Here is a 72,089-nt window from a genome sequence, read left to right as displayed (position 1 = left end):
GATGAAACCAGGAAATTAATGGTAGGAAACATGGAGATGGCAAAAATGCTGAACAAATATTTTGTTTCAGTCTTTATGGTAGAGGACACTAAGAATATCCCAACACTGGACAAACAGGGGGCTCTAGGGGGGGAGGAGCTTAATACGATTAAAATCACTAAGGAATTGGTACTCAGTAAATTAATGGGACTCAAGGCGGATAAATCCCCTGGACCTGATGGCTTACATCCCAGGGTCTTGAGGGAAGTGGCAGTAGGGATTGTGGATGCTTTGGTAATAATTTTCCAAAATTCTCTGGACTCGGCAAAGGTCCCGGCAGATTGGAAAACTGCTAATGTAACACCCTTATTTAAAAAGGGTAGTAGGCAGAAGGCTGGAAATTATAGACCAGTTAGCCTAACATCTGTGGTGGGTAAAATTTTGGAGTCTATTATTAAGGAGACAGTAGCGGAACATTTGGATAAGCATAATTTAATAGGACAAAGTCAGCATGGCTTTATGAAGGGGAAATCATGTCTGACAAATTTGCTTGAGTCTTTGAGGACATAACGTACAGGGTGGATAAAGGGGAACCAGTGGACGTAGTGTATTTGGACTTCCAGAAGGCATTCGACAAGGTGCCACATAAAAGATTAATGTTCAAGATAAAGAATCACTGGATTGGGGGTAATATTCTGGCATGGGTGGAGGATTGGTTATCTAACAGGAAGCAGAGAGTTGGGATAAATGGTTCATTCTCGGACTGGCAACTAGTAGCCAGTGGTGTTCCGCAGGGGTCGGTGCTGGGTCCCCAACTCTTTACAATCTATATTAACGATTTGGAGGAGGGGACCGAGTGTAACATATCAAAGTTTGCAGATGATACAAAGATGGGAGGGAAAGTAAAGAGTGAGGAGGACATAAAAAACCTACAAGGGGATATAGACAGGCTGGGTGAGTGGGCGGAGATTTGGCAGATGCAACACAATATTGGAAAATGTGAGGTTATGCACTTTGGCAGGAAAAATCAGAGAGCAAGTTATTATCTTAATGGCGAGAAACTGGAAAGTACTGCAGTACAAAGGGATCTGGGGGTCCTAGTGCAAGAAAATCAAAAAGTTAGTATGCAGGTGCAGCAGGTGATCAAGAAGGCCAATGGAATGTTGGCTTTTATTGCTAGGGGGATAGAATATAAAAACAGGGAGGTATTGCTGCAGTTATATAAGGTCTTGGTGAGACCGCACCTGGAATACTGCATACAGTTTTGGTGTCCATACTTAAGAAAAGACATACTTGCTCTCGAGGCAGTACGAAGAAGGTTCACTCGGCTAATCCCGGGGATGAGGGGGTGGACATATGAGGAGAGGTTGAGTAGATTGGGACTCTACTCATTGGAGTTCAGAAGAATGAGAGGCGATCTTATTGAAACATATAAGATTGTGAAGGGGCTTGATCGGGTGGATGCGGTAAGGATGTTCCCAAGGATGGGTGAAACTAGAACTAGGGGGCATAATCTTAGAATAAGGGGCTGCTCTTTCAAAACTGAGATGAGGAGAAACTTCTTCACTCAGAGGGTAGTAGGTCTGTGGAATTTGCTGCCCCAGGAAGCTGTGGAAGCTACATCATTAAATAAATTCAAAGCAGAAATAGACAGTTTCCTAGAAGTAAAGGGAATTAGGGGTTACGGGGAGCGGGCAGGAAATTGGACATGAATTTAGATTTGAGGTTAGGATCAGATCAACCATGATCTTATTGAATGGCAGAGCAGGCTCGAGGGGCTGATTGGCCTACTCCTGCTCCTATTTCTTATGTTCTTATGTTCTTATAAGCAACATCTCGCAGTTTGCAGTGCACTGCTGTATAGGGGAGGTCATGGAGGCTCTGTACGGACTAAGTAACAGATTCATCTCATTCCCTCTTGCCAGAGTCGAGCAGCAGGAGCGAGCACGTGGGTTTGCTCACATTGCAGGCTTCCCCATGGTGCAGGGTGCCATTCACTGCACGCACATTGCCATGCATGTTCCATGTCTGAACTCTACCACATTCATGAACAGAAAGGGACTCCACTCCCTCAATGTGCAGCTGGTGTGCGACCACATGCAGCGCATCATGCAGGTGAATACCCACTACCCTGGCAGTAGTCACGATTCCCTCATGAAATGGTTCATGACTCCGGTCAGGAATGCACGCACACGTGCACAGCAGGCCTACAACGAGAGCCATGCTGCCACACGGAACATCACAGAGCAGACCATAGGCGTCCTCAAGCAACACTTCCGCTGCCTAGACCCACAGTACTCAGCTGAGTGGGTATCGAGATCTGTCATTGAATGCTGCGTACTGAACAACCTCACCATTATGAGGGAACAGCCCCTGCCACCACCTATACAGCAAGACCTTGAGCAAGAGGAAGAGGAGGAGGAGGAAGAGACAGAGGAGGAAGTGGAGGAGGAGAAGTGCAGCAGGAAGTGGAGGAAGAGGCAGGGAGTCCACAAGGTAGACAGGCCCTGTCTGCCAGGGTTCTGTGTGATCAGATTATTCTTGAGCAATACAGTAACCTCAACGACACCTCCCCATTCACCAACAGTCCCACACTCCTTACCATTTCTTTATCTCATGACCATCAAATCGTCCTCCTTATGATTACACATGGCTTCCTCCCTCAGCTCATCGCAGAAATAAAACCCACCACCAAATACAAATTCAAATCCACATTTATAAATTAACACATGAAATGATGCAAACAAAATGAGACTATTCACCCTTGTGCATTCCCTTGGTGCCTGTCGTTCGTGTGCCTTTACCTATCCTAGTGCTCCTACGAGGTGCATCCCCAGTGGCTGGAGAATGGGTGATGGAAGGCTGCTGACCTTCAATTGAGGAGAGGGCAGATGGCCTTGGAGGACGACCTCGAGCAGCTCTGAACCGAAAGGGCCTGACTTCAGACTGCAGCAGACTGGGCTGCCTGGCTGACAGGCAAAGCAAGGGCATTGGCGGAGTAGCAGGGGTGGAAGCAGGAATGCTGTCATCCTGAGAGAGGACAGCAAGTTTGTCTTCCATGGCACCACGGCCACTCTCCCGGGACGGTGCCTCAGTAATCCTGGTGATCTGTTGGAGAATAGATTGCTGTCTGCTGTGATGCCCTGGAAGCCCCTTTCAACAGTGGCACCTTAGATCCATGATAGCAGTACTCTGAGCTTCCAAGGCAGCAGTCTGAGCTCCAAAAACAGCAGTCAGACCTTTGATGGCAGATGTTTGTGCTGCAATGGAAGCTGTGACATCAGTCATCAGATGGGGCATCATGGTGGGTTCCACAGGTGAGCTGATGGAGATGACCACCTGTTCAATGGGGAAAGGATGGGCTCCAAGCTCTGTGCAAAGTCCTGTGCTAAGTTGGAGCTGGACTCCTCCATGCTCCTTGACATTGTGCGCAGGCTTCCTGGCACGATTTCCAGTGCATCAAGCATTTGGTGGTGTACGCTCATCAGCCTTCTTCTGTAGCCTTGCCCTCTGGTGAGCGGGCACCTGCAGTATCCATTCCCGCCGCACTTGTGCCCGCTGTCTCAACACATGCAGATCCCTCCTCTATCCTAGCCTCTAAACTACATGCAGTGCCAGTCTCTGAGCTGGTGGCTGCGAGTGTAAGATCGAGTGACGGTGTCTCGTCATCATTACTGTTATCTTCCTCTCCCACTTCTGACTGGGCTGGTTCCAGTTCTTGGGTATCTGTAATGACAAAGGGACACAGGTTGAGTTATGGTGAGGAGAGAGGAGGAAGTAAGAAGTGCGTGTTTACACCATCTGCAGCACGTGAGTCAGAAAAGATTGTGAGATCAGGGAGAAGTGGGAAGTGAAATGGAGGATTAGGTATGCAGAGACCCTCATCATCGATACCTCCAGCAACACCAGTGGCCACGGGCTCAGCGATGGCCCTTCCCGTGATGGCCAACACTGTGTCCTCCATGGGAGCTAGGACGTGTAGGCGTGCTTGTCCTCCTCCAGTTCTTTCTTTCTTTCTCCTGTTATGCACCATCTTCTGTGAGATGTTTGACTGATGTGGCAGTCATGGTTGAATAGCTGCCAGTGTGTGTGACCTGTGAGCTGTGGATGTGCAACTTGCAACCGTGGAAATGTGTGAGGATAAGATATAGCATCTGATTTGAAGGGTTGAGTACTGATTGAAAGAGATTGTTGGTATGTGGGTGATGGGGGGTGTAGTGCATTGAGCTGTGGATGCGGCTAGTGGTGCAGGATATGCTGCTTGAAACTTGAACTCACTCACCTTGACAACTCGTGTCAAATCATTGAACTCCTTCCTGAACTGCATCCACGTTCATGACGCTATGCTCCTGGCATTTACCTCCTCCATTACTTCCTCCCAATGCCTCTTGAGCCTATGTCTGGAGGGCCTCTTGCCCCCTCGTGGATATAGGATGTCCCTCCTTCTGTCCACTTCTTGCACCAAGGCCTCTAATGCATCGTCTGAGAACCTTGGTGCATGCACTCTCACAGGCACAGCCATTCTTCCAAGTATCGCAGCCCAGGAATCACTTCTCCCACCACTCCCTGCAGCCACAGTGCACCTCCCCTTTAAGAGGTGCAGGCTGCCTTTAAGTAGTGCTAGACACTCCCGATATAGGGGCCCCTGCTGATGCGTGCAACCAATAAGCAGCGCAGGTAGCACTGGCTGCACGCAGCAATCATTGAAATTATCAGGCGTTCTGCCTGCATCGCAACCAATAAGCGCGGGTTAATCGCGCACCGCGATCCCAGCGTCTGTTTTCGGGGGTTATCCAATATAACCCCTGCAGTCCCTAAAACCATTGTGCCACCCCCATCTCCACAAAGCAATCTTCTCATTAGTAGCAGGAGGGCAAAGAATTCTGTGGGCTACTTTAATGAAACAGAAAAATGCAGTGGCGCTCACTGATTCTCCCTCCCAAATTCCCAATATACACTCCTGGTGCACAAGCTCCGTGCTGCGTGAATCTGTAACATCTATCCTGGAGATCCATGACATTAGAACCATGACATTCCAGTTTGGCAGATTGGGGAGGGCCAGGGGACGTGTGTTTAAAAAGTAGGAATGGGCTCGATATTCAGCGGTTCTTCTTCTCCCAGAGAGTAGTGAGCCTCTGGATTACATTGTCGGCTGGTGTGGTGGGTGCAGGCTCTCTGTATGCCTCCAAGAGGGAACTGGACCAGTTCCTGAATGGGGCAGAGGTTGCATCATGTTGAAGGTAAGTAGATTATTAAATAACGAACACATGATCAATGTAATCTCCGGGACTGGTTTCGATCGCCTGAGGGGGGCGGAGAGAAATTTTCCAGAGTATTTATCCCCCTTATCGGCCCTGTTTTTTTCCCTCTCTCGGAAGATTACATGGCTGTGGGGGGAGGTGGGGGGCGGGGTAGGAGGTATCTAGTCATGATGTTCCAACCATCATGAGGTGTGGGGCAGGCCTGATGGACCAGTTGGTCTTTTCCTGCCCGTCATTTTCGTATGTGGGAAAGCATTTACTGTTATCTGTGTAATCAACCTCGTAAATTCAGAAACAAGAGTTGAGTGCGTGTTTGTGTAGATTGCATTGAGAATTTTATTCAAATTATTGGTTAGTTCTCTGTACTTGTAATGGCTAATTTAAACATCCAAACCACGAGATTTTCAAATTTCCCATGAGAGAGAATGAAATATACAACCATAACAGCTCATCTGTCTGAAGTGGCCGCTGAGCAGGGCATTGCTTAGCTAATTGAACAGTGCTATTTTAAAGCTGCACTCACCACAAGCCCTCGTCCACCAACTGCAGCACCGAACCTGTTGCCGTAACAACTGTAGCAAACTCCATGTTGAAAACAAAATACCCTGCCAAAAGAGTTTAGATCCTTAGACTAACTCCAGCTGAGTAGGTGAGCTAACTGTTACCTGGTTACTTTAACTTCTCCCAACAGAAAATAGTCAAGTTTTTTCACTGATTGTTAACAAGGCCTTTACAAACCACAGCAGCTTTTTTCAAAATATATTCTGTTACCACTTTCGCTCCTCCTTTTTTGGGGGAGAAAAGGAAAAGTCTGACGGTTTCAGTGTATCATAGTATCATCGTGGGTACCGCACAGGAGGAGGCCGTTCAGCCCATCGTGCCTGTGTCGGCTCTTTGAAAGTGCTGTCCATTTAGTCCCATTCCCCTGCTCTTTCCCCATAGCCCTGTAAATTTTTTTCCTTCAAGTATTTATTCAATTCCCTTCTGAAAGTTACTATTGAATCTGCTTCCACTAGCAGGACATTTGGAGACTCATAATACAATCAAGAAGAGTCAACATGGTTTTATGAAGGGGAAATCATGTCTGACAAATTTATTAGAGTTCTTTGAGGAAGTAACGGGCAGGGTGGATAAAGGGGAACCAATGGATGCAGTATATTTGGATTTCCAAAAAGCATTTGATAAGGTGCCACATAAAAGATTACTGCACAAGATAAGAGCTCGTTGTGTTGGGGGTAATATACTGGCATGGATAGAGGATTGGCTAACTAACAGAAAACAAAGAGTCGGGATAAAAGGGTCATTTTCAAAATGGCAATCTGTAACTAGTGGGGTGCCGCAGGGATCAGTGCTGGGGCCTCAACTATTTACAATATATATCAATGACTTGGATGAAGGAACAGAGTGTCTTGTGGCCAAATTTGCTGATGATACAAAGATGGGTGGAAAAGCAAGTTGCGATGAGGACACAAAGTGTCTGCAAAGGGATATTGACAGGTTAAGCGAATAGGCAAAAATTTGGCAGATGGAATATAATGTGGGAAAATGTGAAGTCATCCACTTTGGGAGGAAAAATAAAAAAGCAAAATATTATTTGAATGGAGAAATACTACAAAATGCTGTGGTACAGAGGGATCTGGGTGTCCTCGTACATGAAACACAAAAAGTCAACATACAGGTGCAGCAGGTAATTCGGAAGGCAAACGGAATAATGGCCTTTATTTCTAGGGGGATGGAGCATAAAAGCAGGGAAGTCATGCTACAACTGTACAGGGTGCTGGTGAGACCACACCTGGAGTAGTGCGTACAGTTCTGGTGCCCTTATTTACTTGCATTGGAGGCAGTTCAGAGAAGGTTCACTAGGTTGATTCCGGGTATGGAAGGGTTGTCTTATGAGGTAAGATTGAACAGGTTGGGTCTATACTCATTGGAGTTTAGAAGACTGAGAGGAGATCTTATTGAAACATACAAGATTCTGAGGGGACTCAATAGGGTAGATGCTGAGAGGATGTTACCCCTCATGGGGGAATCTAAAACTAGGGGGCATAGTCTCAGAATAAGGGGTCGCCCGTTTAAGACGGAAATGAGGAGGAGTTTCTTCTCCCAGAGGATTGTGAATCTTTGGAATTCTTTACCCCAAAGAGCCGCGGAGGCTGAGTCATTGAATACATTCAAGGCTGAGTTAGACAAATTTTTGATCAGCAAGGGAGTCAAAGGATATGAGGAAAAGGCGGGAAAGTGGAGTTGAAGTAAAAATCAGATTAACCATGATCTCATTAAATGGCGGAGCAGGCTCGAGGGGCCGAATGGCCTACTCCTGCTCCTATCTCTTATGGCCTTATGGTCTACCCTTTCAGGCAGTGCATTCCTGATCATTACAACTCGCTGCGTAAAAAAATGTTTCCTCATGTCGCCTCTGGTTCTTTTGCTGATCACCTTAAATCTGTGTCCTCTGGTTACCGACCCTTCTGCCACTGGAATCAGTTTCTCCTTATTTATTCTATCAAAACCATTCATGATTTTGAACACCTCTATCAAATCTCCCCTTAACTTTCTCCGTTCTAAGGAGAACAACCCCAGCTTCTCCAGTCTCTTCACATAACTGAAGTCCCTCATCCCTGGCACCATTCTAGTAAATCTCTTCTGAATCCTCTCTAAGGCCTTGACATCCTTCCTAAAGTGTGGTGCCCAGAATTGAACACAATACTCCAGCTGAGGCCAAACCAGTGATTTATGAAGGTTTAGCATAACTTCCTTATCTCCCAATTTTCATTCAGCTTTAAAAAAGAAAGAACTTGCATTTATATAGCATCTCTCACAACCTCAGGACATTCCAAAATGCTTTACAGCCAATGAAGTACTTCTGAAGAGTGGTCACTGCTGTAATGTAGGAAACGCGGCAGCCAATTTGTGCACAGCAAGATCCCACAAACAGCAATGTGCTGATGTCCAGATAATCTGTTTTTAGTGATGTTGGTTGAGGGATAAATGTTGGCCAGGACACCCAGGAGAACTCCCCTGCTCTTCTTCAATATAGTGTCATGGGATCTTTTACGTCTACTTGAGACAGTAGATGTGGCCTTGATTTAACCCTCAGTACTGCAGTGAAGTATCAGCCCAGATTTTGTGCTCAAGTCTCCAGAGTTTAAGTTTACCATTATTTCCATTAAACAAGAGCTGAAAACTTTCCCCCCACTCCTCCACCCACACCCCCTCCCCACACCCCCTTACCCCCCCAGCCCCACCCCCATAAACACGAGCTGGGGAGCATTTTCCACTGTCCACTATTTTTAGCGAAACAGTAGACATGAGTTTAAAGCATGGAACCCCTCTTTAAACTAGAGTCTGCTTTCTCACTAAAACTAATGAACAGCAGAAAATGACCCCCTCTTGTCGGGGTAAGATGCACCATCTATAATCAGACCTGTGCTAACATTAGGTGAGTCAGTTTCCATTCAGCTCCCAACCACAACATGGAGACTGTGGGATGGAACAAATTGATCAATGTCTTCTGGAACATGTTTAGGTTATTAGGCTTTATAAACTCTTATCAAACACAATGTCTTACTCTAATTGCATAAAGAAATAGGAAAATCAGAAAAGCTACCAGATAAAAAACTAATGCTTAATATTATGCAAGTGTAAGGATTTTTATTACTTAAGGCTCTTTAAGATTAAAGCTGCAGTTCCCCATTTTCGCACCTCACTACATGCATCATTCCCCCATCCAGAAGGGCTGATAAAATCATTTGCTCACAAGTTTCTGCTAATGTTCAGCTGTAATTGTCCACAGGAAACCTGCACAAGCTGCTCGAGGCAAAGTTTCCTTTTACCGTCCCTCATTTCATTTGAGAAGCACTTCTGCTCAACACCTAGCCCCCCCACCCTCCACCCAGCCCCCCCAAATACATAGAATTTTACAGCACAGAAAAAGGCCATTCGACCCTCTGCCAGTGTTTATGCTCCACTCGAGCCTCCTCCCACCTTACCTCGTCTAACCCTATCAATATATCCTTCTATTTCTTTCTCCCTCATGTACTTATCTAGCTTCCCCTTAAATAGGTCTATGCAATTCGCCTAAACCACACTGTAGTGCTGTAGGAGCCGAGTGGTCCTGGCGGAACCCAAACTGAGCATCATTAAGCAGGTTATTGGTGAATAAGTGCCGCTTGATAGCACTGTCGATGACACCTTCCATCACTTTGTTGATGATTGAGAGTAGACTGATGGGACGTTAATTGGCCGGATTGGATTTGTCCTGCTTTTTGTGGACAGGACATACCTGGGCAATTTTCCACATTGTCGGGTAGATGCCAGTGTTGTAGCTGTACTGGAACATCTTGGCTAGAGGCATGGCTAGTTCTGGAGCACAAGTCTTCAGGACTACAGCTGGGATGTTATTGGGGCCCATAGCCTTTGCTGTATCCAGTGCACTCAGCCATTTCTTGATATCATATGGAATGAATCAAATTGGCTGAAGACTGGCTGTAATGGGAGCTGGGTGGAGGCTGGGGGAGGTAGGCTTCTGTGACGGTGGGGATATTGGGAGGAAACTGAGATGGATTATCCACTCGGCACTTCTGGCTGACGATGGTTGCAAATGCTTCAGCCTTGTCTTTTGCACTCATGTTCTGGACTCTGCCATCATTGAGGATGGGGATGTTCACAGAGTCTCCTCCTCCCGTTAGTTGTTTAATTGTCCACCACCATTCATGACTGGATGTGGCAGGACTGCAGAGCTTTGATCTGATCCGTTGGTTGTGGAATCGCTTAGCTCTGTCTATAGCATGTTGCTTCCGCTGTTTAGCATGCATGTAGTCCTGAGTTGTAGCTTCACCAGGTTGGCACCTCATTTTTCGGTACGCCTGGTGCTGCTCCTGGCATGCTCTTCTACACTCCTCATTGAACCAGGGTTGATCCCCTGGCTTGTTGGTAATGGTAGAGTGAGGAATATGCCGGGCCATGAGGTTACAGATTGTGCTGGAATACAATTCTGCTGCTACTGATGGCCCACAGCGCCTCATGGATGCCCAGTTTTGAGTTGCTACATCTGTTTTGAATCCATCCCATTTAGCACGGTGGTAGTGCCACACAACACGTTGGATGGTGTCCTCAGTGTGAAGACGGGACTTCATCTCCACAAGGACTGTGCGATGGTCACTCCTACCAATACTGTCATGGACAGATGCATCTGCGACAGGTAGATTGGTGAGGACGAGGTCAATTAGGTTTCTCCCTCGTGTTGGTTCGCTCACCGCCTGTCGCAGGCCCAGACTGGCAGTTATGTCCTTCAGGACTCGGCCAGCTTCGTCAGTAGTGATGCTACCGAGCCACTCTTGGTGGTGGACATTGAAGTCCCCCGCCCAGAGTACATTCTATGCCCTCGCTACCCTCAGTGCTTCCTCCAAGTGGTGTTCAACATGGAGGAGGACTGATTCATCAGCTGAGGGAGGACGGTAGGTGGTAATCAGCAGGAGGTTTCCTTGCCCATGTTTGACCTGATGCCATGAGATTTCATAGGGTCTGGAGTCAATGTTGAGGACTCCCAGGGCCACTCCCTCCTGACTATGTACCACTGTGGCCGCCACTTCTGGTGGGTCTGTCCTGTCGGTGGGACAGGACATACCCAGGGATGGTGATGGAAGAGTCTGGGATGTTGGCTGAAAGGTATGATTCTGTGAGTATGGCTATGTCAGGCTGTTGCTTGACTAGTCTGTGGGACAGCTCTCCCAATTTTGGCACAAGTCCCCAGATGTTCGTGAGGAGGACCTTGCAGGGTCGACTGGGCTTGGTTTGCCTTTGTCGTGTCCGGTGCCTAGTGGTCCGATGCTGGGTGGTCTGTCTGGTTTTATTCTTATTGTGACTTTCTGTAGTGAGATTGTACAACTAAGAGGCTTGCTAGTCCATTTCAGAGGGCGATTAAGAATCAACCACATTGCTGTGGACCTGGAGTCACATATAGGCCAGACCGGGTAAGGACGGCAGGTTTCCTTCCCTAAAGGACATTAGTGAACCAGATGGGTTTTTACGACAATCTGGTAGTTTCATGGCCACCATTACTAATACTAGTTTTTTTTATATATTCCAGATTAAAAAACCAGATGAATACTCTGCCCACCACTTATTCCACTGCACTTGTGAAAGTTTAAAAAAAGAAATATTTATGTTCTAAATTAAACATGGAAAAAAAAAGTAAGTCCAGAGCCTGATGCAAGATTTCGTCATCAGTTTTATTTCATCTGAATGACACGGAGAAGAAACCAGACTGCCTCTGAACCGGCAGTGACTGGACACTAAAGGGGGATAGTTGAACTAAGCCGCCCGTCGGGAAACTGACGGGCTCAGGTGCAAGGCTGGTTTTACAGCCCGCCCGATTTTACTCTCCATTGAAGTCCCATTGGATGGGGTGGAAAATCAGCATTCCACCCCATCCTGCCCAGCGAGTTAGGTTTAAATTGTCCCCTTTAAGTGTTTCCATGTGAAAATCCACGAGGGGGTTCGGACAGACGTAGAGGCCCGATTTTCATACAGAGTGCCCATCGGGCAGGTGGTGGGCAGAGTGACCGATCGCACCATCCACCAGGTGGCACCAATGTGTTCGGCGGGGTGCTGACAGACTGTTCTCCAATTGGAGGGGTCGGGCGTGGCGGGGGCCGGGGTGGAAAATCCTTCGTCAAAAGGAAACGTTTAAAGGAGGCGGGGAGGGGGGGGGAGGTGACAATTCCGGGGGTGGGGCAACTAAGCGGCCGGCAGTGGGTGGAATGGTTCTCGCAGGGCCAAGAGGAACGTTCCAGTACCAATGGGTGGAGCACACCTCACCCGTTGGTACCTGAAAATACAACTGGCGTAGGACTCCGATTTAAATATATCAATGAGGCTGCTACACGTTTCGGGCGGGAGCACTGGCCTCCCGTTTTGAGGTGCACTCAAAAATCGAGTCAGGCAGGCGGGCCCCTGGTGTCCAGTGGGCGGTAGACTTTTCGTTTGCCGAGCGCCTCTTTTATCAGCGAAACCCGAGTGGGAAGCAGACAAAAAAAAATCATCCCCCTCAAGTCAATTGTTTTGTGGTTTCTCCCCCCCCCCCCACTCTGTAAAGCACAAACCACAACTAGAAAATAAAATAAATTCAATCTGTACATTGGGTAGTTACAAGTCTTGGAGACAATGTTTCCTTCTTATTAAGGAAGCAGGGAAGAAAATGGATGAATTAATTTTTTTGTGCTCCTTGCTCAGTGCAGGAGCATTAAGCTACACCAGATCAACACACTGGGGACTGTCTCCAAGAATAACAGTCAAAGACAGGCCAGAACACTATCAAAGCAGTGGTGGTTTCACAGATAACAAGAGCGATTAGCAGTTTCCTGTTTTAGTTCCTCTCGGACGTGTTAGCCAGACGTTGAACTCTGATCTAGCAACATTTCAATAGAATTTAGCAGTGATGAAGTAGATTAAACAAAAACGCATTCACTTTTCAAAGGCTTGCAGAGGCTGAAGAGTTTGAAGCACTTCGGGTAAAACCCAAGTTATACTGTGGGCTGCGATTCATACTCTATGGTCATTCTCCACATGTGAGCCCAGCAGAGAGTTTCAGCAGGCCGTCCCATCGTGAAGGGAATCATAGTCGAAAATTATTCTGTCGTCACCCGACTCCTTACACATGTGATTTTCCAAACCAGAGGGTTACTGGATAAGGATATGGAGTGGGAATGCAGGCTGATTTTTCCCAGGGGTGCTGAGGCCAGTTATGTAGCACCTCAACTGCACCCCTGGCTAAGATCAGCTCATCCCCAGAGTCCCTACACCGATGCTAGGCAGCAGGTACATGGGAATACCATCACCTGGGGATATGTCAGGGGATATACGAGAATGGATTAGGAAAAAAAGGAGGGCTTTTGGCAGATACAAAAGGCTAAAGACGGAGGAAGCCCTAGAGGAGTACAAAAAGTGCAGGGGGATACTTAAAAAAGAAATTAGGAGATCAAGGAGGGGCCATGAAATAACACTGGCGAGCAAAATAAAGGAAAATCCTAAGATGTTTTATAAGTATATTAAGGGTAAGAGGATGACTAGGGGAAAAAATAGGGCCCATTAGGGACAAAAATGGCAATCTGTGTGTGGAGCCGGCAGATGTAGGAGGGGTTCTAAATGAATTTTTTGCATCTGTTTTCACTATGGAGAAGGACGATGTAGACATAGAAATACGGCAGGGGGACTGTGATATACTCGAACATATTAACATCGAGCGGGAGGAGGTATTGGCGGTTTTAGCAGGCCTAAAAATGGATAAATCCCCAGGCCCGGACGAAATGTATCCCAGGCTACTGTGTGAGGCAAAGGAGGAGATTGCGGGGGCTCTGACACATATATTCAGAACCTCTCTGGCCACAGGGGATGTGCCAGAGGACTGGAGAACCGCTAATGTAATACCATTATTCAAGAAGGGGAGTAGGGAAAAACCGGGGAACTACAGGCCAGTGAGCCTAACATCAGTGGTAGGAAAATTATTGGAAAAAATTCTGAAGGACAAAATTAGTCTCCACTTGGAGAAGCAAGGATTAATCAGGGATAGTCAACATGGCTTTGTCAAGGGAAGATCATGTCTGACTAATTTGATTGAATTTTTTGAGGGGGTGACTAGGCGTGTGGATGAGGGTAACGCAGTGGATGTGGTGTACATGGATTTCAGTAAGGCCTTCGATAAAGTCCCCCACAGAAGACTGGTCAAGAAGGTACGAGCCCATGGAATCCAGGGTGCATTGGCACTTTGGATACAAAACTGGCTTAGTGGCAGAAGGCAGAGGGTGATGGTCGAAGGTTGTTTTTGTGACTGGAAGCCTGTGGCCAGTGGGGTACCACAGGGATCGGTGCTGGGTCCCTTGCTGTTTGTGGTCTACATTAATGATTTGGATATGAATGTAAAAGGTATGATCAGTAAGTTCGCTGATGATACAAAGATTGGTAGGGTGGTAAATAGCGAGGAGGATAGCCTCAGTCTGCAGGACGATATAGATGGGTTGGTCAGATGGGCGGAACAGTGGCAAATGGAATTTAACCCGGAAAAGTGCGAGGTGAAGCACTTTGGAGGGACTAACAAGGCAAGGGAATACACAATGAATGGGAGGACCCTAGGCAAGACAGAGGGTCAGAGGGATCTTGGTGTGCAAGTTCACAGATCCCTGAAGGCGGCGGAACAGGTAGATAAGGTGGTAAAGAAGGCATATGGGATACTTGCCTTTATTAGCCGAGGCATAGAATATAAGAGCAAGGAGGTTATGATGGAGCTGTATAAAACACTGGTTAGGCCACAGCTGGAGTACTGTGTGCAGTTCTGGTCGCCACACTACAGGAAGGATGTGATCGCTTTGGAGAGGGTGCAGAGGAGATTCACCAGGATGTTACCAGGGCTGGAGCGCTTCAGCTATGAAGAGAGACTGGGAAGATTGGGTTTGTTTTCCTTGGAGCAGAGGAGGCTGAGGGGGGACATGATTGAGGTGTACAAAATTATGAGGGGCACAGATAGGATGGATACTAAGGAGCTTTTTCCCTTCGTTGAGGGTTCTATAACAAGGGGACATAGATTCAAGGTAAAAGGCGGGAGGTTTAGAGGGGATTTGAGAAAGAACTTTTTCACCCAGAGGGTGGTTGGAGTCTGGAACTCACTGTCTGAAAGGGTTGTGGAGGCAGGAACCCTCACAACATTCAAGAAGCATTTGGATGAGCACTTGAAATGCCATAGCATACAAGGCTACGGACCAAATGCTGGAATATGGGATTAGATTAGACAGGGCTGATGGCCGGCACGGACACGATGGGCCGAAGGGCCTCTATCCGTGCTGTATAACTCTATGACTCTATGACCTCTATTCCCATTTAAGTCATACACCATCCTGAAATTGTAAAACTAATCCTAAACATCACATTAGTGCCCAAAACCTAGATATAACTTGTCGAATTAGAACTGCAATAACCAGGATAGAAGTCGAGCTCGTGGGATGTGTCCCGGGATAGTTGGTCACTCAGATTCACAGTCAGGTCCCAAAGTCTCACGGACGGCAGCCGAGATTTTCCTGGCTGGAAATAATGTGTGATGCCAAACAGCAAATAAACTGGGGGGAGAGGAATTAGAATATTTTGCTGGAAAAAAAACTCTTGGTAAGAACAAAAAACCTCACCAGACTGTTTATGTTAAATTGGTCATATTTTCCAAACCATCTAGGGACAATTAGGTCTTCAGAAAGTAGAAAATACCATCCCTATCTTCCAAACAGATACATGTCCACCTACACACACATACAATGCAATCGTCAACATATCCTTCAATATACAGGTTAGCACTAATCTTTTCCTAACTCTAAAGCTAATAAAACCATATCTACTTAAAAAAAACCACGTGGATAGATATTTTAATGAGAATGACACTTTCCTACCAAGATACGAAAATGTGATCTTCACTTGTTTTAAAAAAAGACAAGAAGCCTACACACATGGTTCAATTTGCCGACTGGTACAGTTAGGATACATGCACAGTTAATGTAAGGCAGCAATTCCCTACTTAATTATTTATTGTTTCTCCTTAGTGATCACCTCTACACTCTCGGGCTCTGGTAGCGGACCAATCACCACCTCCCCTCTCCGCATTTTGCTCCAGAATGTCCGTTCACTTGTGAACAAGGCCCTTGCCATCCAGGACCCTATTGGGGACGATTGCATTGACATCCTGGTGTTAATTGTATCATGTGATTTATATCAATTAGCACGAATTGTATTCGGGTGGTGTGTGCTAATTGGGGACTCTCTTGTATCCTTTTAATAGGAGAGCTGATCTAGTGTGTGCTGTGTGTGTAAGGGGGAGCCCTGTGAATAAAGGCTTGGAAGCAACTGAAGACCAAGCTGTAGTAGTCTATCCTTCACCACCTGGCTATCCAATTTATAACACCTGAGTTGACTGATTTCTCCTGATTCATTAGCTTCTTCGCATTTGTTTTCTTTGTATCTTTTGTTGTTGGGCTTGAGATGAGCCCTAAAGAGGTCTCAAAGTTTTTGGATTCTCGGAGGAGACACCAGCTCCTGGCTGTTAGGGGAGAATATAATATTTACCCTGCTGTGTGGCTAACGTGCGTGGTTTTTCTTTTCCTCACCTCATTATGGTGGGGTTTTTTTTTAAGACCTGTCCTGTCCCATGACATTCTCTCTGAGGTTGGAAACTGAGTGACGAATGGACAGCCCAACTTTCATCTACTGCACGACACCAATCAGATTCAGTGAACTTTCAGCTTTAAAAAATCAGATTCAAATCAGGTTTAAAATGATCGAACTTTAGATGGTTTCAACCCTTCCATGAGAACATCAGCATGATATAAATGTAAAGATGGAGCTGTAATGACATTACAAGTTTAGCAAGCAATGTCTTAACTTGTTTGCTGCTTCCAAAAATAAATAGAAATACTTTGATTAAAGGCACAATGATGCATAGATTCATCATAACTTAAGCTGCATGTGTACCCACCGTTCCATCATTTGTACAGTGGAGGATCAAAGCAAACATTAGAGAGATTTCCCCACATCATTGTAAATATGTATTCGTACTTTCCGTTACTAAACTTAATTGTTAACTTGCTTTAAAATTGTTGGTATTGTTGTCACAGTAAAATGTGACACTCTTATTCCCACGTAGTTTATGCTGGCACCATTGTCCCCACTGTTCCTACTGGTACTACTCTCCCTCTCACCTTCAAATCCTCTCACTCCACTCAGTTCACATTTACACTGTTCTCTCACCCCCACCCCCTCTCAGTTCACATTTGCACTGTTCTCTCACCCCCACCCCCTCTCAGTTCACATTTACACTGTTCTCTCACCCCCACCCCTCTCAGTTCACATTTACACTGTTCTCTCACCCCCACCCCCTCTCAGTTCACATTTGCACTGTTCTCTCACCCCCACCCCCTCTCAGTTCACATCTGCACTGTTCTCTCACCCCCACCCCCTCTCAGTTCACATTTGCACTGTTCTCTCACCCCCACCCCCTCTCAGTTCACATCTGCACTGTTCTCTCACCCCCACCCCCTCTCAGTTCACATTTGCACTGTTCTCTCACCCCCACCCCCTCTCAATTCACATTTCCACTGTTTTCTCACCCCCACCCCCTCTCAATTCACATTTCCACTGTTTTCTCACCCCCACCCCCTCTCAGTTCACGTTTGCACTGTTCTCTCACCCCCACCACTCTCAATTCACATTTGCACTGTTCTCTCACCCCCACCCCTCTCAGTTCACATTTGCACTGTTCTCTCACCCCCACCCCCTCTCAGTTCACATTTGCACTGTTCTCTCACCCCCACCCCTCTCAGTTCACATTTCCACTGTTTTCTCACCCCCACCCCCTCTCAGTTCACATTTGCACTGTTCTCTCACCCCCACCCCCTCTCAATTCACATTTGCACTGTTCTCTCACCCCCACCCCCTCTCAGTTCACATTTACACTGTTCTCTCACCCCCACCCCCTCTCAATTCACATTTCCACTGTTCTCTCACCCCCACCCCCTCTCAGTTCACATTTGCACTGTTCTCTCACCCCCACCCCTCTCAATTCACATCTGCACTGTTCTCTCACCCCCACCCCCTCTCAGTTCACGTTTGCACTGTTTTCTCAATCCACACACCTCTCAATTCACATTTGCACTGTTCTCTCACCCCCACCCCCTCTCAATTCACATTTGCACTGTTCTCTCACCCCCACCCCATCTCAATGCACGTTTGCACTGTTCTCTCACCCCCACCCCTCTCAGTTCACATTTGCACTGTTCTCTCACCCCCACCCCTCTCAATTCACATTTGCACTGTTCTCTCACCCCCACCCCTCTCAATTCACATTTGCACTGTTCTCTCACCCCCACCCCTCTCAATTCACATTTGCACTGTTCTCTCACCCCCACCCCTCTCAATTCACATTTGCACTGTTCTCTCACCCCCACCCCCTCTCAATGCACGTTTGCACTGTTCTCTCACCCCCACCCCCTCTCAATTCATATTTACACTGTTCTCTCACCCCCACCCCTCTCAGTTCATATTTGCACTGTTCTCTCACCCCCGCCCCCTCTCAGTTCACATTTACACTGTTTCTCACCCCCACCCCCTCTCAATTCATATTTGCACTGTTCTCTCACCCCCACCCCTCTCAGTTCACATTTACACTGTTCTCTCACCCCCACCCCCTCTCAGTTCACATTTACACTGTTCTCTCACCCCCACCCCCTCTCAATTCACATTTGCACTGTTCTCTCACCCCCACCCCCTCTCAATTCACATTTGCACTGTTCTCTCACCCCCACCCCTCTCAATTCACATTTGCACTGTTCTCTCACCCCCACCCCTCTCAGTTCACATTTACACTGCTCTCTCACCCCCACCCCCTCTCAGTTCACATTTACACTGTTCTCTCACCCCCACCCCCTCTCAATTCACATTTGCACTGTTCTCTCACCCCCACCCCCTCTCAATTCACATTTGCACTGTTCTCTCACCCCCACCCCTCTCAATTCACATTTGCACTGTTCTCTCACCCCCACCCCCTCTCAATTCACATTTGCACTGTTCTCTCACCCCCACCCCTCTCAATTCACATTTGCACTGTTCTCTCACCCCCACCCCTCTCAGTTCACATTTGCACTGTTCTCTCACCCCCACCCCTCTCAATTCACATTTGCACTGTACTCTCACCCCCACCCCCTCTCAATTCACGTTTGCACTGTTCTCTCACCCCCACCCCTCTCAGTTCACATTTGCACTGTTCTCTCACCCCCACCCCTCTCAATTCACATTTGCACTGTACTCTCACCCCCACCCCCTCTCAATTCACGTTTGCACTGTTCTCTCACCCCCACCCCTCTCAGTTCACATTTGCACTGTTCTCTCACCCCCACCCCCTCTCAGTTCACATTTGCACTGTTCTCTCACCCCCACCCCTCTCAGTTCACATTTGCACTGTTCTCTCACCCCCACCCATTTATCGTCATTCTCTGCTCCAATCCCTCCCGATGTCACTTGTCCCAACTGAAACTGGATATCAACACAGATTGGAAAATATTCGAGGACATGGTGTTACCCAAGGTTATTTCATAATTCCATATCTTACATTCTCTAAATTCAGGGTTTTTTTGTTACTAATGACATCTGAAGACACTAGTTATTATTCAAAATTTGTACCTGTGATAAAAAAAGTTATTTTTCCACTGTCAGACCTGGGACTGTCTTGGGGAAACAAGAACGCAACATAAATTGTGTCAAAGTGCATTCTTACACCACTTGTGCTTAACATAACTGCAATAAAAAGAAAACAAAGGCCGCGATATTTATGGGGAGACGGGGAGGGTGCGGGTTGAGTCCAGAAATGCCCGAAGAACCCGTCAAGGTCGGGACGCGGAGGTCCTGCCGAACTTAACGGCAGGACCTCATTAACATTTTTGAGCTCCGTTTCCCACCCAGCAGCCGGACAAATGGATAGTTTGGCCGGCAGGCAGGGGAGTAAACCAGCAGCAAGAGGCACTAGGCGGAAAAGGCCATCATCGGAAGGGGGGAAGAGGCCCGCGATCGGGAGGGGGGAAAGGCCCGCGATCGGGAGCGGGGAAAGGCCCGCGAGCGGGAGCGGGGAAAGGCCCGCGATCGGGAGTGGGGAAAGGCCCACGATCGGGAGCGGGGAAAGGCCCGCGATCGGGAGGGAGGAGAGGCCTGCCATTGGGAGTGGAGAGAGGCCAGCGATTGGGAGTGGGGAGAGGCCCGCAATCGGGAGTGGGCAAAGGCCCGCAATCGGGAGTGAGGAGAGGCCCGCAATCGGGAGGGAGGAGAGGCCCGCAGTCGGGAGTGGGCAAAGGCCCGCAATCGGGAGTGGGGAGAGGCCCGCAATCGGGAGTGGGGAGAGGCCCGCAGTCGGGAGTGGGGAGAGGCCCGCAATCGGGAGTGGGGAGAGGTCTGCAATCGGGAGTGGGGAGAGGCCCGCAGTCGGGAGTGGGGAGAGGCCCGCAATCGGGAGCGGGGAGAGGCCAGCGATCGGGAGTGGGGAGAGGCCAGCGATCGGGAGCGGGGAGAGGCCTGCCATTGGGAGCGGAGAGAGGCCAGCGATCGGGAGGGAGGAGAGGCCTGCCATTGGGAGCGGAGAGTGGCCAGCGATTGGGAGTGGGGAGAGGCCCGCAGTCGGGAGTGGGGAGAGGTCCACAATCGGGAGTGGGCAAAGGCCCGCAATCGGGAGTGGGGAGAGGCCCGCAATCGGGAGTGGGCAAAGGCCCGCAATCGGGAGTGGGGAGAGGCCCGCAATCGGGAGCGGGGAGAGGCCCGCAATCGGGAGCGGGGAGAGGTCCGCAATCGGGAGCGGGGAGAGGCCCGCAATCGGGAGCGGGGAGAGGCCCGCAATCGGGAGCGGGGAGAGGCCCGCAGTCGGGAGTGGGGAGAGGCCCGCAGTCGGGAGTGGGGAGAGGCCCGCAATCGGGAGTGGGGAGAGGCCCGCAATCGGAAGGGCTGGGGGGAGACTGCTAATGGGGGAGGCCGAAGGCTTCCTCGAGGGGCCTGGGTCACAAGGAGTGCTGAGAAAGGCACTTACCTTGTGAAGCCAGCAGCTCCCACCTCCTCTTCACTGTTGGGTTTCCTGACCCCTGGGAGACCTATGCAGCAACAATAAATTTTAAATTGGGCTCCCAATTGCTCTGTGGGAGCCTAATTTAAATATGTTAATTAAACGTCTGGCCTCTCCACAGCGGGACACTCGCACGCCCCAATATCTGCCGCCGTAAAAAGGGCGGCGGGCGCTTGGGAGGGTTTCTCCCTCATTTTAAATTAAACCCAGAGACATTAAAGATGCTGTGTCAACCTGATCTGCTCACAGGCGTGGTCAAATTGCATCATACGATGATCCACCCACATGCTTATTTCAGAATGAATCAGTTTGTTCAGTGTTCAGAGTCCGACTTTTCACTTGTAGCAAAACTAGGTTGGTGACTTATATCGGAGAGAACAACATGTGATCACAGGAAGCCCTTTCAGATGTTGCTGCATTGATGAGACTTTTGCAGATTTACACACAGTGACGGTGAAAGAGAATGCTCGTCCCTTAGCAACTGAACCAGAGTGCAACATTGGAAAAGGAAGGCATTGCTTGCTTTGAAGATAGGATTTCTTTTATGTGTTCCTTTGAAGTTTAGCATGCAGCCAGACTGTGCAAGGTATGAAAGTAAAGGTGCAAGTAAAAGATTAGCGTACAGTTCAGAGTTCCACAGTTTCACAAGACCCTTTGGAATTATTGGGACTAACCTGTTTTTTGAAGCCATGTCAGTTCTGCCTCAGTTTATTGAGTGTAAATGAACCTTTTTAGCACAGATTTTCATAAAAATTAAATACCATATCACACATTGTTTTTTTATTCGTTCATGGGATGTGGACTTCGCTGGTGAGGCCGGCATTTATTGCCCATCCCTAATTGCCCTTGAGAAGGTGGTGGTGAGCCGCCTCCTTGAACCGCTGCAGTCCATGTGGTGAAGGTTCTCCCACAGTGCTGTTAGGAAGGGAGTTCCAGGATTTTGACCCAGCGACGATGAAGGAACGGCGATATATTTCCCGGTCAGGATGGTGTGTGACCATCGCAGAAGTCAGTCTTCAGCCAATTCAATTCACTCCATGTGATATCAAGAAACGGCTGAGTGCACTGGATACAGCAAAGGCTATGGGCCCCGACAACATCCCGGCTGTACTACTGGAGACTTGTGCTCCAGAACTAGCCACGCCTCTAGCCAAACTGTTCCAGTACAGCTACAACACTGGCATCAACCGATAATATGGAAAATTGCCCGGGTATGTCCTGTCCACAAAAAGCAGGACAAATCCAATCCGGCCAATCACCGCCCCATCAGTCTACTCTCAATCATCAGCACAGTGATGGAAGGTGTCGTCGACAGTGCTATCAAGCGGCACTTACTCACCAATAACCTGCTCACCGATGCTCAGTTTGGGTTCCGCCAGGACCACTCGGCTCCAGACCTCATTACAGCCTTGGTCCAAACATGGATAAAACAGCTGAATTCCAGTGGTGAGGTGAGACTGACTGCCCTTGACATCAAGGCAGCATTTGACCGAGTGTGGCACCAAGGAGCCCTAGTAAAATTGAAGTCAATGGGAATCAGGGGGAAAACTCTCCAGTGGCTTGAGTCATACATAGCACAAAGGAAGATGGTAGTGGTTGTTGGAGACCAATCATCTCAGCCCCAGGACATTGCTGCAGGAGTTCCTCAGGGCAGTGTCCTTGGCCCAACCATCTTCAGCTGCTTCATCAATGACCTTCCCTCCATCATAAGGTCAGAAATGGGGATGTTCGCTGATGATTGCACAGTGTTCAGTTCCATTCGCAACCCCTCAGATAATGAAGCAGTCCGACCCCACATGCAGCAAGACTTGGACAACATCCAGGCTTGGGCTCATAAGTGGCAAGTAACATTTGCGCCAGACAAGTGCCAGGCAATGACCATCTCCAACAAGAGAGAGTCTAACCACCTCCCCTTGACATTCAACAGATTACCATCACCAAATCCCCCCCAATCAACATCCTGGGGGTCACCATTGACCAGAAACTTAACTGGACCAGCCATATAAATACTGTGGCTACAAGAGCAGGTCAGAGGCTGGGTATTTTGTGGTGAGTGACTCACCTCCTGACTCCCCAAAGCCTTTCCACCATCTACAAGGCACAAGTCAGGAGTGTGATGGAATACTCTCCACTTGCCTGGATGAGTGCAGCTCCAACAACACTCAAGAAGCTCGACACCACCCAGGACAAAGCAGCCTGTTTGTTTGGCACCCCATCCACCACCCTAAACATTCACTCCCTTCACCACCGGCGCACCGTGGCTGCAGTGTGTACCATCTACAAGATGCACTGCAGCAACTCGCCAAGACTTCTTTGACAGCCCTCCCAAACCCACGACTTCTACCACCTAGAAGGACAAGGGCAGCAGGCACATGAGAACACCACCACCTGCACGTTACCCTCCAAGTCACACACCATTCCGACTTTGAAATATATTGCCATTCCTTCATCGTTGCTGGGTCAAAATCCTGGAACTCACTACCTAACAGCACTGTGGGAGAACCTTCACCACACGGACTGCAGCGGTTCAAAAAGGCGGCTCACCACCTTCTCAAGAGCAATTATGGATGGGCAATAAAGGCCTCGCCAGCGACACCCACATCCCATGAACGAATAATTTTTTAAAATGTCGTGGGTTTGGGAGATGCTGTCGAAGAAGCCTTGGCGAGTTGCTGCAGTGCATCCTGTAGATGGTACACACTGCAGCCACTGTGCGCCGTTGGTGAAGGGAGTGAATGTTTAGGGTGGTGGATGGGGTGCCAATCAAGCAGGCTGCTTTGTCCTGGATGGTGTTGTGCTTCTTGAGTGTTGTTGGAGCTGCACTCATCCAGGCAAGTGGAGAGTATTCTATCACACTCCTGAACTTGTGCCTTGTAGATGGTGGAAAGGCTTTGGGGAGTCAAGAGATGAGTCACTCACCACAGGATTCCCAGTCTCTGACCTGCTCTTGTAGCCACAGGATTTATGTGGCTGGTCCAGTTAAGTTTCTGGTCAATGGTGACCCCCAGGAGGTTGATGGTGGGGGATTCAGTGATGGTAATGCTGTTGAATGTCAAGGAGAGGTGGTTAGACTCTCTCTTGTTGGAGATGGTCATTGCCTGGCACTTGTCTGGCACGAATGTTACTTGCCACTTATAAGCCCAAATCTGGATATTGTCCAGGTCTTCCTGCATGCAGGCACGGACTGCTTCATTAGCTGAGAGGTTGCGAATGGAACTGAACACTGTGCAATCATTAGTGAACATCCCCATTTCTGACCTTATGATGGAGGGAAGGTCATTGATAAAGCAGCTAAAGATGGATGCGCCTAGGACACTGCCCTGAGGAACTCCTGCAGCAATGTCCTGGAGCTGAGATGATTGGCCTCCAACAACCACTACCATCTTCCTTTGTGCTAAGTATGACTCAAGCCACTGGAGAGTTTTCCCCCTGATTCCCATTGACTTCAATTTTACTGGGGCTCCTTGGTGCCACACTCGGTCAAATGCTGCCTTGTTGTCAAGGGCAGTCAGTCTCACTTCACCTCTGGAATTCAGCTCTTTTGTCCATGTTTGGACCGAGCATCGGTGAGCAGGTTATTGATAGCACTGTCGACGACACCTTCCATCACTTTGCTGATGATTGAGAGTAGACTGATGGGGCGGTAATTGGTCGGATTGGATTTGTCCTGCTTTTTGTGGACAGGACGTACCTGCGCAATTTTCCACTTTGTCAGTTAGATGCCAGTGTCATATCTACAGTTTGGCTCGAGGCACGGCTAGTTCTGGAGCACAAGTCTTCAGCACTACAGTCGGGCTGTGACCACCAGGATAACACAAGGCCGTAGCACAACATTGGAGCAAAGGAGTTGCAAGATGAAAAAAGCCCAAGATCCATCAAATTCGCCCTCTACCATCCTGGTGCTCACATCGGAAGGTTTATCATTGTCAGTCAAAGCCTGTGATATGTTATATTCTAGAAACATGCTCCAATCTGTTAATATCTTCTAATGTGTATTGTGCCATTTTTCCTTCTTTTCTCCTGTGTTGAAGGGCTTCCTGTCCCTCATCCAACTCACCATTCTTCATGTCTGAGCCCAAACAGTGAGTGTCAGCAGGTTATTAGATCATGGAGAGTGTCACAACTGAGCTTGATCCCGCCCTTACCTCATATTCATACACGTGCACTGTACAGCTGGGACTACTGGATAGCAATTGGGAATGGGAGCACATGGATGATTTTTCCCTTCTTAGCCAATAGGTACAAGGCCAATTGTTACTTCCCAGCTGTGCTCAGCTCATTTAGCACAGACTGGGGTAGGGGGGAGTGGGGGCGGGCGATTTTAATCCTATGTGCCCGGCAGAGACCGGGCGGGTGGGTAGGTAAAACCGCTCAGGCCATTTTCCCGTCCTTGGAGCCTCCAGGATCTGACCTTCCGCGATTTTCACCTACTCAGCTGAGCAGGCAGCATACAAGGACAGCCGCCCAAAGCCAGCTGGGTCCTTTTTAATATATGCATGTTGGGTCCCCGTGATGTCATCGGGACTAGACTGCAATTTTTACTATGATTCTCAACGGGCAGTGAGTTTCCCGCCAGGCCGATCCAGCGAGGGAGCGGATCGGGGCCAGAAGATGCTCAAAAACATAAGTTTTTGGTTTTTTTTGAATACTTTACTTGTGGGGCCAGGAGTAGCAGGAGTGCTCCTTCAGACCCCCCCGCCCCCCGGACACTATCTCGTCACTTCCACCTCCGCCCAACTTCCAATCACAAGGTCCTCCGCGAGACGGCCAATCCCACCACTTACCTGATGTCGGCGAGTGGCCTCCAGGCCTCGCGATTTTCCCATGCTTCCTGCTGACTTCCCGTTCGGAAGGGGTGAGAAGCCGCCCGGAGGGATTTAACTGAGGCCCAGGAGTTAAAATAACCCGGGTCTCGTTTCTGGAGCATTGGGTGAGTTTATAACTCACCACCTAAATCGGGCCCGGTGTTAAGACCGGGGCCTAGGGATCAAACCTGGAACTCTCTGGTCTGTATGGCTCAGTGTTACACTGTGTAGTGCCTCTACCCACTAGACTAACTATCAATCTATGGTCCCTCTTAAAAAAAAATCTTTTTCCCTATTCCCTAATTTTATAATGTTCCCAAGAATGGACTGGAGATTTTTTAAAGAGGTTTACAGGGTCTGGGAGAACTTTCCCCTCTCCGTGGAGATATCATAGAATCTTACAGCACAGAGGGAGGCCATTCAGCCCATCGTGACTGTGCCGGCTCTTTGAAAAAGCCCTCCAATTAGTCCCATTCCCTTGCTCTTTCCCCACGGTCCTGTCTTTTTTTTCCCTTCAAATGTTTATCCAATTCCTTTTACTATTGCACCTGCTTCCACCACCCTTTCAGGCAGTGCATCCCAGATTATTACAACTCGCTGCGTAAAAAAAAAATGTCCTCATGTCTCCTCTGGCTCTTTTGCCAATCACCTTAAACCTGTGAACTCTGTTTACCGACCCTTCTGCCACTGGAAACAGTTTCTCCTTATTTACTCTGTCAAAACCATTCATGATTTTTGAACACTTCTATCAAATCTTCTCTTTACCTTCTCTGTTCTAAGGAGAACAACCCCAGCTTCTCCAGTCTCTCCACATAACTGAAGTCCCTCATCCCTGGCACCATTCTAGTAAATCTCTTCCGCACCCTCTCTAAGGTCTTCACATCCTTCCTAAAATGTGGTGCCCAGAATTGAACCCTGCTCATTACTTTCTAAATATAACCACAGGGCTTTGGTGAGACCACACCCGGAGTACCGTCTACAGTTTTGGTCTCCTTAGCTAAGGAAAGATATTCTTATTTTTGAGGCGGTGCAACAAAGATTCACTAAATTGATTTCTGGGATGAGAGGGTTGTCCTATGAGGAGAGATTGAGTACAATGGGCCTATACTCTCTGGAGTTTAAAAGAATGAAAGGTGATCTCATTGAAACATAAAAGATTCTGGGAGGGCTTGACAGGGTAGATGCTGAGAGGCTGTTTCCCCTGGCTGGAGAGTCTAGAACTAGGGGGCATAGTCTCAGGATAAGGGATCGGCCATTTAGGACTGAGATGAGGAGGAATTTCTTCACTCAGTGGGTTGTAAGTCTTTGGAATTCCCTACCCCAGAGGGCTGTGGATGTTGAGTCATTGAGCATATTCAAGGCTGAAATAGATTTTTGGAAGTAAGGGAATCAAGGGATATGGGGATTAGGTGGCAAATTGGAGTTGAGGTCGAAGATCAGCCATGATCTTATTGAATGGCGGAGCAGGCTCGAGGGGCCGTATGGCCTACTCCTGCTCCTATTTCTTATGTTCTTATGTTCCAATGGTAACCTACCATGTGGGAAGTAAATGGTAAAAACATTTATCCCATCAATATGTGGCATAGCATTGTGTAAAGCAGCAAGTCAACCCTACCTTATACATCCTGGTTCAATGTATTTGAAAAGTCTCTCTCTTCAACGTCTTTCCATTATGTGTATACTCCGATTTATGTTACCAACCAACACCACCCCCCGCCCCCGTCCCCGTGTATAACCTCACACCAATCCACATTAAATTCCACTAGCCTGTTTATGTCTTCCCTAAGCCTTTTACAGCCCACCTCATTGCTTGCCAAACCTCCTACTAGTGTGTTGGCAAATTTTGAGATTGTTTTCCCTGTACCTAAATTTAAATCAATCACATGCACTGAGAACAAACATGGACCCAGCACTGACCCTGGGGTACACAACTTCTAACCTGTCTCCAGTCCGAGCAATACCAATTGATCCCAACTCTTTGCTTTGTCTGACAATCATCTTTCTATCCATGCTGCTCCATTTCCTCTCATACGATACACCTGAATTTTTCCACGAAGCCTCCGATGAGATACTTTATGGAGCAGCTTCTGAAAATCTTTATACACTACATCTACTGCACCCCCTTTATCATTCTACTCAACCATTTCTTCATAAAACTCGATTATATTTGTCAAAGAAGATTTGCCTTCAACAAATCTGCGCCAACTGTCCTTGATTAACCCATGCATTTTTAAATGCTTACTGATTTTATCTTTGCTCCAGTCAGTATATGCAGCTAAACATAACATAACAAGCATAGTGCATACTTAAACAGATCGGGGGGATAAACACTAACTGCGGCCTTGAAGTTCACTGTGCAAAGTTAGAAATGCCTGCAAGAAGTTTTCCCCACTCAAGCTTGTCCCTTTCTCTGGGGTCTGCATTCCTCTCCTAATGTTGGAAGGTTACCTGGGCCTTAAGTGCTGGGATGTCCAGCTCCAATGTACAAAGTCTGTGGGAGAGAGAGAGAGAGAGAGAGAAAGATGCATCATGAGAGTTATAATTTCCACCTTGCTCCTGTGGAACCACAATACCCAGAGTGCACCGTGACAAACCACATCACATGACAAGCAGGCACGAGCTTTATTAATAACAAATATAAAACACGAGCAGTGAGAAAAAGCTACAAAAAAGAAATTTAAAAATTCAGCCGTAAAAATTCAGAGTTAAAGATGTTGTTTAGAATAATAAGATTGTGCATTTATGCAACGCCTTTCATGACCTCAGGATATCCCAAAGCTATTCGCAGTGTTGAAGTGTAGTCACTGTTGTAATGTATCACATAGAATTTATAGCACAGAAACAGGCCATTCAGCCCAACTGGTCTGTGCTGGTGTTTAGGCTCCTCTTTCTGTTGCTGAGGTGGATTAATGATTGTGTTAGGACCAGAAGGGAATGTTTATGAGGTCATTTGACGCTGAGCTGGGACGCTGTGGCAGAAGTTAATCAGTTAGGCCGAGATCATGGTAAGTGATCATGGTAAGTAATCAAGATTCGGAATATTGGAGACTCCGTATTGAGGGAAACAGCTCCCTGGCTCAGTGCGACACCAAAAACAGCTACAGCGAAAACTACAAATCCACCAGGAGAAGTCAGGGGAATAAAAATCTCATTATTATGTAAATGATTGAGGGGTTTGGGGGAAACAATGAAGACAAAAAATAAAACATAGTTGCATCCTAAGCAAATACAGAAAATCCACCATGATAGTTAAGGGAACATATGTTGTATAATGGAAACAACTGAGAGGAAGGTTGTGAGGAGGAACATAGTTTTTTAAATCTTAAGCACATTTAACAGCAGCATAAATTATTGGCCCTGGGTTTTTTTCTGGCTTTTTGCCTCTCCCAGGAGATTACATGGCTGCGAGAGAGTCGGGGGGGGGAGGTGAAGAGTCTAATCACGATGGACCAGCTGGTCTTTTTCTGCCCATCTTATCCTGCCCATCATTTTTGTATGTTTGTCTGTAAATATCTTACCTGTGAGGCCTGTAACTTTCAGTATTACTACGGCGTGTAACAATTTTAATTTGTATTAATCCATGGGATACATTACTCCAGTTAATATTCTGTAATACTCCAATGGTCAAGACACTGTTTAGCCTGCTGCGGGAAACTATGAAATACTTTACAGCAAATCAAGTACTTTTGAAATGTATGATGTGGAGATGCCGGTGATGCATCATTTATAAATGCGTAGGCTTCTAGGAGTTCCTGACATTTACCTGAGGAAGGAGGAAGCCTCCGAAAGCTTGTAAATTTCAAATAAAATCGTTGGACTATAACTTGGTGTTGTAAAATTGTTTATAATTTTGAAATGTAGTCACTGTTGTAATGTAGGAAACGCAGCAGCTAATTTGCACACAGCAAGGTCGCACAAACAGCAATGAGATAATGATCAGATAATCTGTTTTAGTGATGTTGGTTGAGGGATAAATATTGGCCAGGACACCAGGGAGAACTCCCCTGCTTTTCTTCGAAATAGTGCCATTGGGATCTTTTACGCCCACCTGAGAGGGCAGACGGGACCTCAGTTTTATGTCTCATCCAAAAGACAGCACCTCCAACAGTGCAGCACTCCCTCAGTTCTGCACTGAAGTGTCAGCCTTCATTATGTGTTCAAGTCTCTGGAGTGGGGTTTGAACCCAAGACCTTCATGACTCAAGAGGCAACAGTGCTACCCACTGAGGCACGGCGAAAAACCACGTATAAAATAGTGCATAAAATGCTGTGTTACAACGTGAAAGAAAGAAAGACTTCTATATTTATAGCGCCTTTCACGACCTCAGGACATCCCATGAACTTTTTGAAGTGTAGTCACTGTTGTAATGTAGGAAACACGGCAGCCAACTTGTGCACAGCAAGGTCCCACAAACAGCAAGGTGATAATGACCAGATCATCTGTTTTTTTTAGTGATGTTGGCTGAGGCATAAATGTTGGCCAGGACACAATATCAGTGAAAATAAAACACATTTGAAATAAATATCGGAGTCAAGATAAAATTGAAATTACTAAAAAGATTTAAAGAGGCAAGTCAAACAGTGTCTCCCATCCTAATTTGAATATTGCTTCAATGCTGTACATGGCTAACAATGTATCTTCAGCATTGCTCCCGTCTATGCAATGGGCATCTGGCACAGGCTTTCTGTTACCCAGTATCCAAAGTAACGACATATTTTTAGCACTCATAATTTCACCCAAAAGCTGAGATAATCAATAACCAAGAACGACAGCTTTCATTTTCACATTACAGAAAGAACAAAGCCTACTGTAGGAAGAAATCAGCACTTTCAGATAGTTCCACTATTTTCACAGCTTGTGTTTTGCATTAGATCTCAGAATATGTAATTTGCTGAGTAATGAAAATGGTTCTTCTAATTCGCTTACCTGAACATATTTTTCACCGGATGAGAGAGAGAGAAAAAAACAGACAGTGTGTCGTCATACACTACTCCACTCTATTCAAAGCAAGGCGATAGCATTATGTGTGTGTTCAGTTGTACAAGTCACTCCTCCAATCATTGTTACAATACATTCAGTGAGGGAAGTCCCTGTGTCGTATTTTTGGAATGCAGCATCTGATTGGTTAAACGTGGGGATTCCGCCTGCCAGTTTCACATGCTTCAAAGTTTTGATTTCACGTTACTGCCCTAGAAAGATCCGTTCAATGATAACATTCTCACAGGGTTTTCGTAAATCTCCCAGTGGTTTGTCATACAGTTGGGACTATGGAAATATGTCCTGTTTCTAGGCCTCAGTTAATGCTGTGCTCTGGCCAGCTGTCAGAAGTTGAACATGGTAATTTGACCTTTCTTGTTTTCGTTCTCGAATGTGTTCCACCTCCGATCCAGTCCCTGCCATGTGGGCAGCCATAGGCATAACCCCAACTACATCACCTTCTTCTCCTTTCCAACTTCTCCTTACATAGAGGAACCTCTATTACCTGCCGCAATGGAAATCGGTGGGAAATCGAGAATCCTCAAATTTTAGGCTTTGTACATCCGGGTACAACAATACCCTAGGGTACAGGAATGAAGCATAATACAAGTAGCATCAATTAAAATCGGTGTTAGCTACAAAATGATGCCCACCTTACAAGTAACATGGGTAAAATTCCAATGAGGCACTTGCTAAATAAAAACAGATGTTCGACCTGGATCTGGGGATGTACCAGGCAGTTTGCGGTCCCTTCCAGAAGACCTACGTGATACAACCCCCCACCCCCTCCCCCCAACCAACACCACCGAAGCTATCACCCATGAGAACAAAGCAACAGAGGGCTAGCCTGCAAAGTAAAACGATCAGACCCGGTATGACCAGCAGAGAAGACTTTATAACCTGCAAGGCAGAAGGTTTACAGTAATGGTAAAAGGCGGCCTTCCATTTCCAGGGACATTTTAAGGTTTCATACTTGTTGGTTGACATTTCTGATGCCATTTCAAAAGATGCCTGTGATAAAAATGAAAACCTGTACATAATAACGTGTTAACTTTATGTTGGTCGCTGCGGCACTTGACAAGTTGCAATGGCTGAAATGCAAGTTTTCTATGCACATTTTTTCAAAGTTCATAAGATGTTTGTACTTGGTTCAAAGGTTAATTGTGACTCGTGCTGCATCTCAATTCACTGATGGATGTAGCTATCAGAAATAAACCAGCCACCCAGTTTCTACCTTAGAATACCTTATTATTTCATTCTCAGGATATGGGCATCACTGGCAAAGCCCATTTATTGCCCATCTCTGGTTGCCCTTCAGAAGGTGGTGATGAGCCTTCTTCATGAAACACTGCAGTCCATGTGGTGAAGGTTCTCCCACAGTGCTGTTGGTAGGAAGTTTCAGAATTTTGACCCAGCGACGATGAAGGAACGGCAATTATGTGTCCAAGTTCTGCTGTCTTCTTTCCTGAAATGGAATATGATTTGTCTTGGTTATGACAATTTGTTTTCATGGTTTCACATAGGAGGGATGATTGCAGCTCAAGTCTCCTGGTGCTGTGCTCTGGGGTTTTGGGACTACTGTTCACATCAGGTTTTTCCAGTAGCCATGAGTCTGATATTTGTGGAAATCCATCACGAGACTTAAGACTCTCCAAATGCAAAATACTGGGAAAATCACACAGTAAAGTTTCCATCACCTGCTTTAGAGAGCGTGCTCTCTCCATTTATTTCAAATGGATTAATTTCATTTAAAGGGGTCAATATCTGTTAAAGTAGTAGGCAAAATAATGTCACATAAAGGCATTGAGTGGTATTCTGCACAGTAATTGCTGCACTCAAATCTTGGAGCAGGGCAGATATTTTTGTACTCATCAAGATGAATGAAGTCTGCTTTTCGTACTGAGGCACTTACCTATTTTAGGCACCCAGTCTTCACATCAAGCACTCGCAGGTCAGGGAGAGCATGACCAGACACCGAGAAGGCTCCTTCTATTCTGCCCTCCCCCCAATTACATGCCTAAACCCTCAGTCTCAGAAGAACATTTCAACTGCACCAGTGAATAATAAAAAGCAAAATACTGCAGATGCTCCAGAACTAGATGCGCCTCTAACCAAGCTGTTCCAGTACAGCTACAACACTGGCATCTACCCGACAATGTGGAAAATTGCCCAGGTATGTCCTATCCACAAAAAGCAGGACAAATCCAATCCGGCCAATTACCGCCCCATCAGTCTACTCTCAATCAGCAAAGTGATGGAAGGTGTCGTCGGCAGTGCTATCAAGCGGCACTTACTCACCAATAACCTGCTCACCGATGCTCAGTTTGGGTTCCGCCAGGACCAGTTGGCTCCAGACCTCATTACAGCCTTGGTCCAAACATGGACAAAAGAGCTGAATTCCAGAGGTGAGGTGAGAGTGACTGCCCTTGACATCAAGGCAGCATTTGACCGAGTGTGGCACCAAGGAGTCCTAGTAAAATTGAAGTCATTGGGAATCAGGGGGAAAACTCTCCAGTGGCTGGAGTCATACCTAGCACAAAGGAAGATGGTAGTGGTTGTTGGAGGCAAATCATTTCCACCCTAGGACATTGCTGCAGGAGTTCCTCAGGGCAGTGTCCTAGGCCCAACCATCTTCAGCTGCTTCATCAATGACCTTCCCTCCTTCATAAGGTCAGAAATGGGGATATTCGCTAATGATTGCACAGCGTTCAGTTCCATTTGCAACCTCTCAGATTATGAAGCAGTCTGTGACCGCATGCAGCAAGACCTGGACAATATCCAGGCTTGGGCTGATAAGTGGCAAGTAACATTCGTGCCAGACAAGTGCCAGGCAATGACCATCTCCAACAAGAGAGAGCCTAACCACCTCCCTTTGACATTCAACGGCGTTACCATCACCGAATCCCCCACCATCAACATCCTGGGGGTCACCATTGACCAGAAACTTAACTGGACCAGCCATATAAATACTGTGGCTACAAGAGCAGGTCAGAGGCTGGGTATTCTGCGGTGAGTGACTCACCTCCTGACTCCCCAAAGCCTTTCCACCATCTACAAGGCACAAGTCAGGAGTGTGATGGAATACTCTCCACTTGCTTGGATGAGTGCAGCGCGAACAACACTCAAGAAGCTCGACACCATCCAGGACAAAGCAGCCCGCTTGATTGGCACCCCATCCACCACCCTAAACATTCACTCCCTTCACCACCAGCGCACAGTGGCTGCAGTGTGTACCATCCACAGGATGCACTGCAGCAACTCGCCAAAGCTTCTTCGACAGCACCTCCCAAACCCGCGACATCTACCACCTAGAAGGACAAGGGCAGCAGGCACTTGGGAACAACACCCCCTGCATGTTCCCCTCCAAGTCACACACCATCCCAACTTGGAAATATATCGCCGTTCCTTCATCGTCGCTGGATCAAAATCCTGGAACTCCCTACCTAACCGGACTGTGGGAGAGCCTTCACCACACGGACTGCAGCGGTTCAAGAAGGCGGCTCACCACCACCTTCTCAAGGGCAATTAGGGATGGGCAATAAATGCTGGCCTCGCCAGCGATGCCCACATCCCATAAACGAATTTAAAAAAAGATGATGGAAATCTGAAATAAAAACAGGAAATGCTGGAAAAGCTCAGCAAGTGAGGCAGCATCTGTGAAGAAAGAAACAGAGTTAACGTGCTATCCGAAAAAATGGGAGCAGTGGTTGTGATCTGAAGTTATTAAAATCAATGTTGAGTCCAGAAGATTGTAAAGTGCCTAAACGAAAGATGAGGTGCTGTTCCTCGAGCTTATGTTGAACTTCATTGGAACATGATGTGGAGATGCCGGTGATGGACTGGGGTTGACAATTGTAAACAATTTTACAACACCAAGTTATAGTCCAGCAATTTTATTTTAAATTCACAAGCTTTCGGAGATTTCCTCAGGAATTTGCCTGAGGAAGGAGGAAATCTCCGAAAGCTTGTGAATTTAAAATAAAATTGCTGGACTATAACTTGGTGTTGTAAAATTGTTTACAATTCATTGGAACAGTGTAAGAGGCCGAAGGGAATTAAAATGGCAAGTGACCAGAAGGTCAGGGTCACGCTTACGGACAAAGCGGAGGTGTTCAGCAAAGCAATCACCCAATCTACGCTTGGTCTCCCCAATGTAGAGGAGACCACATTGTGAGCAGTGAATACAGTATACTACATTGAAAGAAGTACAAGTAAACCACTGTTTCACCTGGAAGGAGTGTTTGGGGTCCTGGACGGTGGGAAGGAGGGAGGCGAAGGGGCAGGTGTTGCATCTCCTGTGCTTGCACGGGAAGGTGCCTTGGGGAGGAGAGAGGATGTTGGGGGTGATGGAAGAGTGGACCAGGGTGTAGCGGAGGGAGCGATCCCTTCGGAATCCTGAAAGGGAGGGGAGGGGAAGATGTGTTTGGTGGTGGGATCGCGCTGGAGGTGGCTGAAATGGCGGAGGATGATACATTGAATGTGGAGGCTGGTGGGGTGGAAGGTGAGGATAAGGGGACCCTATCATGGTTCTGGGAGGGAAGGGAAGGGGTGAGGGCAGAAGTGCAGGAAATAGGACGGACACGATCAAGGGCCCTGTCAACTACAGTGGAGGGGGATCCTCGGCTGAGGAAAGAGGAAGACATATTGGAAGCACTGGTGTGGAAGGTGACATTGTCAGAACAGATGCAAAGGAGATGGAGAAACTGGGAGAAGGGAACAGGAAGCGGGGTGGGAGGAAGTGTAATCAAGGTAGCTGTTGGAGTCGGTAGGCTTATAGTAGATATTGGTTGACAGCCTATCCCAAAAAATGGAGATAGAAGTCGAGGAAGGGAAGGGAGGAGACGAAGATGGACCGTGTGAAGGCGAGGGAAGGGTGGAAATTGGAAGCAAAGTTGGTGAAATATTCCAGTTCAGGGAAAGAGCAGGAAACGCTACTGATACAGTCATCAATGTACCGGAAAAAGAGGTGAGGGAGGGGACCTGAGTAGGACTGGAACAGAGAATGTTCCACGTATCCCACAAAAAGACAACATAGCTGGGACCCACATAGGTTCCCATAGCAACACCTTTTATTTGAAGGAAGTGAATGGAGTCAAAGGAGAAGTTGTTCAACGTAAGAACAAGTTCGGCCAGGTGGAGGAGGGTGGTGGTGGGTGAGGACTGGTTGGCCTCCGTTCAAGGAAGAAGCGGAGGGTCCTCAGGGCATCCTGGTGAGGGATGGAGGTGTAGAGGGAGTGGACATCCACGGTGAAAAGGAGAAGGTTAGGGCTGGGGAACTGGAAACTGTTAAAGTGGCGGAGGGCGTCAGAAGAGTCGTGGATGTAGGTGGAAAGAGACTGGACAAGGGGAGAAAAAATAGATTTGAGATAGGAAGAAATAAGTTCCGTGGGGTAAGACAGGCCGAATCGATGGGTCTGGTGGGGCAGTCCTGTTTGTGGATCTTGGGATGGAGGTAGAAGCGGGCTGTGCGGGATTGGACGACTAAGGGTTGGAGGCCATGGGGGGAAAATCTCCAGAGGAGATGAGGTCAGTGACAGTCTGAGAAACTATGGCTTGATGTTCAGCGGTGGGGTCATGGTCCAGGGTAGGAGGAGGTGTCGGAGAGTTGGCGTTCAGCCTCCGCAAGGTAGAGGTCTGTTCACCACACAACAACAGCGCCGCCTTGTCAGCAGGTTTAATGACAATGTCAGGGTTGGACCTGAGAGAACTGCTGCAAGTTCAAAGGGAGGTAGGTTAGAATGAGCGAGGGGTGCAGAGAAAGCGAGACGGCCGATGTCACATCGGCAGTTCCAAGTGAAAAGATCGAGAGAGGGTAAGAGTCAGAGGGAGGGGTCCAGATGGAACGAGCTGGTAATGGTTCTGCTGTTGCCATTTACAGCTACTCTAGACCGATCTTTTGTTTCTTAACCTGTTCCATTACCACCCGCCTTGCCTTGCACCATCGTCCCTTTTGTCATTTAATCACTTGTGCCCTCCACCCTATCACAGACCTTCCCTTTGCTCTTACCTCCCTTCCCCCCCCCCCCGCCTCCTTTCCCTGGCTCTGTATTTGCTTAAAAACTTTAACTCTTTAACATCTCCCAGTTCTGACAAAAGGTCTTCGACCTGAAAAGTTAACTCTGTTTCTTTCTCCACAGTTGCTGCCTGACTTGCTGAACTTTACCAGTGCATAATTATCATTTCAATCATGGCCTTCAAAAGTGAACTGGGTAAGTACTTGAAACGAAAAAATGTGCAGGGCTACGGGGATAGGGCGGGGAAGTGGGACTAGCTGGATTGCTCTTGCATAGAGCGGGCGCGATGGGCCGAATGGCCTCCTTCCGAGCTGTAACCTTCTATGATTCTATGATTTCCTTGGAATCTCTTTGAGTGAGAGTGGCAATTCGGTGATGATTTCTGGGCAGCTTTGTACTCCCTTGCAGTCAACAATGAAAAGAAGTGTTTATCTTACCAGTCAGAATTGCACTGAATTCAATCCTCAGGTCTGAGAGGTGAAAGGAAAGGAGCACCATCTAAAATTATACATTTTTTAAATTTCTGCTGCATTAAACACAGTGTTGAAATTGTGATTAACCTTTTTTAAAAAATCTACTTTAAGTTATATCACTTAATCTTGTGATCTCAGGCAGAGCACAGTCTTTGTTTTTCATCACTTATTTTTCTTGCAAATTATGTTTAGTTAAATTATTGCTCTTTTTTAAGAGAATAAAGTTTTAATTGTGTGTGGAAGAAGCTGCCTGAAATTCAAAAACAGTAATTATTTCTGAATCAATCTTTTTTTTGTGACATTATTATAAAACGGTTCCAGCCTGTTAGGAAGAAAAAATTTGGACAGATGCATTAAACTTGGGTTAACTGCATTACTCTCTCCACAGATACAGCCTGGCCTGCTGAGTGTTTCCAACGTTTTCTGTTTTCATTTCAGATTTCCAGCATCTGCAGTATTTTTGCTTTTTGCATTAAATTTGTCACTACTTTGGAGCACATCATCAAACCTGGTTCAGGTTTTGGACCTTTGAAAAAAAGCTTCATTAACCACTGGCTGGTTTGTTTCCATTTCCTGTCAGACACGATATTGGTTTGTTCTGATAAAAGATGCACTCTCACACAAATCGCTGAGATGCAGCTGCACAAGATGTACTTCAAGCAAGGTGTGTGTATATATATATATACAGCTGTCATACAGCTCATGCACACGGTACCTTGGCACTGTGGTTTGTTGTGCTTTTTGCAGACACTGGAAGGTTGCATTACCACCATTTCACGTCATCGATTCAAGACTTGCAGTCAATTGTACTACAAGTTAAAATTCCTCCAATACAACCACAATCCATACCTCCGAATGACACATTTCCAGGAAATCTCTCTGAAGACACATACAGTAACGGATCAGGAGATCAACCACTCTGCTTTGACACATGCTCGTTCTTTGAGGCTGAGCCCCATTCACTTCTGTTAAATGGATGACATTTAATTGTTTGTGGTGAGAGAAAAAGAGTAAGCTGGCAAAAGATGTAAGTTTCGTCTCTGCAAAAGGCAATGCCTAGAAAGTCACAATATGTGCAAGTCACACTGTGTCGTTTTAAAAGTCCCCCCCCACCACCCCGAGTCAGGTTAAAGGGATGGACATCACCGGTTTATTTTGAATATTGTGAAGGGCTTTGGCAATTGGCTTGGTCATGGAATTATTACAGTATGAGCAGGAGGCAAATGCACTGAGTTTAGGATAAGTTCCAGCACGTAAGTTTTAAGAAAAGGTTTTGCATCGAGATAAGAAGAAAAACTGCAAATGCTAAAAAAAGAAAGATCTTGCATTTATATAGCACCTTTCACGACCTCAGGACGTCCCAAAGCGCTTTACAGCCAATGAAGTACTTTTGAAGTGGAGTCACTGTTGTAATGTAGGAAACACAGCAGCCAATTTCCACAAACAATTTGCCAATTTGCACAGCAAGTTCCATAAACTGCAATGTGATAACGATTAGCTAATCTGTTCTTTAGTGATGTAGGTTGAGGGATAAATATTGGCCAGGACACAGATCACCCCTGCTTATTTTCAAAAAATAGTGCTGCAGATCCTTTACCTCCACCTGAGAGGGCAGACGGAGCCTCGGTTTAACATCTCATCCGTAAGATGGTGCTTCTGACAGTGCAGCACTCCCTCAGTACTGTACTGGAGTGTCAGTCTAGATTTTGTGCTCAAATCTCTGGACTTTTTTTTAAACACCAAAATCCATGGCAAGTTGATTAGCATCTGCAAGAGAAAGAAAGGTTAACCTAAATTCTCATGAAGGGACCCATCCATAACTAACCTGTTTTTTCTCTTTTAGATGCTGACTGGCTGGCTGGACATTTCTGTCAACTAACTTGCTGAAGGACTTTTTTTATCACAGAGTTACAATTGAGTATTTTTATTCATATCGCACTTGAATCAATGGAAATAACCAAAACAACATAACAGATCTATTTTTCAAACAAAAATGTATTCACTTTAGCATATGAAAGTCATACTTTATGAGAGTCTCAAAAGTATCTTGCGTTTTTAAACTTGTTTTATAACTCCTTTTAGTTTTGTAAAAATCAGCTGGAATTTTCCTCAAATGAAGTTGGATTGCTCACCTGTAGGCCGAAGAGTCCGCATTTGTTTTAAACACAGGTGTACTCCGTATACTATGGACAGGGCAAGATCTTCTGTCTTTTTAAAAGCCTCATACCACATGACCATCGTTCACTGTGTCCTGTAAGACCAACCCCCTTCAGGCGTCATTTTCAATTGTCTTAACCTGAGCATAAATTCCCCTTTGCTTCCAATGTAATGTAAATGGTCTATCAATTGTTCATTAACTGAGTTAATCAATCAGCCTCACTTGCGAAGATAGTCATCATATCACACGTCTGGTTAGTGCACCTTCTATGTATTCCACAGTTAAAAATTGTAATCACCATTCTTACAATTTGTAAGGCATTTGTTTAAACAAGTTATTCTCTGAAATATGGATTTCTATGTGTTGCAAGTTCAGAGTCTTGTGCTTAGGTATTCTCTTGGGTATAGTAGTGCTAGTCACTCCCTTAAGAAATCTGAGCATCTTATGTTTGGGAGTGTGCCCGTACTGCCCAATATCTAATTGTACGATAGAGCAGCCCAGGCCTGTAACAATGGTACCCCCTTGTGATCTGAACCAGATATTCATGTCTTTCACACGTGCCCCCATGTGCCCCTCCAATCTTCTTGAAGGTGGATTGAGAAAACACCTGGTCAGATTAGGCCAGATATAAATCTTCAAGCCGCTTTATTTCAACTTGCCTCAACTTACCTTATGTTCCAACTTACCTCATTTAGTCAGTATAACTTGTCATTCAAAGTAATGAATGTACTATGCTTCCCCACATCAATGGTGTCAACTTGCTTGACATGAACAAAAGAACTACTAACTACCCTCCTGCATTCTCCTTCTGAGTTTGGCAAAAGCTCTTGCAGCTTTCTGTTTAAAAATCTGACTGAATGTCTTTGTGTCTCTGTTTTTAGTGCCCGGTCTTCCCAGTCAGAATGGAATGCCTCCAGAAGAGCCATGTCAAGTGCCCAGAACTAGTGACACCGGTTATGAGCTGTTTACCAATTACTGAGACACGCTGACAAATTGCTTATTGTTGACGATCTTTGGGCAAGCAACATCAGAGCTTAGCTCATTATCATTTTCAGCTCAACCCCTTTTTTAAACTTGCGTGAATCCATTTTGCTTTGAAACACAACAATTAACTGTCACTTTTTTTCAAATCCTCTCTGTGGAAAAATGGCCAAAAGATCCTGGAACGTGACCCTAGGTTATTCTGAATGGTATTTGAATTTGCCTCGCATCTCACCCAGGTCCTCCTGCACTGTGTCTTCATTTGGGAAACTATAACCTCCAGTAAGGAATCCAAGCCAAAGTAACAAAATATAAAGACAACGACAAACGTAAAGCAAGAAAAGAAAGGCTTGTATTCCCACAGCACCTTTCTCAACCTCGGAGTGTCCCAAAGTACTTTACAGCCAATGAAGTACTTTTGAAGTGTAGTCACTATTGTAATGTGGGTGACGAGGCAGCCAATTTGCGCACAGCAAGATCCCACAAACAGCAATATGCTAATAACCAGATAATGATTTTTTTTTTAGTGATGTTGGTTGAGGGATAAAGAGTGGTCCTTGGAAACTGAGAGCATGATTTATGATTGCTTACTCTTTCCTCACCAATTTAATAGTGTGTTCTGCCCATGAAGATGCCGGCTTAAAAAAAATGCTCCCGTAAGACATAGGGGCACTTTTGAACATTCCCGCTCGGTCGTTAAGCTGGCAGAGCGGGTCACCCGCCCGTTTTAGAACTTGCACGATTTTTGTTCCATTGAGATCAATGGAAGGAAAGTCGGGCAGGTTGTATAAAGGGCGGGCGATCCCTCTGCCAGCTTACCCTCCAGTTGGCAAAGTTGAAAAGTACCACCGTTATTGTTCTATTTATTCCTGTGCACAGAATAGTCAAGTGACTAGTGCAATCTCTGCATTCTCGACAGTAATGCCACAATGAACCACATCAGAAATTGACACCACCCCGCCCCCTCCCTCCGCCCCCACCCCACATAATAGAGAGTCAGCCCGCTGAATGTTAACACATCAGTGGCAAAGATGCTTCCATGCCATCACATCTAACAAGAATATTTGATGGCAATATGGGGTTGAGCAGATTCTGCCTGTTCTGTTTCTGGGCGCATCTTTCTGAACAGCAGGCGCGAGCAGCTGTACTCGTAGAAATGTAAACCGAAGAATTTTCTGCAGCAAGAGCCCCACGTAGAGTCCAGCTGCAAACCGATGTGAACTGTGGTGAAAGTGTGCACGTTCGTGTAGCAGAGTTAGTTCCGCTGACCTTCATTTGAGCTGGTGAAAAAATTACCGTCTCAGGCTACAGGTTTGAAATGAGCTGTGCAGTTGGTGGGTTCACATCAGTCTGGTGGAGACGTCTGACAGCTTATCAACCTCCCTCCTGCAAACAATAGGGTTTTGAAACTTGTGCGTGCCACAACCTAACCACTGCTCGATCTCTCTGCTCTGTTTTTTATCCTGGTGATGCTGTGCACTTTAGGACTTGGCCCTTCATCTAGGTTTCTCCATTTTAAAAAAAGGTGTCTGATATCAGAGGTTTAGGTGGTTTGACGAAACTGAACCAAATCCAAGCCTTTGTTGGGGTGGTTCACATTTGATTGTAATGCAATCTTCCATGTCAGACACAATGGGGCTGTGCCACCTTCTCTGTAAACAGCAGGTTAAATGGACAAAGGCAGACGTCACTGGGGACATAGAGTGCAACAGGAAGGAATTATTTGCAAGATACATAGATATTAGTATTTCTCACTGTAAATAGCAACTTTACCAGAGGGCATGGTGTAAATTAAAAGTAGATTGTGGGTAAATGCAAGTTAATTTTAGAAACTGACAAAAGGCACTTCTACCTTTGAGATCCTTGTAGAGAAGATAGGTTTTGGACAGAAGAGTGGGAGAGGGGTGTCGGGGTCTGGAAGCACTGGGAGAGGGGAGAGGGGTGTGGCAGTGATGGGTGGGTGGAATTGAAATGTGGGAGCATTAGAGTGAAGGGTTGCTGTGTGTGGTTCTAAGAGGCAGATCCTGGGCGGTGAGGGGTGTCACTGACAGGGGATTAGCGGGGAGTGATGGGAATCTTGGCATGGAGGATGAGAATGGGGATGGGTGGCAACAGGGAGTAGGAGAAAGTTCTGGGTATTTAGGATGGGGAGGTAGAGATGGTGAGAGGTGATAGGAGGGAAGAGAGAGGAGGAGAAGATACAGGTGGTGAAGGTGGGTGGCAGTAAGAGCTGAGGGGGAGTTAGGGAAAAGGAGAATTAATGCCCTTCAGTCCCCAGAAGTGTAGAAAAGGGTTTCCCCAGCAATAACTTGAAGAAACCTGTATTATGTAGAATGGTTACTGCTGAGTATATATTTTAAATAATACAGGTTTGCCCAGGTTCTTTGCTGAGGAAATCCTTTTAAGAAATCTTCCTGTACTGTGACCGAACATCCCTTATGATCAGACCCCATGCCCCAACACAACACAACCTCAAGCCTGATTACTGATTTCAAAAGAATTTGAACTTTAAGTCATTTTTCAGTAATAGGCGGCTATGTGTTTTTCTCTGAATGCTGAGGAGGCCTCAGGACTTAAGGGATGGGGTTGGCGATGACGGGATGGCGGCCCCGAAAGGTGGCAGCAAGCAGTGTTGGGTTCCACAGGTCACAATTTTAGATGCTCCAAGACCACAGCGACATCTATCTCAGCGATGGAGCTGTGGAGTCTGATCTACATTGGACAGCAAGCTTCAATCAGAGGTAAGTAAAATGAACGGTTAGTACTTCGTTGGCTGTGAAGGGCTTTGAGACATCCTGATGTCGTGATGTTGTATAAGTGCATGTTCTTTCATTCTTTCTCTTAATCATGAGAGAGAAATGTGGTACACGGCAAGAATGATGTGAACTGTGTAATAGAAAGAGGTGCAACAGGAAAGTGTGGCACTTCCAGGAAGTGGGCACGATACGCAAGGCTTTCAGTATCGGTATATTGGGGAAATTTTAACTCCCCCCGAACCGGCAGGAACGGTGCGGGCAGAGGGGGCGGGGGGCAGGATTAAGATGGCAGAGGAGGTTCGTGCTGCGTTCCCGCTCCCACCATTTTAACTAGCCTGGGATGGCCGCCCGCCCTAGAGGAATGGAGGCCTAATTTAAATGACAACGTCGTGTCCCAGTGTCACGCCATTTTAACTGCAGGTCCCGCTAACAGCCACACAGTCAGCAAAGGCTGATGGCAGCGAGGATCCTTAGTCTTGATTTACCTTGCCACGGACTGTTTCTTTGGGTCCACAGTGGTGGCCTGACCCCCCCGCGAATTTTGACTCCCACCCGCCAGCGGTGACATCATACCCATTGGTTTTGGGCGAGAGTCAGTGACAGGAAATGCTAATGAGGTCTGGGAGTTAGAGTCTCCCAGGCCTCACGCTCCGGTTGGGGGGGTGGGGGGGCGCTTTGCCACCCACTTCGGTCCGCCCCACCCACCCCATCTTCCCACCTGTGTTAAAATCAGGGCTAAGATGTATAGTCACAGATGGCCAGGACATGGACCTAACCATCTGTACAAGACTACCCTGGATCAGTTGCCTATCTAATTTTAATCACCTCAGAAAACCAGAGAGACCATTAGCTAACTCGTTCAGCTTCTACAAAAATACTCTGCATTCTGGCCACCAAAGACCTTCTGTCAATTAAGAAAAAAACTCTCAGAAATTCCTCTCTGCACCCTTGAAGGCAATCAAGCTCCAGGAGACTGCAGTAGCTGATGTTAAAAGCCACAGCTAATCCACCTACCTTCTTTAACACAAGATGTCTTCCACTTGCAGGAGCTTGTCCAGCTCCCTTTTGAAGGCCTGTAGTGAATCCATGCTCACTGCGGGTTCTGGCAGTCTATTCCAGAGGTCGGTTACTCTCTGTGAAAAGTACTCCCAGCCATCTAAACTAACTCTATGTTTCCATATTTTGTACTGATCGCTCTTAGTTCCCCACTCCCCATCTTGCTCAAATAACCTATCCCTCGGAATGGAGTCCATTCTTTTCATTATTTATAAAAAACACAATCCTATCCCCTCAAAGTCTATGCTTCCCTTTTGAATAAAGCCCCAGCCTACCCTGATAATTAAGAGCCCCAAGACTAGATCTTGTTCTGATGGCCCTTTTCTGGACCTTGTCCAGGGCCTCAATGTGCCCCACCATGTGAGGGGACCAAAACCGTGCACTGTATTCTGGATGTACCACGGTCTTGTACAAGGTAGGTATTGTATTTCTAGTTTTGTATTTAACTGTCCTGAACACGCCCTCCAAATGCCTTGTATTTCTTCAGCTCAAGACACATGTTACATATTACTCTCTCTGACTGAAATAGATGTCTCCCCACAGGTTCCTTTATGGGGGTGGGGGTTTGCACCATGGAGAAGGAGATACACTTAAACTCACGTGGTAATAATCTTCCACCACCACTTCATAAGAACAAAATTCTGCTTCTGCACCTTAGCATCACATAATATTTCAACGCCTCCATTCGAGATAACTAAAATAGCAACACGATGACTTTACTACCACACAATGACTACAACTTCAGTTATCAGGCTTGCGATCTCAACATGTAACTTTCAATGAGTAAGGAAGGCGGCCTGCAGTTAATACTTTCAGAGACTTGATAGCCTCCAGTACCCAGGGAACTGAAACCAATACTGTGAGGACCTAGTGGGAAAGAACCTCCAAAGGAAATCGCAGTCTGTTTAGTTTTGCAATTTAATAACTTCTTTATTCCACTAAGTTAATCATTCTCAGACATTTTTGTGGTGATTCTCATTATCTCTCAAGACTCACCAGATTTAATTTCTAATCTATGAGGGTTCAGGGCACCATAGACTCCCATTTCTTTCAAGCATCATGATGCAACGTGCTATGAGAGAATCCATGCGTAACACAGGGCCTGGGGAATTAATACTTCACAACAGCAGTTTACACAAGCTACTGTTTCTCACTATTCTGTCTCCTGAACAAGAAGGCGACTCACCACCACCTTCTCAAGGGCAATTAGGGATGAGCAATAAATGCTGGCCTTACCAGTGAACCGCCCACATCCCATTAACGAATAAGAAAAAACTCCTTGTGCCAGATTCAGAATTGGAAGGTAGCAGCAGGTCAATTGAGTCAGACAGGAATCAGCAACAAATTAGGTGAGTTGGACAGGAGGCAGGATTGAGTTGGACACGAGGCAGGTTTGAGTTGGACATGAGACAGGATTGAGTTGGACAGGAGGCAGGATTGAGTTGGACAGGAGGCAGGATTGAGTTGGACAGGAGGCAGGATTGAGTTGGACAGGAGGCAGGATTGAGTTGGACAGGAGGCAGGTCTGAGTTGGACAGGAGGCAGGATTGAGTTGGACAGGAGGCAGGATTGAGTTGGACAGGAGGCAGGATTGAGTTGGAGAGGAGGCAGGATTGAGGTGGACAGGAGGCACGATTGAGTTGGACAGGAGGCAAGATTGAGTTGGACAGGAGACAGGGTTGAGTTGGACAGGAGGCAGGATTGAGTTGGACAGGAGGCACGATTGAGTTGGACAGGAGGCAGGATTGAGTTGGACACGAGGCAGGATTGAGTTGGACAGGAGGCAGGATTGAGTTGGACAGGAGGCAGGATTGAGTTGGACACGAGGCAGGATTGAGTTGGACAGGAGGCAGGATTGAGTTGGACAGGAGGCAGGATTGAGTTGGACACGAGGCAGGATTGAGTTGGACAGGAGGCAGGATTGAGTTGGACAGGAGGCAGGATTGAGTTGGACACGAGGCAGGATTGAGTTGGACAGGAGGCAGGATTGAGTTGGACAGGAGGCAGGATTGAGTTGGACAGGAGGCAGGATTGAGTTGGACAGGAGGCAGGATTGAGTTGGACAGGAGGCAGGATTGAGTTGGACAGGAGGCAGGATTGAGTTGGACGGGAGGCAGGTCTGAGTTGGACAAGAGGCAGGATTGAGTTGGACAGGAGGCAGGATTGAGTTGGACAGGAGGCAGGATTGAGTTGGACAGGAGGCAGGATTGAGTTGGACACGAGGCAGGATTGAGTTGGACAGGAGGCAGGATTGAGTTGGACAGGAGGCAGGATTGAGTTGGACAGGAGGCAGGATTGAGTTGGACACGAGGCAGGATTGAGTTGGACAGGAGGCAGGATTGAGTTGGACAGGAGGCAGGATTGAGTTGGACACGAGGCAGGATTGAGTTGGACAGGAGGCAGGATTGAGTTGGACAGGAGGCAGGATTGAGTTGGACAGGAAACAATAGAGTAACGTACAGACCCACACAGTGGACATACCTGTTGGAGAGCTGGGTCAAACCATAGCTGGTCGAAAGTTACAGCATTTCCTTATCACAAGATCTGATCAGGTGTTAAGTGGTCTTCCTGTGCTCCTCAGTACTAGCTGTGAAGCAATGAAAACATGCACCTTTTGGCAACTTCAAAGGGTTTCATATGACTTATATCACAGCAAATTGTTTAATTGTAAAGGATTGAGTTGGACAGGAGACAGGATTGAGTTGGACAGGAGACAGGATTGAGTTGGACAGGAGGCAGGACTGAGTTGGACAGGAGGCAGGATTGAGTTGGACAGGAGGCAGGATTGAGTTGGACGGGAGGCAGGTCTGAGTTGGACAAGAGGCAGGATTGAGTTGGACAGGAGGCAGGATTGAGTTGGACAGGAGGCAGGATTGAGTTGGACAGGAGGCAGGATTGAGTTGGACAGGAGGCAGGATTGAGTTGGACAGGAGGCAGGATTGAGTTGGACAGGAGGCAGGATTGAGTTGGACGGGAGGCAGGTCTGAGTTGGACAAGAGGCAGGATTGAGTTGGACAGGAGGCAGGATTGAGTTGGACAGGAGGCAGGATTGAGTTGGACAGGAGGCAGGATTGAGTTGGACAGGAGGCAGGATTGAGTTGGACAGGAGGCAGGATTGAGTTGGACGGGAGGCAGGTCTGAGTTGGACAAGAGGCAGGATTGAGTTGGACAGGAGGCAGGATTGAGTTGGACAGGAGGCAGGATTGAGTTGGACAGGAGGCAGGATTGAGTTGGACAGGAGGCAAGATTGAGTTGGACAGGAGGCAGGTCTGAGTTGGACAGGAGGCAGGATTGAGTTGGACAGGAGGCAGGTCTGAGTTGGACAGGAGGCAGGATTGAGTTGGACAGGAGACAGGACTGAGTTGGACAGGAGGCAGGACTGAGTTGGACAGGAGGCAGGATTGAGTTGGAGAGGAGACAGGATTGAGTTGGACAGGAAACAGGATTGAGTTGGACAGGAGGCAGGATTGAGTTGGACAGGAGGCACGATTGAGTTGGACAGGAGGCAGGATTGAGTTGGACAGGAGGCAGGATTGAGTTGGAGAGGAGACAGGATTGAGTTGGACAGGAGGCAGGATTGAGTTGGACAGGAGACAGGATTGAGTTGGACAGGAGTCAGGATTGAGTTGGACAGGAGGCAGGATTGAGTTGGACAGGAGGCAGGATTGAGTTGGACAGGAGGCAGGATTGAGTTGGACAGGAGGCAGGATTGAGTTGGACAGGAGGCAGGATTGAGTTGGACACGAGGCAGGATTGAGTTGGACAGGAGACAGGATTGAGTTGGACAGGAGGCAGGATTGAGTTGGACAGGAGGCAGGATTGAGTTGGACAGGAGGCAGGATTGAGTTGGACAGGAGGCAGGATTGATTTGGACAGGAGGCAGGATTGAATTGGACACAAGGCAAGATTGAGTTGGACAGGAGACAGGATTGAGTTGGACAGGAGGCAGGATTGAGTTGGACAGGAGGCAGGATTGAGTTGGACAGGAGGCAGGATTGAGTTGGACAGGAGGCACGATTGAGTTGGACAGGAGGCAGGATTGAGTTGGACACGAGGCAGGATTGAGTTGGACAGGAGGCAGGATTGAGTTGGACAGGAGGCAGGATTGAGTTGGACAGGAGGCAGGATTGAGTTGGACAGGAGGCAGGTCTGAGTTGGACAGGAGGCAGGATTGAGTTGGACAGGAGGCAGGTCTGAGTTGGACAGGAGGCAGGATTGAGTTGGACAGGAGGCAGGACTGAGTTGGACAGGAGGCAGGACTGAGTTGGACAGGAGGCACGATTGAGTTGGACAGGAGGCACGATTGAGTTGGACAGGAGGCAGGATTGAGTTGGACAGGAGGCAGGATTGAGTTGGAGAGGAGACAGGATTGAGTTGGACAGGAAACAGGATTGAGTTGGACAGGAGGCAGGATTGAGTTGGACAGGAGGCACGATTGAGTTGGACAGGAGGCAGGATTGAGTTGGACAGGAGGCAGGATTGAGTTGGAGAGGAGACAGGATTGAGTTGGACAGGAGGCAGGATTGAGTTGGACAGGAGACAGGATTGAGTTGGACAGGAGTCAGGATTGAGTTGGACAGGAGGCAGGATTGAGTTGGACAGGAGGCAGGATTGAGTTGGACGGGAGGCAGGTCTGAGTTGGACAAGAGGCAGGATTGAGTTGGACAGGAGGCAGGATTGAGTTGGACAGGAGGCAGGATTGAGTTGGACAGGAGGCAGGATTGAGTTGGACAGGAGGCAGGATTGAGTTGGACAGGAGGCAGGATTGAGTTGGACAGGAGGCAGGATTGAGTTGGACAGGAGACAGGATTGAGTTGGACAGGAGGCAGGATTGAGTTGGACAGGAGGCAGGATTGAGTTGGACAGGAGGCAGGATTGAGTTGGACACAAGGCAGGATTGAGTTGGACAGGAGGCAGGATTGAGTTGGACAGGAAACAATAGAGTAACGTACAGACCCACACAGTGGACATACCTGTTGGAGAGCTGGGTCGAACCATAGCTGGTCGAAAGTTACAGCATTTCCTTATCACAAGATCTGATCAGGTGTTAAGTTGCCTTCCTGTGCCCCTCAGTACTAGCTGTGAAGCAATGAAAACATGCACCTTTTGGCAACTTCAAATGGTTTCATATGACTTATATCACAGCAAATTGTTAAATTGTAATGGATTGAGTTGGACAGGAGGCAGGACTGAGTTGGACATGAGACAGGATTGAGTTGGACAGGAGGCAGGATTGAGTTGGACAGGAGACAGGATTGAGTTGGACAGGAGGCAGGATTGAGTTGGACAGGAGGCAGGATTGAGTTGGACAGGAGGCAGGATTGAGTTGGACATGAGACAGGATTGAGTTGGACAGGAGGCAGGATTGAGTTGGACAGGAGGCAGGATTGAGTTGGACAGGAGGCAGGATTGAGTTGGACAGGAGGCACGATTGAGTTGGACAGGAGGCACGACTGAGTTGGACAGGAGGCAGGATTGAGTTGGACAGGAGGCAGGATTGAGTTGGACAGGAGGCACGATTGAGTTGGACAGGAGGCACGACTGAGTTGGACAGGAGGCAGGATTGAGTTGGAGAGGAGACAGGATTGAGTTGGACAGGAGGCAGGATTGAGTTGGACAGGAGGCACGATTGAGTTGGACAGGAGGCAGGATTGAGTTGGACAGGAGACAGGATTGAGTTGGACAGGAGGCAGGATTGAGTTGGACAGGAGGCACGATTGAGTTGGACGGGAGGCAGGATTGAGTTGGACGGGAGGCAGGACTGAGTTGGACAGGAGGCAGGATTGAGTTGGACATGAGACAGGATTGAGTTGGACAGGAGGCAGGATTGAGTTGGACAGGAGGCAGGATTGAGTTGGACAGGAGGCAGGACTGAGTTGGACAGGAGGCAGGATTGAGTTGGACATGAGACAGGATTGAGTTGGACAGGAGGCAGGATTGAGTTGGACAGGAGGCAGGATTGAGTTGGACAGGAGGCAGGATTGAGTTGGACAGGAGGCACGATTGAGTTGGACAGGAGGCACGACTGAGTTGGACAGGAGGCAGGATTGAGTTGGACAGGAGGCAGGATTGAGTTGGACAGGAGGCACGATTGAGTTGGACAGGAGGCACGACTGAGTTGGACAGGAGGCAGGATTGAGTTGGAGAGGAGACAGGATTGAGTTGGACAGGAGGCAGGATTGAGTTGGACAGGAGGCACGATTGAGTTGGACAGGAGGCAGGATTGAGTTGGACAGGAGACAGGATTGAGTTGGACAGGAGGCAGGATTGAGTTGGACGGGAGGCAGGATTGAGTTGGACGGGAGGCAGGATTGAGTTGGACAGGAGACAGGATTGAGTTGGACAGGAGGCAGGATTGAGTTGGACAGGAAACAATCGAGTAACATACAGACCCACACAGTGGACATACCTGTTGGAGAGCTGGGTCAAACCATAGCTGGTCGAAAGTTACAGCATTTCCTTATCACAAGATATGATCAGGTGTTAAGTGGTCTTCCTGTGCTCCTCAGTACTAGCTGTGAAGCAATGAAAATGTGCACCTTTTGGCAACTTCAAATGGTTTCATATGACTTATATCACAGCAAATTGTTAAATTGTAACGGATTGAGTTGGACAGGAGGCAGGACTGAGTTGGACAGGAGGCAGGATTGAGTTGGACAGGAGGCAGGATTGAGTTGGACAGGAGGCAGGATTAATTTGGACAGGAAACAATAGAGTAACGTACAGACCCACACAGTGGACATACCTGTTGGAGAGCTGGGTCGAACCATCGCTGGTCGAAAGTTACAGCATTTCCTTATCACAAGATATGATCAGGTGTTAAGTGGTCTTCCTGTGCTCCTCAGTACTAGCTGTGAAGCAATGAAAACATGCACCTTTTGGCAACTTCAAATGGTTTCATATGACTTATATCACAGCAAATTGTTTCATTGTAAAACGAACCTTGCAATGACCTGCCCTCAGCTGCTCTCATCATAACGTCACGAAGCTTGCATTTTGCACTGTCACACAATTAACCCTGCTCACTGGAGCTGTTGGCTTTGAAGAACTCACTATGTTTGTGTCTAATGATTTTCCAAAGGCGCAACAAGTGCGGAGGAAAATTGGGCCGATTCCCAAAATAATCTGGAGGCATAATTGAAAATAAAATTAAGTTCAAATGTAGCATTTTGAATTGAATGGAAAGATTTCATTCTTTAATCATTTCAGTAAAATATTTCTGTTAAGAAAAGGATTATCTCACCCATGAATATGATTGGCTACTTCTAGTTTCTTTGAGTGAGTGGAGGATGTAACTCACTCGTGCCTGAGCTGCTTGCATTGGGGGAGAAGTTGTAACCTCATTTAATATTTAGGAAAGGAAATTAAGACTTCTTCTAGATTGACTTCCTGTTTCTCACCATCATCTCCCCTCTCACAGGGGAATGTAGAGTAGGTGTCGCTATCTCCTGCGGCAGAAATCTTCCTTTAAATAGAACTGACCACTTGCAGTAGTGACTCAGATAATCTGTTCCACATTTACTCGATGCAAATTTTGCTGGATCCCTAAAGCCGCTGCATTGATTCATTTCCCATGGAAACTGGTAGAATCTCGTTGAATTATTAGAAAGGTTTGGACTAATGGTCCTTGTCAGCTGTCATTCAGTTGGTGGCACACTCACATCTGAGTCACAAGGTTGTGCGTTCAAGTCCCAATCCGGGGACTTGAGCACAAAACCTAGGCTGACACTCACACCAGTCCGGTATTGAGGGTCTTTTGGGTGAGATGCTAAACTCAAGTGGGTGTAAAAGGTCCAATGGCACTATTTCGAAAAAGAGCTGGGAAGTTCACCCCCGGTGCCCTGGCCAATATTTATTCCTCAATCAACATCACTAAAACAGGTTACCTGGTCATTTTCACATTGCTGTCATGGGACCATGTTGAGCGAAAATTGGCTGCCGCGTATCCTACATCACAACAGTGACTACACTTCAAATATACTTCAATGGCTCGAAAGCGCTTTGGAATGTCCTGAGGTCATGAAAGGCGCTATATAAATGGAAGTCTTTCTTTCTTTCTTGCGCAACTGAGTACTTGATTACAAATCAAGAGAGTCCCATGGCTGCCACCTAGGCTGCCATTATAATGCAGGAGACAGCAGTGAGTTGGACTGGAGACAGTAGTGAGTTGGTCTGAAGACGGCAGTGAGTTGGACAGGAGACAGGAGTGAGTTGAACAGAAGACAGCAGTGAGTTGGACAGGAGACAGTGAGTTGGACAGGAGACAGTGAGTTGGACAGGAGACAGCAGTGAGTTGGACAGGAGACAACAGTGAGTTGGACAGGAGACAGTGAGTTGGACAGGAGACAGCGGTGAGTTGGACAGGAGACAGTGAGTTGGACAGGAGAGTGCAGTGAGTTGGACTGGAGACAGTAGAGGGTTGGACAGGAGACAACCGTGAGTTGGACAGGAGACAGTGAGTTGGACAGGAGACAGCAGTAAGTTGGACTGGAGACAGTAGAGGGTTGGACAGGAGACAGCCGTGAGTTGGACAGGAGACAGTGAGTTGGACAGGAGACAGTGAGTTGGACAGGAGACAGTGAGTTGGACAGAAGACAGTGAGTTGGACAGGAGACAACAGTGAGTTGGACAGGAGACAGTGAGTTGGACAGGAGACAACAGTGAGTTGGACAGGAGACAGTGAGTTGGACAGAAGACAGTGAGTTGGACAGGAGACACCAGTGAGTTGGACAGGAGACAGTGAGTTGGACAGAAGACAGTGAGTTGGACAGGAGACAGTGAGTTGGACAGGAGGCAGTGAGTTGGACAGGAGACAGTGAGTTGGACAGAAGACAGTGAGTTGGACAGGAGACAGTGAGTTGGACAGGAGGCAGTGAGTTGGACAGGAGACAGTGAGTTGGACAGGAGGCAGTGAGTTGGACAGGAGACAGCAGTGAGTTGGACAGGAGACAGTGAGTTGGACAGGAGACAGTGAGTTGGACAGGAGACAGTGAGTTGGACAGGAGACAGTGAGTTGGACAGGAGACAGTGAGTTGGACAGGAGACAGTGAGTTGGACAGGAGACAGCAGCGAGTTGGACAGGAGACAGTGACTTGGACAGGAGACAGTGAGTTGGACAGGAGACAGTGAGTTGGACAGGAGACAGTGAGTTGGACAGGAGACAGTGAGTTGGACAGGAGACAGTGAGTTGGACAGGAGACAGCAGTGAGTTGGACAGGAGACAGTGAGTTGGACAGGAGACAGTGAGTTGGACAGGAGACAGTGAGTTGGACAGGAGACAGTGAGTTGGACAGGAGACAGTGAGTTGGACAGGAGACAGTGAGTTGGACTGAAGACAGTGAGTTGGACAGGAGACAGCAGTGAGTTGGACAGGAGACAGTCAGTTGGACAGGAGACAGTCAGTTGGACAGGAGACAGTGAGTTGGACAGGAGACAGTGAGTTGGACAGGAGACAGTGAGTTGGACAGGAGACAGTGAGTTGGACAGGAGACAGTGAGTTGGACAGGAGACAACAGTGAGTTGGACAGGAGACAGCAGCGAGTTGGACAGGAGACAGTGAGTTGGACAGGAGACAGTGAGTTGGACAGGAGACACCAGTGAGTTGGACAGGAGACAGTGAGTTGGACAGGAGACAGTGAGTTGGACAGGAGACAACAGTGAGTTGGACAGGAGACAGTGAGTTGGACAGAAGACAGTGAGTTGGACAGGAGACACCAGTGAGTTGGACAGGAGACAGTGAGTTGGACAGAAGACAGTGAGTTGGACAGGAGACAGTGAGTTGGACAGGAGACAGTGAGTTGGACAGGAGACAGTGAGTTGGACAGGAGACAGTGAGTTGGACAGGAGACAGTGAGTTGGACAGGAGACAGCAGTGAGTTGGACAGGAGACAGTGAGTTGGACAGAAGACAGTGAGTTGGACAGGAGACACCAGTGAGTTGGACAGGAGACAGTGAGTTGGACAGAAGACAGTGAGTTGGACAGGAGACACCAGTGAGTTGGACAGGAGACAGTGAGTTGGACAGGAGACAGTGAGTTGGACAGAAGACAGTGAGTTGGACAGGAGACAGTGAGTTGGACAGGAGACAGTGAGTTGGACAGGAGACAGTGAGTTGGACAGGAGACAACAGTGAGTTGGACAGGAGACAGTGAGTTGGACAGGAGACAGTGAGTTGGACAGGAGGCAGTGAGTTGGACAGGAGACAGTGAGTTGGACAGGAGACAGTGAGTTGGACAGGAGACAGTGAGTTGGACAGGAGACAGTGAGTTGGACAGAAGACAGTGAGTTGGACAGAAGACAGCAGTGAGTTGGACAGGAGACAGTGAGTTGGACAGGAGACAGCAGTGAGTTGGACAGGAGACAGCAGCGAGTTGGACAGGAGACAGTGAGTTGGACAGGAGACAGTGAGTTGGACAGGAGACAGTGAGTTGGACAGGAGACAGTGAGTTGGACAGGAGACAGTGAGTTGGACAGGAGGCAGTGAGTTGGACAGGAGACAGCAGTGAGTTGGACAGGAGACAGTGAGTTGGACAGGAGACAGTGAGTTGGACAGGAGACAGTGAGTTGGACAGGAGACAGTGAGTTGGACAGGAGACAGTGAGTTGGACAGGAGACAGTGAGTTGGACAGGAGACAGTGAGTTGGACAGGAGACAGCAGTGAGTTGGACAGGAGACAGTGAGTTGGACAGAAGACAGTGAGTTGGACAGGAGACACCAGTTAGTTGGACAGGAGACAGTGAGTTGGACAGAAGACAGTGAGTTGGACAGGAGACAGTGAGTTGGACAGGAGGCAGTGAGTTGGACAGGAGACAGTGAGTTGGACAGGAGACAGCAGTGAGTTGGACAGGAGACAGTGAGTTGGACAGGAGACAGTGAGTTGGACAGGAGACAGTGAGTTGGACAGGAGACAGTGAGTTGGACAGGAGACAACAGTGAGTTGGACAGGAGACAGTGAGTTGGACAGGAGACAGTGAGTTGGACAGGAGACAGTGAGTTGGACAGGAGACAGTGAGTTGGACAGGAGGCAGTGAGTTGGACAGGAGACAGTGAGTTGGACAGGAGGCAGTGAGTTGGACAGGAGACAGCAGTGAGTTGGACAGGAGGCAGTGAGTTGGACAGGAGACAGTGAGTTGGACAGGAGACAGTGAGTTGGACAGGAGACAGTGAGTTGGACAGGAGACAGCAGTGAGTTGGACAGGAGACAGCAGCGAGTTGGACAGGAGACAGTGAGTTGGACAGGAGACAGTGAGTTGGACTGAAGACAGTGAGTTGGACAGGAGACAGCAGTGAGTTGGACAGGAGACAGTGAGTTGGACAGGAGACAGTAGTGTGTTGGACAGGAGACAGTGAGTTGGACAGGAGACAGTGAGTTGGACAGGAGACAGTGAGTTGGACAGGAGACAGTGAGTTGGACAGGAGACAGCAGTGAGTTGGACAGGAGACAGTGAGTTGGACAGGAGACAGTGAGTTGGACAGGAGACAGTGAGTTGGACAGGAGACAGTGAGTTGGACAGGAGACAGTGAGTTGGACAGGAGACAGTGAGTTGGACAGGAGACAGTAGTGAGTTGGACAGAAGACAGTGAGTTGGACAGGAGACAGGAGTGTGTTGGACAGGAGACAGTGAGTTGGACAGGAGACAGTGAGTTGGACAGGAGACAGGAGTGTGTTGGACAGGAGACAGTGAGTTGGACAGGAGACAGTGAGTTGGACAGGAGGCAGTGAGTTGGACAGGAGACAGTGAGTTGGACAGGAGACAGTGAGTTGGACAGGAGACAGTGAGTTGGACAGGAGGCAGTGAGTTGGACAGGAGACAGTGAGTTGGACAGGAGGCAGTGAGTTGGACAGGAGACAGTGAGTTGGACAGGAGACAGTGAGTTGGACAGGAGACAGTGAGTTGGACAGGAGGCAGTGAGTTGGACAGGAGACAGTGAGTTGGACAGGAGGCAGTGAGTTGGACAGGAGACAGTGAGTTGGACAGGAGACAGTGAGTTGGACAGGAGACAGTGAGTTGGACAGGAGACAGGAGTGTGTTGGACAGGAGACAGTGAGTTGGACAGGAGACAGTGAGTTGGACAGGAGACAGTGAGTTGGACAGGAGACAGTGAGTTGGACAGGAGGCAGTGAGTTGGACAGGAGACAGTGAGTTGGACAGGAGACAGTGAGTTGGACAGGAGGCAGTGAGTTGGACAGGAGACAGTGAGTTGGACAGGAGGCAGTGAGTTGGACAGGAGACAGTGAGTTGGACAGGAGACAGTAGTGAGTTGGACTTTTCACTCTCCTTTTCTTCTTCTTCTGTCTTACCTCTCTCTCCAATTTTCTTGCAATGTCATTTTCCTGTATTTCCCAGAGATTTTAGATTGCAATGCGGAGACACAACAGGGTTTCCCTCGGGAGTGAGTCAGTGAGCTCAGAAAGCAATAGGAGTGGGCCAGAGAACTGTATGAGCTTGGGGAACAGGAGAGTGAGATGAATAAACATAAGGAGCAAAACTTGTAAAGTTCGAAACAGTGGAGGTCCAAAGAGATTAAGGGTTCATATATATAGATTGTTAAAATGTCATGGACATGTACAGAAAATAATCAAAAAGGCTAATGGAATGTTGGCCTTTATAACTAGAGGACTAGAATACAAGGGGGTAGAAGTTATTCTACAGCTATACAAAGCCCTGGTTAGACCACACTTGGAGTTGATGCTCAATTGTTAATTTTAAATCTGAGATTGATAGATTTTTGTTAACCAAAGGTATTAAGGGATATGGGGCTAAGGCAGGTATATGGAGTTAGGTCACAGATCAGCCATGATCTAATTGAATGGCGGAACAGGCTCAAGGGGCTAAATGGCCTACTCCTGTTCCCATGTTCCTATATTCCTAAGAGTGAGGGCTGAATAAGCAGAAGGAGAAAGAGAGGCTGAATGAGCACAGGGAGTGGGGGAGTGAGCTGAATGAGCAGAGGGAGTGGGGGAGTGAGCTGAATGAGCAGAGGGAGTGGGGGAGTGAGCTGATTGAGCGGAGGGAGTGGGGGAGTGAGCTGAATGAGCACAGGGAGTGGGGGAGTGAGCTGAATGAGCAGAGGGAGTGGGAGAGTGAGCTGAATGAGCAGAGGGAGTGGGGGAGTGAGCTAAATGAGCAGAGGGAGTGGGGGAGTGAGCTGAATGAGCAGAGGGAGTGGGAGAGTGAGCTGAATGAGCACAGGGAGTGGGGGAGTGAGCTAAATGAGCAGAGGGAGTGGGGGAGTGAGCTGAATGAGCACAGGGAGCAAGAGGAAGGGCTCAATAAGCACAAGGAGTAGGCTGAAGCACAATTGATACAGACTGCAGCCACTTAGCAGGAATGAGTGTCGCACCGCTGTGGCATCATTCAGGCAGGTTAAAAGTAATTCAGCTGCAATTCTGGATCCTCCAAGCCCCTTTCCTGCCAGCTCTTGTGTCCCTCCAGTAGGCCATGCTGCACACTTTGAAAATCCCTAAATTAAACCTTCACAGTCGTGCAAGGAAGAGATCATTCAGTTATCTATCACATGCATCTAGTACTAGCCAACAGATCAGTAAAACAATGATAAAGCATAAAGGAATGCTGAAATGTGTTATAATTTTATTTAAACTGCAAATACAGTGCTGTCTGTTACATAACCATACCAGTTTACTTCTAAGAAAAAGACGGTCACTGTCTCAATTAGGAGAAAGCTCAGAGGAACACTTACTTATTCCAGAGAACAATGAGAAGAAATCCAATTTGACCCATCGGTGATGTTATGGAGGTTGCTTAGTCTCTGTCGTTGCTGAGCCACTCACTCTGCATCGCAGCGGTTTGGTCACCACTGCACAATCCTCCAGAGGCTTAATAAATTGACATTCCTTTTTGTGAATAAAAGAGATTGATCAAAGAGTAAAATTACATTTCATAATAAAAAAGACAAACCTTACATAAAAGTAGTTACATTGAGCTGTTGGTATTTGTTTTTTAAATCTTGAATTTTCTCACTTGCTCCTCTGACAGGCAGTACAGCGCCCCTACATTGTAGCTAGCAAGGGAAAGAAACGATCAGCCTTGATAATGTTTGTTTTTGATTGACACTCCAGTGCAGTACTGAGGGGGTGCTGCACTGTCGGAGGTGCCGACTTTCGGATAAGACGTTAAACCGAGGCCCTGTCTGCCCTCTCAAGTGGACGTAAAAGATCCAATGGCACTATTTTGAAAAAGATCAGGGGAGATCTCCCTGGTCAATATTTATTCCTCAACCAACATCATTAAACAGATTATCTGGTTATTATCACATTGCTGTTTGTGGGACCTTGTGGAAAGCTGACCTGGTTCATCTCGCTGTGGAAAACGCCATTGCTGATCACAGAGGTAGCACCAATGAAGGTACTGGAAGGAATTTATAGCACAGGCTGTTCCTGCTGGAGGAGGAAATATCAGGAAGCGTGGCAAGAAAGAAAGAACTCAATTTATATAGCGCCTTTCACAACCTCAGGACGTCCCAAAGCGCTTTACAGCCAATTAAGTACTTTTTGAAGTGAAGTCACTGTTGTAATGTAGGAAACATGGCAGCCAATTTACGCCACAGTAAGGTCCCACAAACAGGAAAGTGATAATGAACAGATGTTCTGTTTGTAGAATCATAGAAAGGTTACAGCACAAAAGGAGGCCATTCGGCCCATCGAGTCCGCGCCGGCTCTATGCAAGAGCAATCCAGTTAGTCCCACTCCCCCACCCGATCCCCATAGCCCTGCAAATCTTTTCCTTTCAAGTACTTATCCAGTTCCCTTTTGAAAACCATGATTGAATCTTCCTCCACCACCCTCTCAGGCAGTGCATTCCAGATCCTAACCACTCGCTGTGTAAAAAAGTTTTTCCTCATGTCACCTTTGGTTCTTTTGCCAATCACCTTAAATCAATGTCCTCTGGTCCTTGACCCTTCTGCCAATGGGAACAGTTTCTCTCAATCGACTCTGTCTAGACCCTTCATGATTTTGAATACCTCTATCAAATCTCCTCGCAACCATCTCTGTTCCAAGGAGAACAACCCCAGCTTCTCCCTAGCCACATAACTAAAGCCCCTCATGCTTGGAATCATTCTAATAAATCTCTTCTGCACCCTCTCTAAGGCCTTCACATCTTTCCTAAAGTGCAGTGCCCAGAACTGGACACAATACTCCAGTTGTGGCCGAACCAGTGTTTTATAAAGGCTCATCATGACTTCCATATTTTTGTACTCTATGCCGCTATTTATATGCTTTTTTAACCACTTTCTCAACCTGCCTGCCACCTTCAATGATTTGTACGTATATACCCCCAGATCTCTCTGTTCCTGTACCCCTTTTAGAGTTGTGCCCTCTAGTTTATATTGCCTCTCCTCGTTCTTCCTACTGAAATGTATCATTTAACATTTTTCTGTGTTAAATTTCATCTACAACATTTCCACCCATACCACCAGCCTGTCTATATCCTCTTGAAGTCTATCACTATCCTCCTCACTGTTTACTACCCTTCCAAGTTTTATGTCATCTGCAAATTTTGAAATTGTGCCCTGTACACCCAAGTCCAAATGATTAATATATATCAAGAAAAGCAGTGGTCCCAGCACCGACCCCTAGGGAACACCACTGTACACCTTCCTCCAGTCCGAAAAACAACCATTCACCACTACTCTCTGTTTCCTGTCACTTAGCCAATTATGTATCCATGTTGCTACTGCCCCCTTTATTCCACGGGCCGCAATCTTGATGATAAGCCTACAATGCGGCACTTTATCAAACACTTTTTGGATGTCCAGAGACACCACATCAACTATATTGCCCTTATCTACCCCCTCTGTTACCTCATCAAAAAACTCTAACAGGTTAGTTAATCACGTTTTGCCTTTAACAAATCCATGCTGGCTTTCCCTAATCAATCAACACTCGTCCAAGTGACTGTTAATTCTGTCCCAGATTATCATTTCTAAAAGTTTCCCCACCAGGAGGGGAGGAAGAAGAGTGGCAGGGCTATATTGATAGGGGATTCAATTGTAAGGGGAACAGATAGGCGTTTCTGCGGCCGCAAACATGACTCCAGGATGGTATGTTGCTTCCCTGGTGCTAGGGTCAAGGATGTCACGGAGCAGCTGCAGGGCATTCTGGAGGGGGAGGGTGAACAGCCAATAGTCGTGGTCCATATCGGTACCAACGAGATAGGTAAAAAAAGGGATGAGGTCCTGCAAGGTGAATTTAAGGAGTTAGGAGATAAATTGAAAAGTAGGACCTCAAAGGTAGTGATCTTAGGATTACTACCAATGCTACGTATTAGTGAGTATAGGAACAGGAGAATAGACCAGATGAATGCGTGGTTGCAGGGACGGTGTAGGACAGAGGGATTTAGATTCCTGAGACATTGGGACCGGTTCTGGGGAAGGTGGGACCTGTACAAGCGGGACGGGTTACACCCGAGCAGGACCGGGACCAATGTCCTTGCGGGGGTGTTTGCTAGTGTGTTGGGGAAGGTTTAAACTAGAATGGCAGGGGGATGGGAACCTTAGCAGGGAGACAGAGGAGGGGGAAATAAGGATAGAAACAAAAGACAGAAAGGGAAGAAGCAATAGTGGAAGGCAAAGAAAACAAGGGCGATAAACAAATAGGGCCATAGTGCAAAATAAAACTAAGATGACTAGCAATCTTAAAAAGACAAGTCTAAAGGCATTGTGTCTTAATGCGCGGAGCATTCACAATAAGCTAGTTGAATTAACAGCGCAGATAGATATTAACGGTTATGATATAATTGCGATTATGGAGACATGGCTGCAGGGTGACCAAGGATGGGAACTGAACATCCAGGGGTATTCAATATTTAGGAAGGACAGGCAAAAAGGGAAAGGAGGTGGGGTAGCATTGTTAGTAAAGGAGGAAATCAATGCAATAGTGAGGAAGGATATTGGCTCGGAAAATCACAATGTGGAATCTGTATGGGTGGAGCTAAGAAACACCAAGGGGCAGAAAACATTGGTGGGGGTTGTCTATAGGCCCCCAAACAGTAGTGGTGATGTAGGGGAGGGCATTAAACAGGAAATTAGAGATGCATGCAAGAAGGGGACAACTATAATCATGGGTGATTTAGTCTACATATAAATTGGTCGAACCAAATTAGCAATAATACTGTGGGGGAGGAATTCCTGGAGTGTGTACGTGATGGATTTCTAGACCAATATGTTGAGGAACCAACCAGAGAACAGGCGATCCTAGACTGGGTGTTGCGCAATAAGAAAGGATTAATTAACAATCTTATTGTGCAGGGTCCCTTAGGGAAGAGCGACCATAACATGATAGAATTCCTCATTAAGATGGAGAGTGAAGTAGTTGAATCCGAAACTAGGGTCCTGAATCTAAATAAAGAAATTACGAAAGTATGAGGTGTGAGTTGGCTAGGATAGATTGGGGAACTTTACTAAAAGGGATGACTGGATAGGCAATGGCTAATATTTAAAGAACGTGTGCAGGAATTACAACAATTATTCATTCCTGTATGGCTCAAAAATAAAACAGGAAAGGTGGCTCAACCGTGGCTTACAAAAGAAATTAGGGATAGTATTAGATCCAAAGAGGAGACATATAAAACTGCCAGAAAAAGCGGCAAGCCTGAGGATTGGGAACATTTCAGAATTCAGCAAAGAAGGACAAAGAGATTGATTAAGAGGGGAGAAATGGAGTATGAGAGTAAACTATCAAGGACCATAAAAACTGACTGTAAAAGCTTCTATAAATATGTCAAGAGAAAAAGATTAGTGAAGACAAATGTAGGTCCCTTACAGTCAGAAATGGGGGAAATTATAATGGGGAACAAAGAAATGGCAGAACAATTAAACACATACTTTGGTTCTGTCTTCACAAAGGAAGAAACAAATAACCTGCCAGAAATGTTAGGGAACCAAGGGTCTAGTGAGAGGGAGGAACTGAAGGAAATCAGTATTAGTAAGAAAATAGTGCTAGGGAAATTAATGGGGCTAAAGGCTGACAAATCCCCAGGGCCTGATAATCTACATCCCAGAGTACTAAAGGAAGTGGCCCTGGAAATAGTGGATGCATTGGTGATCATCTTCCAAAATTCTATAGACTCTGGAACAGTTCCTACAGATGGGAGGGTGGCAAATGTAACCCCACTATTTAAAAAAGGAGGAAGAGAAAAAACAGGGAATTACAGACCAATTAGTCTAACATCAGTAGTGGGGAAAATGCTAGAGACTATTATAAAAGATGTGATAACAGAACACTTGGAAGGCATTAATGGGATTGGACAAAGTCAGCATGGGTTTATGAAAGGGAAATCATGCTTAACAAATCTACTGGAGTTTTTGAGGATGTAACTAGTAGAATAGATAGGGGAGAACCAGTGGATGTGGTGTACTTGAATTTTCAGAAGGCTTTTGATAAGGTCCCAAACAAGAGGTTAGTGTGCAAAGTTAAAGCACATGGGATTGGGGGGAATATACTGGCATGGATTGAGAATTGGTTGAAGACAGGAAACAGAGAGTAGGAATAAACAGGTACATAGATCATTGAAGTGTCATGAACAGGTGCAGAAAATAATCAATAAGGCTAATGGAATGCTGGCCTTTATATCTAGAGGACTAGAGTACAAGGGGGCAGAAGTTATGCTGCAGCTATACAAAACCCTGGTTAGACCGCACCTGGAGTACTGTGAACAGTTCTGGGCACCGCACCTTTGGAAGGACATATTGGCTTTGGAGGGAGTGCAGCGTAGGTTTACTAGAATGATACCCGGACTTCAAGGGTTACGTTAAGAGGAGAGATTACACAAATTGGGGTTGTATTCTCTAGAGTTTAGAAGGTTAAGGGGTGATCTGATCGAAGTTTATAAGATATTAAGGAGAACGGATAGGGTTGATAGAGAGAAACTATTTCCGCTGGTTGGGGATGCTAGGAGTAGGGGGCACAGTCTAAAAATTAGAGCCAGACCTTTCAGGAGTAAGATTAGAAAACATTTCTACACACAAAGGGTGGTAGAAGTTTGGAACTCTCTTCCGTAAACGGCAATTGCTAAATTTAAATCTGAGATAGATAGCTTTTTGGCAACCAAAGGTATTAAGGGATATGGGCCAAAGGCAGGTATATGGAGTTAGATCACAGATCAGCCATGATCTTATCAAATGGCGGAGCAGGCACGAGGGGCTGAATGGCCTACTCCTGTCCCTATGTTCCTATGTTCCTAAACGGTCTTTTTTCGGGTGCCAGGCAATGACTAGTGGAGCACCGCAGGAATCAGTGCTTGGCCCCAGCTATTCACAATATATATCAATGATTTGGATGAGGGAACTAAATGTTTGCAGATGACACAAAGCTGGGGTGGAATGTGAGCAGTGAGGAGGATGCAAAGAGGCTCCAATGTGATTTAGACAAGTTGGGTGAATGGGCAAGAACATGGCAGATGCAGTATAACATGGATAAATGTGAGGTTATCCACTTTGGTTGTAAAAACAGAAAGGCAGATTATTATCTGAATGGTGATAGATTGGGAAAAGGGGAGGTGCAACAAGACCTGGGTGTCCTTGTACACCAGTCGCTGAAAGCGAGCATTCAGGTGCAGCAAGCAGTTAGGAAGGCGAATGGTATGTTGGCCTTCATTGCAAGAGGATTTGAGTACAGGATGTCTTACTGCAGTTATATAGGGCCTTGGTGAGACCACATCTGGAGTATTGTGTGCAGTTTTGTTCTCCTTATCTGAGGAAGGATGTCCTTGCCATGGAGGGAGTGCAAGGAAGGTTTACCAGACTGATTCCTTGGATGGCAGGACTGACGTATAAGGAGAGATTGGGTCGACTAGGCCTATATTCACTAGAGTTTAGAAGAATGAGAGGTGATCTCATCAAAACATAGAAAATTCTAACAGGACTGGACAGACTAGATGCAGGGAGAATGTTCCCGATGGGTGGGGAGTCCAGAACCAGGGGTCACAGTCTCAGGATACGGGGTATGCCATTTAGAACCGAGATGAGGAGAAATTTCTTCTCTCAGAGTGTGGTGAACCTGTGGAATTCTCTACCACAGAAGGCAGTGGAGCCAAGTCATTAGATGTATTCAAGAAGGAGATGGATATATTTCTTAATGCTAAGGGGATCAAGGGATATGGGGAAAAAGCGGGAACGGGGTACTGAGTTAGACGATCAGCCATGATCATTTTGAATGGCAGAGCAGACCCGAAGGGCCGAATGGCCTTCACTTGCTCCTAGTTTCTATGTTTCTATGTTTCACCGAGGTTAAACTGACTGGCCAATAGTTGCTGGGTTTATCCTTACACCCTTTTTTGAACAAGGGTGTAACATTTGCAATTCTCTAGTCCTCTGGCACCACCCCTGTGACTAAGGAGGATTGGAAGATTATGGCCAGAACCTCCATAATTTCCACCCTTCCTTCCTTCAGCAACCTAGGATGCATCCCATCCGGACCGGGTGACTTATCTACTTTAAGTACAGCTAACCTTTCTAGTACCTCCTCTTCATCAATTTGTAGCCCATCCAGTATCTCAACTATATCTTCCTTTACTGAGACTGTGGCAGCATCTTCTTCCTTGGTAAAGACAGATGCAAAGTACTCATTTAGTACTCAGCCATGCCCTCTGCCTCCATGAGTAGATCTCCTTTATGGTCCCTAATCGGCCCCACCAATCCTCTAACTACCGTTTACTGTTTACATGCCTGTAGAAGACTGTTTTAGTGATGTTGATTGAGGAATAAATATTGACCAGGATTCTTTTTCGAAATAGTGACATAGGATCTTATATGCCCACCTGAGTATAACGTCTCATCCGAAAGACGGCGCCTCCGACAGTGCTGCACTCCCTCAGTACTGGACTGGTGTGAGTGTCAGCTTAGGTTTTGTGCTCAAGTCCCCGGATTGGGACTTGAACGCACAACTTTGTGACTCAGATGTGAGCGTGCCACCAACTGAATGACAGCTGACAAGGACCATTAGTCCAAACCTTTCTAATAATCCAGTGAGATTCTACCAGTTTCCGTGGGAAATGAATCAATGCAGCAGCTTTAGGGACCCAGCAAAATTTGCATCTGTTAAATGTGGAACAGATTATCTGAGTCACTACTGCAAGTGGTCAGTTCTATTTAATAGCAACACCTACTCCACATTCCCCTGTGAGAGGGGAGATGATGGTGAGAAACAGGAAGTCAATCTATAAGGAGTCTTAATTTCCTTTGCCTAAATATTAAATGAGGTTACAACTTCTCCCCCAGTGCAAGCAGCTCAGGCACGAGTGAGTTACATTGTTATGAGTGAGATATCCTTTTCTTAAAACAAATATTTTATTGAAATGATTGAAAAATCAAATCTTTCCATTCAATTCAAAATGTTATATTTGAACTTAATTTTATTTTCCATTATGTCTATAGATTATTTTGGGAATCGGCTCAATTTTCCTCCGCACTTGTTGCGCCTTTGGAAAATCTTTAGACACAAAGGGCGTTCCATTGGGCAGTGTAGCACCAATTGCTCAGGCGCTACGCAGCCTCTCCAACATCCAAGATGGCGTCCAGAGCACAAACATATCCAGTGTAACCTGCGCCGGAAGCCATCTTGGTATAGGAGTTAGCACATGTGAGGATACCGAACGCTAGACGTATGTAAAGTAAGGAGAAAATGCGTGCAATCAGTGAGCAATGCCGATTTAAAGTGACAGACACCATTTTGGACCTTAACGCTCAACTCAACACACTCTCTTAACCAGGCACACCTGATCATGTCTTAGAGTGCATGGAGGACCCCCCACCTGCACTATTTAAAGGGATCATGCAGGTGTTATAGGTTAGTTGCTGGATTATTGCTTCTGGGTGCTGGTGGAATTGGAAGTGTTTTTTGAAACTCACTATACTTACTGAGGGTTGCTACAGTTCATTTGAGAGTGGTTTGGCAGGTACTGCCTTATGGTTCTGAAAGTTACAACTGTGGTTGAACAACATTCCTGGCAACCATGGGCGGTCTATTAGGGTTCCCGCTGGGCATTGAGAACAACTGGGAGCGTGCAGAGAGGCCACACACAGCAGGTCAAGCTGTGAGGAGAGGGAGGAGGAGGCGCAGGGCACTGAGCAGGAGGCCGTATCCAATGAGGGCCTTCCAGGACCAATTCCCTCACCTCAACACGAGCAAGAAGTATTGCATCTGATGCCTGAGGTTCACCAAGAAAGCTATGATGGAGATCTGTCAACTAATGCGGCCACAACTGCTGCCTCAGAGCAGGGCTAGGACAGCATTGCCTCTGGCTGTGGAGGTCACCGTGGCACTGACTTTCTACAGCTCAGGATCATTTCAGGCCTCTGCTGGTGACATGTGCAACATCTCACAGTTTGCAGTGCACTGCTGCATTAGGGAGGTCACAGACCCACTGTACCAGATGAGGAACAGGTTCATCACCTTCCCTCTTGACAGAGACAAACAGAACGAGCGAGCACAGGGGTTCACTCGCATTGCTGGCTTCCCCATGGTGCAGGGTGCCATTGACCCCACACACATTGCCCTGCGTGCCCTGCATATCAACTCGGCCATCTTCGTCAACCGAAAGGGCTTCCACTCCCTCAACATGCAGCTGGTGTGCAACCACATGCATCAGATCATGGAGGTCGATGCCCGCTACACTGGAAACAGTCACGATGGCCTCGTCATGTGGCAGTCCAGCGTACCAGCTATCTTTCACCCGGCTCGGCAAGTCAAAGGCTGGCTACTGGGTGACAAGGGCTATCCCCTCATGCCGTGGCTCATGACTCCGGTCAGGAACCCATGCACACGTGCACAGCAGGCCTATAATGAGAGCCATGCTGCCACACACAAGGTCATGGAGCATAACATAGGCCTTCTCAAACAATGTTTCCGCTGCCTAGACCAGTTTGAAGGAGCCCTGCAGTAGTCCGCTGAGCGGGTGGGCAGATTCATGGTGGTCTGCTGCATGCTGCACAACCTCGCCATCATGAGGGACCAGTCTTCGCCACCAATGATCGGAGAAGTCCCTGAGCCAGAGGTGGAGGAGGAGGAGGCTGAGGAGGAAGAGGCTGAGGAGGAGGAGGGGGAGGAGCCAGAAGAGGAAGTGGAGGAAGATGCAAGGGTGCAACAGGGACCACCCGCCTTATCTGCAAGGGCTGTGCGTGCTCGCCTGATCCGTGCCCGCTCTCAATAATGTTAACTACATCTCCCGACTCACCAACAGTCCTACACTCCCCACTCTTCTGCTCCCACAAGACAATCAGATCGTCTTCCATCTGATTACACATTGGTTTCCCCTCAGCTCGTCACATTTATCAATGAATAAATAAAATTATGGAAACAGAACAGAACTATTCATCCTTGTGCATTCCCTTAGTGCCTGTTGTTCGTGTGCCTTTACCTATCCTGGTGCTCCTACGAGGCGCTTCCCCAGTGGCTGGAGCATGGGTGGTGGAAGGCTGCTGGACTTCAACGGAGGAGGGTGCAGATGGCCTTGGAGGACGACCTCAAGCAGCTCTGGGCCGGGAGGGCCCGGCTTCAGACTGCACCATCTCGGCATGGGCTGCAGCAGTCTGGCCTGGTTGACCGATAGGCAACAACAAGGGCACTGGCGGAGGGGTGGCACCTCAGCAATCCTGGTGATCAGCTGGAGAACGGATTGCTGGAGTGCTGTGACGCCCTGGAAGCCCCGTTCCACAGTGGTTCCCAGAGCCACGATAGCAGCAGCCTGAGCTTCCATTGCAGCAGTCTGAGCTTCCATTGCAGCAGCCTGAACAGCAACCGTAGTTTGCAGACCTTTCATGACATTGGTTTGTGCTGCAATGGAAGCCGCGACATTGGCCATCTGACACTGCATCATGGTGGGTTCCACAGGAGTGCTGATGGAGGTGACCACCTGTTCCATGTTGGAAAGGATGGGCTCCAAGCTCTGCATAAAGCCTTGTGCCAAGTTGGAGCTGGACTCCTCCATGCCCCTTGTCATTGTACGCAGGCTTTCTGACAGGCTTTCCAGTGCCCGAAGCATTTGTTTGTGTACGCCCATCAGCCGTCTTCTGTAGCCTGGCCTATCGAAGTCCTCATCTGACTCCACTCCAGCAGAACTAGTGAGCGCCCTCTGGCGAGCTGGCACCTGTGGTATCCATTCCCTCCGCCCCGGCTCCTGCGCACTTGTGCTCGGTGTCTCATCACGTCCAAATCCCTCCTCTAACCTAGCCTCTGAACGACGCACAATGTCAGTCTCTAAGCTGGTAGATGCGAGTGTCAGATCGAGTGACGGTGAAGCTTCAGTGATCTCCTGCCCCTCTTCCTCCTCCTCGGACGGTGCCACCATGTGTTGTTGGGTATCTGCAATGACAAAGGGAAACAGGTTGAGTTGTGGAGCGGGGAGAGGAGCAAGTAAGACGTGCGTGCCGACAGCATCTGCAGCATGTGAGTCAGAAAAGATTATGGGAGGAGGGAGATGTGGGAAAGGAGAAGGAGTATTAGATATGCAGAGACCCCCTTCATCAGGACCTCCAGCGTGGCATGTAGTCACGACTGCAGCGACGGCCCGCCCAATGATCCGAAGCACGGTCTCCTCTAGGGGTGAGGACGTGTAAGTGTCCCCATCCACCCTCAGGTCTCTCCGGCTGGCTGGCTGTTATACGCCACCTCCTCCTGCAAGACAGAGGACAGTGTGTGAGTGAGTATCCTGCAAGGTGTGTGGGTGATGTACCTGTCGTGGTGGAATAGCTGGCAGCATGTGTGAGTGGTGGTTGTGCAGCCTGCAAGTGTGGTACTATGTGCGGGTGAGATGCCAAGTGCAGCATTGCGTGTGGATGGGCAGTGTTAGTTGGTGGGGTGGGTGACAGGGAGTGTGATGCGTGGACCAGTGGTGCCACTTGACACTTGCATTCACTTACCTTGACCACTCGTGTCAAATCGTTGAACTTCTTTCGGCACTGCACCCACATGTGTGGTACCATGCTCCTGGCGTTCACTTCCTGCGCCACAGTCTGCCAATGCCTGCGGAGCTGCAGTCTGGAGGGTCTCCTGCCACCCTATGCCACCTGTTGGCCTTCCTTTCGTCCACCCCTTCCACCAGGGCCTTCAGTGCATCATCCGAGTGGGGCCCTCTCTCGCGCTAGTCCTGCCATCCTTGAGGCCATCTTTCCCTCCTCCTAGTGGACTGTGCATGTCCCATTTAAAATGTGCATCTGCACCATTAAGAGGTGCAGGCTGCTGATGACGTGCGCTGAGCACGCCCCATTTCCGACTTCCTCATTCTCCAGCGCTACCCGCGCTGCTGAAAGGCTGCACAGAGCTATCGTGGTAAGTAGCAGGCAGCTCAATATTCACATACTGCCTGCATAGAGGCCATCAGGCAGGGGGTAATAGTGGATCACGCTACCCGTGCCCGAAAATGGGCCCCCGCACTTACTGAGTTCTTCAAAGCCAAGAGCTCCAGTAAGCAGGGTTAATTGTGTGATAGTGCAAAATGCAAGCTTTGTGACTATATGATGAGAGCAGCTGAGGGAAAGTTATTGCAAGGTTCGCTTTACAATGAAACAATTTGCTGTGAAATAAGTCATATGAAACCCTTTGAAGTTGCCAAGAGGTGCATGTTTTCATTGCTTCACAATTAGTACTGAGGGGCACAGGAAGGCCACTTAACACCTGATCAGATCTTGTGATAAGGAAATGCATTCGACCAGCTATGGTTCAACCCAGCTCTCCAACATGTAAGTCCACTGTGTGAGTCTGTACTTTACTCTAATTTGAATACCCAATGCAAAAAGACATCTGGATATTCACGAATCAGAAGCAAAATTCACCAACCAGCCGAAAATGTACACTTAATGAATAACTTGCTGGGTGTTTGCATCCTAGACTGCAGTATAGTCAATGCTCTTCACAAAGAATTCTGACAATGTTTGTACCCTTGGTTGGAGGGACAGCTCCAGTCTGCTTGTCATTGTAGATAGAGCTGAAATTATCAGGGAGGCAGAGAGCTTGTGTCTGCTTGAAAGTTGCAAGTGTGTTATTTGCAAGAACAGACACATTTAGGTTTCAGGTAAGGACCCTCATCCGGAACTATAGCTATAAATAATAAAACAGTCCATACCTGAGATGTAAACTTGTCTTTTCTCTCCACAGATGCTGACTGACATGTTGCGTGTTTCCAACATTTGCTTCTTATTTCCAGCATCTGTAGTAATTGGCTTTTTATCTTATATGGTCTTATGACTAGAGCTGGCTACCTTGCCTTTCAACATCACAGCTCTGTTCAGGAAATCCCTTGATATAATTGCCTATTATACTCTTCCATTAAAAAAATAAGTAAATACATTTTTAAAGCAGCAAAATGCATTTATTAAAACAAGATAGTGTTACCACCAATGGTTGGCTCTTTCCCAAACAGGAAGCAACACAAAATAAATTGCAGAAGAAGACTGTTACGTTTTATCATAGAATCATAGAAAGGTTACAGCACGGAAGGAGGCCATTCAGCCCATCAAGTTCGTGCCGGCTCTATGCAAGAGCAATCCAGCTAGTCCCACTCCCCCGCCCTATTCCCGTAGCCCTGCAATTTTTTTCCTTTCAAGTACTTATCCAGTTCCCTTTTGAAGGCCATGATTGAATCTGCCTCCACCACCCCCTCGGGCAGTGCATTCCAGATCCTAACCACTCGTTGTGTAAAAAAGATTTTCCTCATGTCACCTTTGGTTCTTTTGCCAATTACCTTAAATCTATGTCCTCTGGTTTTTGACCCTTCCGCAATGGGAACAGTTTCTCTATCTACTCTGTCTAGGCCCTTCATGATTTTGAATACCTCTATCAAATCTCCTCTCAACCTTCACTGTTCCAAGGAGATCAACCACAGCTTCTCCAGTCTATCCATGTAACTAAAGTCCCTCATCCCTGGAATCATTCTAGTAAATCTCTTCTGCACCCCCTCTAAGGCCTTCACATCTTTCCTAAAGTGCGATGCCCAGAACTGGACACAATGCTCCAGTTGTGGCCGAACCAGTGGTTTATAAAGGTTTTTGGGTCTGGGCTCCCCTTCTTGTCCCAGATACTTTGGCTTCTGTATTTTTGATTTATTTCATGGTTGTCTCTTGGCTCCTTACCGCCTCCAGGCTATTTTTACTGGCCCCAGTATCTTGGTAAGTTGCTGACCGCAAGTCCAAGAAAACGAACAGAGAACCTTTGCTTTAGCTACTGGTTCTAACCTATGCCTGAAATAGCACCTTCCTCACATCTTTGAATAGAGGGAGTGCATCACAATATGCGATCCCTTTTCAGACTTTAACTATCAAGCAAATTTATTAAACAAAAGATGAACAAATGAAAATATAACAATATAATATACTATATATATTTACAGTACATTCACTAATCAGCTCCTCAAACAAAAACAATAAATGGTTGCATCCTATATGCTTAGCAGTTATTGTGGTAGTTAGCACTTGTATCCCCGGAATTGTTTTCTTCTTATAGCCTTTCTAACTGCAAAAGCTAAACTGATCTAACGTATCTTTCTGAAGGTTCCAACTAACGTGACCCAACTCAACACAACTTATTGAATAGTTTCAGTTCATTAAATAAACAGTTCATTAAAGAAACAGTTGTCAGGGCTTCCCTAGATTTGAATAACCGTCAGCCACAATCAAAAGTCGTACAAATAAGTGAGCAAATCACTGAGTTTGTGTGAATGTGGATTGGCTCCTTCCTCAATCTTTGGATACAGCTGACAAATACTTAAAACATTTGTATCAAGTAAGGCTGGGAATAGGGAAGTGTCTCTGAATGTTGTCTATGTGGACTTTCAGAATGCATTTGATAAGGTTCCGCACAAGAGATTGTCAAAAGTGAAAGCGTAACTAGAGATAACCTTGTGACATGGGTTGGTAATCGGTTAGGAAGTAGGACACAGAGAGTAGGAATAAAGGGAACATAGTCAGATTGGCATGTTGTGAATGAGTCGTGTTCCACAGGAATCTGTACTGGGGCCTCAGCTTTTCGCTATATGTATTAATGACTTGAATGAT

This window comes from Heptranchias perlo, chromosome 9, assembly GCF_035084215.1.
Source record: "Heptranchias perlo isolate sHepPer1 chromosome 9, sHepPer1.hap1, whole genome shotgun sequence".
NCBI classification, from domain to species: Eukaryota; Metazoa; Chordata; class Chondrichthyes; order Hexanchiformes; family Hexanchidae; genus Heptranchias; species Heptranchias perlo.
This window is presented reverse-complemented; position numbering follows the sequence as displayed.